The 72,089-nt window shown below is 34.1% G+C and overlaps 2 protein-coding genes across 2 annotated transcripts; both read right to left on the bottom strand.

The window, feature by feature from the left end:
• Window positions 1–470: 470 nt before the first annotated feature.
• Window positions 471–6,258, bottom strand: LOC127076200 (alanine aminotransferase 2). Its single transcript, XM_051017784.1, has 15 exons — window positions 5,955–6,258; window positions 5,061–5,111; window positions 4,788–4,838; window positions 4,618–4,683; window positions 4,470–4,531; window positions 3,951–4,029; window positions 3,753–3,857; window positions 3,254–3,364; window positions 2,822–2,959; window positions 2,636–2,710; window positions 2,165–2,285; window positions 1,908–2,062; window positions 1,253–1,327; window positions 873–1,076; window positions 471–784 (listed from the first exon to the last, which is right to left on the bottom strand). Exons 1-15 carry the CDS (start codon window positions 6,132–6,134, stop codon window positions 668–670), a joined length of 1,590 nt encoding a protein of 529 aa, XP_050873741.1. The 5' UTR covers window positions 6,135–6,258; the 3' UTR covers window positions 471–667.
• A 39,828-nt stretch (window positions 6,259–46,086) lies between these two features.
• On the bottom strand, window positions 46,087–49,291 carry LOC127076199 (pectinesterase 3). The gene is made up of 2 exons (XM_051017783.1): window positions 48,040–49,291; window positions 46,087–46,854 (listed from the first exon to the last, which is right to left on the bottom strand). The coding sequence occupies exons 1-2, from the start codon at window positions 49,097–49,099 to the stop codon at window positions 46,175–46,177; spliced, it is 1,740 nt and encodes a 579-aa protein (XP_050873740.1). The 5' UTR covers window positions 49,100–49,291; the 3' UTR covers window positions 46,087–46,174.
• Between the last annotated feature and the right edge of the window lie 22,798 nt (window positions 49,292–72,089).

Raw genomic sequence — 72,089 nt, 5'->3', positions numbered from 1 at the left:
GGTCTCGAAATGTTTTGGACCGATCCTGGGTTTAGGTGTAGAAAGTAGTTAAGAATAACATTTTTCTTATCAATAATCACTTCAGTATGGTGCGAAAAGCAGTGAAATACCTAGCGAAGACCCTCGTCTAAACATACAAAATATCCCTATCTAATACTCCTATCATAAAGTTTTTAGTGAGTTCATGCATGAGTATACATACAAAATGTTTATGCTAACATTTTACTAACTCCAATAGTTGTATGTAGTAGTAAATAAAGTCAAAAATATTGATAAGAACGAGGTTAGACACAAGAATAGTAGTACATTGAGAAAGATTGAACTCCTGGTCAAAGGGCCTCAATAAATGCATTCCCAAATGTGTCATATTGGCATGTGTTGGAAATAATGCAGGACCAAAGAACAGGTCACATGGCAACTTCAATGTTACTAGTTTCCCATATCACTGCTAATATTTAATACTATAGGACTGAAAAGAAGGGAGGAGAAATATATTATTTGAAGTCTTGCATATTCAACATGCAACTACAAGTTAAAAGTTGAATTATAACAAAATTTATTCATCAAGAAACATAATTAAGAGAGCCTAGTTTCTTAAAACTCAAAAATCATCAAATCTAAATATCAATTGGGCACCCCTTAGGGGAAAAACTCATGTGAGAACTACTCAATCACGAAACTCATCCATGAACTTTTCATGAAACTCAGTCAAGCGGGTGATAATGGCTGGAATTCTATCTTCTTGAGGCAATATGGTGCACCTAAAATGCCATGTGCCAGGTACCTTCAACACAAAAACAAATATTTGTTACTCAGTATATATATCATATGCAAGATTAAGGACACTGAATTTAAAATGTAAATGAACTAACCTGTCCAAAACCAGAACCAGGAACAACAACAATTCCTGTGGCATTAAGTAAGCGTTTGCAATAAAATGCATCAGGTGCTGATTTTTCAGCCTCTGCAGCTTTGATAGCCTTTTCGGGCAGGCGAATCCGAGGAAACAGGTACATTGCACCTTCTGCTTTGTTGCAGGTTATACCTTCCAATTTGTTTAAAGCTTCTTCTAGGGCCTATGCAGAAAATACAAATAAATCACAGAAAAATGCATCAGAAAACTCGTTAATGTTTTTAATCATTGCTCTGTTGGGATGACATGGTATAATTTGCAAATATTTTCCTATTTATGGTTTAGCATAATAGTGTCTGGTAGGAGAATCCCTTTAGAAATTATTGCCATATAACTAACCTTGGCACGCGAAGCTAGGGAAGATAAAATACCACCCTTCTCAGCCATGTATGACTCGTAGGACTCGTCTCCAACCTGCATAATATATTCATTGAATTCACTGAATGTTAAACGTGGAGCCCAATATCAAACTAGTAATGCATGGTTTCTTTTTATGAAAAAATGATTCTGTCAAGAAAATTTTGAAGTGCAAGAGAGAGTGTCGGGATAGCGTCTATAGTGGAGAAGATGGTGGAAAATAGACTTAGATTATTTGAGCATGTAGAGAGAAGACCAATAGATTTCATTGTAAGGAGGGTAGACCAGATGGAGAGAATGCAAACAATTAGAGAAAGAGGAAGACCTAGAAAGACGATAAAAGAAATTATTAAAAAAGATCTCGACATAAATGATTTGAATAGAAGCATGGTCTTTGATTGAATATTATGGCGAAAGTTGATCCATATAGCCGACCCGATTTAGTGGAATAATTGCTGCTGCAATACATTATATATTATAATGTCACTCATAAGTCATGTACTATAAGTTAATTTGTCACTCATAACTCATGTACCAATCTTAATCGAGGTAAGTGTCATATTTAATATTCTTTATATGCACAAAATGAAGTTACTACCAAAAAGAAATTTGTCTTTAAGAGGAGAAGGGTTATAACCTTAGGTGGACTCATGATCAAACTTGCAAGAATTTGACCAGTGATGTTAGCACAAAGATTCACAGATGCCACTTTATAAACCTGTTCCCTCACTTCTGGAGAAAACCCAGTCACCTCCATATAACCTCCACGTTTTCCACACTCCCCGTGATAGCCTGAAGCCAAACAGAAAGACATTTTCAATCAGTGTGGATCACCCTACTAGCATAAAAGTATATTCTGTCTATATAAATAAGTTGATTACTATACCAACTTACCTTTGGAGACGGACTGAAAAGATACTAAGGTGATATCATCGTCGCCGTATCCCATGGATCGAGATACCTTCTTGAAAGAGTGAAATTTCTTCTCGGGAGCATAAATGTTTTCTTGATATACCTACAAAATGAATTTCATGCACGGAATAAGAATGATATTAAGTCACATAGTTCAACAAAAAAACAGCTGTTCGAAACCTACATGCATACATAAATAGTTGAGACCGGTGATGTCAATAGCAAATGCAGAAAATAGCAGTTTGTTCAAATTTCGCTACTCAGTTGTGCTATAGCACAGCAATTGCTGCTATTTCACAACATTTTGTACTAATAAATGTTGTATCATAGAACAATAGTGATTTTTCAAATTTCTCTATGCTATATCACTGCCATTTAACAACCCTAAGTGAGTAATATATTTATTATTCAACAACCTTTCTGAGTTTCGTAACCAAAAAATAGTTAAGTTACCTCATCAGCCAAAAGAACCAAACCTTCTTTCTTGCAAAATTCTACTATAGCCCGTTGGTTTTCCTCAGCAAGAACCTAGAGACATGATAGAAATTTCATATTAACAAACATATGATCAACTTTGCTTCATACTCTTATCAATATGCATCTTCCTATATTAACACTACATAGTAATTTGCAGCTCACCTGCCCTGTTGGATTGCCGGGATTTATAACAACTAAAGCCCTAACACTGATGCCCTTGGACCTGGCATCTTCCAACTGCTTCTTGAGTTCAGATATCTCAAGCCCCCACCCAGTTGCTTCATCTAGATAATAAGGAACCTGTAGAAACAATATCAATATGATATTCCATCCAATCCTATAAGAGCATAATTCAAATTCCAATTTTCAAAGTAACAAGTGACTGCTTGCCAATCATACAAAGATATTTGTCAAGTTGTCAACATTTACATAGACCATAGACCATTTTTTCTGATATGTATTCTTAAAAAGGGTTTATAGCCTACTAGTTACAAATGTTGTCAACATATACATAAATCATAGCAGTTTATTCAAATTCCGGTGTGCTATTGTAGCAATTTGACTACACTTGTGATTGGGTAGAGAAGATGTTACCAGGTGGCCACCATGGAGGGTAATTGAGGCTGAGTAGAGAGGGTACTGAGGGATGGGACACAGAATACCATCATTTTCCGATCTAGTGAGTAATTGCATCATCATATGGACCTGAAAATATAAAAATCAGTCTTTAAACCATGCACAAAATTCAAATGAAAATAAGTTTACACGGTCAACATTTAAAGCCAAAAAGGTTTTCACAATAATCAGTCTTGAACAAGTGATGCAGTTGGTAGTGCGCAGGCTTGGAGGACTAAGACTTTGATTGGGTTGAATTGAACTTTTAACATTCAACATGTCTAGAGAGGATAATAAAGCTGTCGATGGTTTTGCAAATTTGGGTTGTAATTTGGAGGGTGGTTACAAGCTTTGGTCAGACCCCTCATAAGATTTTCGATTTTGTGGCTCTCCTTTTGGGATTTTAAACCCCTTAAAATCTCAACAAAACAAAAAGCAGACAATTATCAAAAGCAAAGTAAGCAAAGTAGAGACATACTGCTGGGCTTGCACCGTCTGTCAAGAAAATGTCATCGGCATTAGCAGGAAAACCATCACGCTCTCCAATTCCAGCAGCTATTGAATCACGCAAACCTTGAATACCCTGACGTGGAAATAAGAACAATTTCAAGGCCCGCCCAGTGTACAATGAAGGGATAATAATCAAATAAACCAAATTAGATAACCCCATCAATACCTGACTATGACTATAGGCACCCGTTGCTCTCCCAGGAATCTGATCCACAATCTGCCAAGCTCGTTCTATTGAATCAGCACTGCAATATGTCAAAGGTCAACTTCAACGTAATTTATAAAGACTATCAGAATATTAAAACCAATGTTATCAAACGCAGATCACAGAAAATGGCCATCTGTTCAAATTCCGCTGCACTAGTGTTATAGAGCTATTATAGTCGCTATTTGACAACACTATGCACTAACAAGAGTAATCATGGAAAAATAGTGATTCGTTCAAATTCCATTACTTAGACATTAATCAAAACCTACAACTTAAAATCATCAGTAACAAAAGCAAATTTACTTTGCTTCAAAGGATAGACTACAACACCGTAAAAATGGATTAGAAATCTGATATTCATTAACATATTCAAATTCAATTTTGATGTTGTGGATAGACTATTCAATCACTAATATATTTTCCATCCACAAAACCGCTAAGATTACTGTTCCGCTATGTTTTATTTTATCCTAATACCTGAACAAACCCTGAGTTTCACTTTTGTCCAAAAGAGCTGGATAGTCACATAATGCAAGAACCTGTCAGAAATGAGATTGTAAAATAATCAGTACTCAATTCATATCAAATTAGCTGCATTCACCATACAGAATTATAAAAAACAAACCTCACGGAAAAAAGTTATTGGCTGCTGGCCAAGAGACTGAGGATTTCCAATGTTGCAGTAAATTATCTATTTTCAGATAAAAGAAAAGTGAGAGGAGAAAAAACAAAACAACAACTAACAACAACAACAACAACAACCAAATTATCTATAAAGTTGAAAAAGAGAAATACCTCATCAAAAGAATGAGCATCTGGATTGGCCAGCAAATCTTTTTGCAAATTCTGCAGCATTAAGGCATTATAAGTTAGATAAATATTAAACAGCAAACACAATTTCAATTTTCAAGCTATATAGTGTTAGAAGAGCACTGTGGCAAGTGTTCTTAGTTAATTTGTCAATTGAAATAATATAAAATGTTTCTATTAGAAAAATATGTCAAGACATAGATACCTTTTCAACGAAACCTGATTTCACTAACACAATATACAGGAAAATCACAGTACCTGAGCAAGTGTAACAATCTCTCCTCGAACAGCATACTGACATTTCAGAACCTAAGCAAGAAAAAAACCAATGTTTCAAACAAGCAAGTAACCCGAAGATTAAATATCGATGTCAGTAAAGTGGAGCAGTTACTCTGATCCAAAAAAAATTCACAAATCAAGAAAATTTTCTTGTTGATATAAGAAAAACTCAGTTAAATAGCCTAAGAAGTGCAGGTCCATGCTTAGATAGATTAAAGTTGAGTTTAACAGAATCACTACATTTTCAGCTTCAACAAATTCTATCAATATGATTTCACTATGATTTATTGTAAGTCGCCGTCAATCCAAATATACACTAAACCATCAAACTATTAGACAAAAGAACGAATTATGGCCGCGACAAAACCGCATCGAAAGATGCCTATACCCATACTGTTATTCACTGTTTTTATGATAAAGAACAAATTATGGTTAATTCCCATCGCAGCGACCGCAACACCCGGACGTGTACAGACCGAAATAGCAATAACTTTTTTTAAAAGCTTGCTTTTACCACAAATAATTTCACTGATTCCATCACAGTACAAAAAAACACAAAGCAAAAAGCACTGAATTAAGCATAACACTGCAGAAATCAGAAATCAGCTATTAATCAATCCTCAGTCACATAACCAAACAGAAATCAAATTCAAAACTCAGATCATTACAATATCAAGCAACCCTTAAAAACCCCAAAAATCCAATCAAAAACATCACCCCACAACAAAAATTAATTTCCATGCAGAGACGCAAACAATTTAATAAACTAAGAAAAAAATAAAACAAACCCAAAACCCTTAGAAGCATCAAAAAGACACGCGATCAAAAACCGAAATAAAGAAAAACATGATTAAAAAAAAGAAAAATATAAACCTGTGGGTTGATATTTTGAGCGGTAACAGGAAAAGGGGAAGAAGAATTGGAAGCCATGGAAGAAAAAGCAGTGGAAGACGATGATGGAAAGGGAATAGGATTGATAGGATGGTGATGTTGAGAAGTAAGGAGTGAACGGTTGAAAAGATGTCTGAATCTGTCTGCAGCGGATTTCCGCATTATGTGGGTTTATATAACTGTAACGTGGGTGTGCGTGAGTCTAGAAACTCTTGAAGCACAAGAAAACAACCTATGGAATGGAAATACGTATCTAACATTCCCACGAGCCGCCCATGTTATTGGCTGATTTATGTCTTTGTTGTTCAATAAATACTCGCTTAGATTGGGCTTATTACAAGCTTTATGGACTAATCTATTACTAACAAAAATCTTTCATATTTTATATTTTTTTTATAAACAATCAATTATATTAAATTATATTAAAAGAAGTAAGAGAATAAAAACAACTAGCTGTATATATCTTTATATGAAATTTAGCCATGGTTACTTACAGGATCGATAAGATAATCTTAGGATATAGTAATAAAAAATTTCTTATAGTTTTGTGTAGAAAAGTGAAGGATTTCGATTTGGTTGAAATCTTTGAAAAAAAGTAATATAAAAATATATTGTTTGAAAATATAAGTGATTTCGACAATGTTAAAAGGAAAATTTTGTAAAAGTGAATATAAAATGAATCAATGAAATTAATAATGGAATGAAAGCAAATTTGTAAAGAAGGTATAATGAAGTAAAAGATGTTGCATTTGAAAAGAAATGGTGTTTCATAAATCATATATTTTGTTCAGTGAAACTCATTTCTCTCTACGGTGAGTGCTTTGAGCTTTTTTTAGTTTTGTAGTGAAATCAAAAGAACAACCTGAATCCTAATACTAGAGCTCATATTTATACAAGTGCAAAATAATTGTTTCGTAAAGTTCTTCTCCTCAGCATTTGCCACGTAGATTTATGCCTGCTTTTCGCTTCTGAAGTATTTTTCATGTGTCCTTTTTGATAAAATTGAGAAGTAGTTACTCGCTTTGAACTAACGCTTCTTCGCGCCAAAACGTTGATGGTCGACGTGACCTGTTGACGTCGAAAATATGAGCAATGTTGTCGTCAAAAATGTTGGACGAAATATCTCTTATCAGAAAAATATTAAGTCCCCAATCTTTATCTCTCATCCTGAGACTTCAACTTTTTCTAAGTTTTCTCAATATGTTGAGATTTTTTACCCTGTCAAAAATATCAGCTAACAAATTGCCCCATAAAAAGGACTCTTTCGACTAAAAAGAGATATGGATGTTTTTTTACCTTCTTTGACACTATTTCACATGGACTGGCGTGATGAACATGGTGACTTTTTCATCAACTGTTACCTCGAAAATGTGTGTTTTCCCACAATCCCATAACTCTTAATCATGGTTATGTCTTTATAGGACGGTGTGGCTAGGTTTACGAAATCGTTTCGATTCCGCCTTTTACGTTGTGGCACATTTCATCAAAGTTGTCGCCATTTGTCAAGTAAAAAACTGAAGATTTTTCCTTTCCATCATTATAAATACCTTTTTTCTCTCTTATTCTCTTTTATGATATTTTCCATTCAAAAACTTTTCCTCAAAACTTATTTTTTTCAAGTAATCAGCGCGAAAAATACCTGAGAGCATCGCACGCTCGAAGATAGAACATAGTCACATCCGAATTTTATTTATTCCCAAAAGAAAGGAAAAATATTGATAAAACCCAAGGGGAAGAGAAACAGGATAAGGAAGTCAGTTATGCAAGGGAAAGGTATTAGCATCCCTCATATCCAATGTACTCAATGGGAACTATTTTGATTATTCTTTGCATGGATGAGTGTTACTATCTAAAGGTTACTTACGAAAGGGAAACAATAAGTTTACTAATTAGCATGCTCTCCGAGAATTCGAATCCCCGTGCCTACGTATTCTCATAGTGCAATAAAAAAATCAGAGATTCGTAGTTCGTGTTAGAAAATACGGACGTGTTGGTTGATTTTAGAGAACAGTTATAGTTGTATACTAGAAGTATGTAGAGGTTAGCTGATTCTGATTCTTGTTCGGATGCTCTAAGTTTTTAGACTGACTGATAAGGAACGGATTATAACAGATATTTTTATGAAAAGAAAAGAAATTTGTTTTGAAAAAGGAGTTTGTGTGATAAAAGAAAAAGAAAGACTTGTTTGACTTGAACTAAAAAGAGAGAATTGCTTGAATTAGAAAAGAAGTTGTGAAATGAGGAAGGTGTTGTGTTGGATGTAGTGAAAGTATGATTTGGACCAAGGTTGTGTTGTTTGTATCCATAGGCAGGTGTATCCGAACCAGGAATGCAATGTCTAAACTAAGAATGAGGTATTATAACCGATAAATGGTGATTAACCATGTATGAGAGTATGTTAACCAAGAAGTGGTGATTAATCCAAGAATGAAAGTGTGGTATTTTAATCAATAAACGATGATTAACCAATGCAAGAGTTGTAGGGTTTGTTAACCAATAAGTCGTGATTAACCCAAATAATGAGAATGTGGTATTTTAACCGATAAACAGTGATTAAACAGTGCAAAATGGTATGTTAACCAAGAAGTGGTGATTAACCCATGAATGAGGATGTGGTATTTTAACCGATAAACGATGATTAACTGATGCATAAAGTTGTCTGAGCATGGAGCTCATATGGTAATACATGAAGAAGAATGTCATGAGAAAGAAGGATATTTTAACCATGAGAGGTGATTAACCCAAAGAGAGGGGTATGATTTAGGGATGGGTGTTTTAACCATAAGGTGGTTAACGCAAAAAATGTATGGATGTCAAAGAGAATGTGTATTTTATTCAAAGAGATGAGTATTGTTGATGTTGATTGTTGATGTATGGTCTATGGGGAAGAAGACTTGAATGTCATTTGATTTGAATTGCACTAAAGTCTATGAACGGAGGCGAATATGTTGAATAACTGGGGCCTACGCCGCGTATCCAAAGATACTCAGAACAAGGATAGGAAGAACCCCTTTCATTCTTCTTTGTTGCTTATTGGCTGATTTTTATATATGTTATTGAATAAAAATCGAATATACACTCACTTATATTGGGCTTATTACAGGGTTTATGGACTTATCTATTAACAAAACTCTTAATAATTGTTTATATTGTTGTAGCATTGTTCACCTATGATTTTGATAAATAATCATTTAATTTTAAATTTAATGTTTAAAGGACCAAATTATTAAGTCCTAGGGCGTGTTGTGCTAAATTTTTGGGAAGAAGAAATGTGCATTAATGTTGTCAAGTATTTGCATTGAATGTTGACTACTTTGGAAAATGGTTAAGTTTGAACGTAAATGTATCAGTAATTTCGACTAAATCGAAATAGTAATTTGAATGAAAATAAAAACAAGTAAATGTAGATGAAATGAAAAGAAAAACTTATTTACATAAGTAAAATTTGGTATGCAAGTATAGTTTCTTCAGAGACTTGTTTCTCATTTGCGTATAGGTACTTTGAGTTTGTATTGAAGTTTACAATAATTTTGTCACACCTGAATCATAACGCTAAATTCCCTATTTATAGTACTATGAAAGTAATTGTCTTCAATGTTCAACTCTTTTCCATTTGACACATCACCTATGCATGTTTTGCATGCCTTCAATTGATCTCCACATGTCTTTGGTGTTCGGGATAAGATCGGAAAAAAAATTATTTGGTTTTATTTTGAATTTCTTTTGGTCGAACCTCCTTCGATTTGCCGAATTGGTGAACAACCAACATTTTAGAAATTTCGCCAAGTCTCAAACCAAATTCTTAAAATGTCGAACGTTAAGGTTTCTCCCCAATGTCGCTAGTCGAAAGGCATGAAAACTTACAGGATCAACAAGATAATCTTAGGATATACTGATAAAAGTTTTCTTATAGTTTTGTGTAGAAAAGTGAAGGATTTTGATTTGGTTGAAATCTTTGAAAAAAAGTAATATAAAAATATATTGTTTGAAAATATAAGTGATTTCGACAATGTTAAAAGACAAATTTTGTAAAAGTGAATATAAAATGAATCAATGAAATTAATAATGGAATGAAAGCAAATTTGTAAATAAGGTATAATGAAGTAAAAGATTTTGCATTTGAAAAGAAATGGTGTTTCATAAATCATACATTTTATTCAGTGAAACTCATTTCTCTCTACTGTGAGTACTTTGAGTTTTTTTTAGTTTTGTAGTGAAATCAAAAGAACAACCTGAATCCTAATACTAGAACTCATATTTATACAAATGCAAAATAATTGTCTCGTAAAGTTCTTCTCCTCAGCATTTGCCACGCAGATTTATGCCTGCTTTTCTCTTATGAAGTATTTTTCATGTGTCCCTTTTGATAAAATTGAGAAGTAGTTACTCGCTTTGAACTAACGCTTCTTCGCGCCAAAACGTTATTGGTCGACGTGTTCTGTTGACGTCGAAAACCTAAGCAATGTTGTTGTCGAAAATGTTGGACGAAATATCTCTTATCAGAAAAATACTAAGTCCTCAATCTTTATCTCTCATCCTGAGACTTCAACTTTTTCTAAGTCTTCTCAATATGCTGAGATTTTTTATCCTATCGAAAATCCCAGCTAACAAATTGCCTCCCCCCCCCCCCCCCCAAAAAAAAAAGGACTCTTTCGACTAATAGAAGATATGGGTGTTTTTTTTACCTTGTTTGACACTATTTCACCTAGTGGACTGACGTGATGAACATCATGACTTTTTCATCAACCATCACCTTGAAAACGTGTGTTTTCCCATAATCTCGTAACTCGCAAACATGGTTGTATATTTATAGGACAATGTGGCTAGATTTACGAAATCGTTTCGATTCCACCTTTAATGGTGTGGCACGTGTCATCAAAGTTGGCGCCATTTGTCAAGTAAAAAACAAAAGATTTTTTCTTTCCCTCATTATAAATACCTTTCTTTTCTCTCTTCTTCTCTTTTTTGCTCCTTTCCATTCAGAAACTCTTCCTCAAAACTTCTTTTCTTCAAGCAATCAGCACATCATCCTCAATGTCGCGCCGCGGAAAATATTTGAGTGCATCACACGCTTGAAGATAGAACATAGTCGTCATCGAAGTTTATTTATTCCCGAAGGAAAAAGAAAATATCGATAAAACCCAAGGGGAAGAGAAACATGGTAAGAAAGTCAGTTATGCAAGGGGGAGGTATTAGCATCCCTCACATCTATTGAACTCAATGGGAACCATTTTGATTGTTCTTTGCTCTAAATATAAGTTTATTAATTAGTGTGCTCATCAAGGATTCGAACCACCGTGCCTACGTATTCTCATAGTGCAATGAGAAAATCAGAGCTCTGTAGTTCATGGTAGAAAATACGGATGTGTTGGTTGATTTTAGGGAACAGTTATAATCGTATCCTTGAAGTGTGTAGACGTTAGCTGATTCTAATCCTAGTTCGGATGCTCTAAATTTTTAGTTTGACTAATAAGGAACGGGTTATAACATATCTTTCTATGAAAAGAAAAGAAAGTTGTTTTGAAAAAGGAGTTTGTGTGATAAAAGAAAAAGAAAGAGTTGTTTGACTTGAACTAAAAAGAGACAATTGCTTGAATTAGAAAAGAAGTTGTGAAATGAGGAAGGTGTTGTGTTGGATGTAGTGAAAGTATGGTTTGGACCAAGATTGTGTTGTTTGTATCCATAGGCGGGTGTATCTGAACCAGGAATGCAGTGTCTAAACTAAGAATGGGGTATTATAACCGATAAATGGCGATTAACCATGCATGAGAGTATGTTAACCAAAAATGGTGATTAACTCAAGAATGAAAGTGTGGTATTTTAATGAATAAGTGGTGATTAACCAATGCATGAGTTATAGGGTTTGTTAACCAAGAAGTGGTGATTAACCCAAAGAATGAGAATGTGGTATTTTAACCGATAAACGATGATTAACCAATGTAGAAAGTGTATGTTAACCAAGAAGTGGTGATTAACCCATGAATGAGAATGTGGTATTTTACCCGATAAACGGTGATTAACTAATGCAGAAAATTGTCTGAGCATGGAGCTCATATGGTAATACATGAAGAAGAAGGTCATGAGAAAGAAGGGTATTTTAACCATGAGGTGATTAACCCAAAATGAGTGGTCTGATTCAGAGATGGGTATTTTAACCATAAGGTGATTAACCCAAAGACTATATGGATGTCAAAGAGAATGTGTGTTTTATCCAAAGAGAAGAGTATTATTGGTGTTGATTGTTGCAGTGTGGTATGTGGGGAAGAAGACTTGAAACACATTTGATTTAAATTGCACTAAAGTCTATGAACGAAGGTGAATACTTTGAATAATTGTGGCCTACGCTCCGTACCCAAAGATACTCAAAACAAGGATAGGAAAAATCCCTCTTATTCTTCTCTGTTGCTTATTGGCTAATTTATGTCTATGTTATTGAATAAAAATCGAATATATACTCACTTATATTGGGCTTATTAGAAGGTTTATGGACTTATCTATTAACAAAACTCTTAATAATTTTTTATATTGTTGTAGTATTGTTCACCTATGATTTTGGTAAACAATCATTTTGTTTTAAATTTATTGTTTGAAGGACCAATTAATAAATCCTAGGGTGTGTTGTGCTAAATTTTTGGAAAGAAGAAGTGTGCATTAATGTTGTCAAGTATTTGCATTAAATGCTAACTACTGTGGAAAAATGGTTAAGTTTGAACGTAAATGTATCAGTAATTTCGACTAAATCGAAATAGTAACTTGAATGAAAATAAAAATAAGTAAATATAGATGAAATGAAAAGAAAAACTTATTTGCATAAGTAAAATTTGGTATGAAAGTACAGTTTCTTCAGAGACTTGTTTTTCGCTTGCGTATGGGTATTTTGAGTTTGTATTAAAGTTTACAATGATTTTGCCACACTTGAATCCTAATGCTAGATTCTCTATTTATAGTACTATGAAACTAATTATCTTCAGCGTTCAACTGTCTTCCATTCGACATATCACCTCGGCATGTTTTTCCTGCCTTCAAATGATCTTCATGTGTCTTTGGTGTTCTGGATAAGACCAAAAACGTTAAGTTGGTGAACAACCAACTTTTTAGAAATTTTGCCAAGTCTCAAACTAAATCCTTAAAATGTCAAACGTTAAGTTTTCGCCCCAATGTCTCCGGTCAAAAGGCATAAAAACTTTCCTTGTGCAAAAATTTCAGCTAATTCCCCTGTCGAATTAGTACTTTGAAATTTCTTGGCTAACAAATTGTCCTTCAAAAATGCCACTTTCGATTAAGTTTTTAGAGACATGTGGCATTTTTGAAATTTTACCACTATTCAAAGTTATGCGTTGACATCACCATCATCATGGCTATTACCTATGACGTCTTTTCGAGACGCGCAAGTTCCGAAAAAACCAGCATGGCTTCGAGTTCCTAGGAAAACGTGGATCACACATAATCCCAACTTCCCACTTTCTCACCCTTCGTGGATAGACGTTATGGACCTACATGGTTAAAAAGAGAACTCATTACACTTGATGTTGAACACCATGCTGAATTTATTGAGATCTGAAAAGCTTTTCTGACACCCAAACTATTTTTGACAAGGCTTTCGACCAAAAAAGGCCAAGTAGGTTTTGTTGAGTATCAATCCAACCTTGTGGCTTGACAATTTGTTTTTTGTCAGCTCAAACCCAACTCCTACTTCCAGCGCAAGAAGGACTTAGGCCTGAGCATTGGCAAAATGTGTGAGGAGACATATTTTAAAATCCTTCAAAACAGGCTGAAGAAAGTTTAGAACTTACTCCTTTCAAATTCTAAAAATTCTTCTACTGTTCTCGAGAGTTTGACACTTGGTGGAAGGACTATTAGACCAAAAAAATTGTCGACGTGATGACCAAGATGCATTATCTAACTGAAGCTTTCATTTCTTTGCATACCAAGTTTTAAAAAGGTACATGTACGCACATTAAAGAAATTTGAGCTTTCTAATGCTACTTTGAAATTGTGTACAATCCTCGTGACCTTCGTCAAACCATCTCTGAGGTAGTTGCTACTTTAAAAGAAAAAATTATTGAGAAAATACCAAAGCTAAAACTTCCTTCCTATGTGAAAGATAAGTATCTTTTTACTTTGTTTTTTCATAAGCCAAAGTTTCCAATCTTGCCTTCATGTGAAATGGCCTTGGCGTTCTCGCCCTCATTTCCAAGATGGTTCGTTGTGGAAATGTTTTAAATGACATAGAAAATGCTTATAAAAATCATGCTCAAAGAGTGGTTCCTACCAAGCATGATGTATACAGCTACCGGGGTCACCTTCATGTCGACATCGATCACATCGAAGCTTATCCGACATTGATTACGGTGAGGCATCAAGGCTCGTTGGATTAAACTTTTTCTCCTTTTATATCTCTTGGTCTAACTATGTCTCACTTCTTTATAATTGTCGCTTTGAGGAAAGCCACAAGGGATGTTGCTGATGTAGGTGATCAACTTGGCTAAACATCAAAGCTAATACTAGCATTTTCTTCTAACCTTGCATTTCTTGGTAGCACCAATGTAACTCATGTTTCAATCTATAGAGTCAGAAAAAAGAGTTTGTTTTGACTGTTGGTGCCCCCAAAAGGAAGAAATACCTTTTGAAGATGAAGTCGAAAAATAGGTTTTTAGATCGCTTCTTTTTATTTTCAATGGTAAAGCTCAAACATTTTGTATGAACGATACAAAAGTAAGAAGGACGCGTCTGCTGAAGTGTCAAAGAAAACTCAAGTTTTAATCTCTGTCTCTATATTTCTCTCTCGATCTTGCTTCTTCACTTAACTTAGCTTATTTCCATTTTTCTAGGAAACTAAAGAGATGGAGGAAGATGATGACACTAAGTCATCTGTGAAGCCCCTCGAGTGGAGGTCCCTCGGTCTGAACAAACTCTTGTTGTCACCTCTGAGCCCCGGCCAACTGGGAAGAACCAAAAGAAGAAACTAAGAAAAAATCACCCCTCTGGTTCTAGCGATGCCTCCCAATAAAAAACTCAGGATGAGGCTGCTATAAACATTTAAGGCAATAACGTTAAGGTTCGCTCCAATTCTTTTCCTAAGATAATGGGAGGTGTCGAGCTTACGCCAGAGAAGAAAGATTTCGATGACACCTTCGCTCGAGCCATGGTATGTTAGACTTCTTTCTTAAAACTTTATGACGACTTTATGCGTGTCGACTGACTATTCTTTTTTTGTACGGATGTTCACTTCTTAACAAGGATCCCAAAGTACCAACTTTCTCCAGTATCGATTGATCGACACCTCCCAATACTAGCTCACATTTTGTTCATCTGACTATCACTAGGGAACACGGCCTTGAAACCAACAACGAAAATAGAGATGAAGATGTGAACAAAGGTGACGACCAAATCACCAAACCAGTATCAGCGACCAGTCCTACGCCATCTCCTATGGAGGATGAAGATTCTGATGATTGTGATGAGGTTGATGATTCGACTAGGGGTCTAACTGCTTTCAACAGAGAAAATTTAGATGCCTTATCTAAGGATTATGAGGGTGCACCAACAGAAAATGATAAAGACTTTAAGGATGTATAACCTCAGTCGAAGAAGGAAGTTAGCAAGACGCAGATGCTCTTGGTGTTAAATCACAACCTTGCGTGACTAAGTCCTTTGGTACCGCAATTATCACTCATCAACAATCAAAGATTCTTCATCCAATTTTTCTCTCAGTCGAGAAGAGATTATGGCCATTAAAGAACAAAATCTTACTAATGCCCTAAGAAGATTGGTAAAGAGTCGGGGAATGGTTGCAACTAGTAGATCCTCAAGTTCCTCAATTGTTGAAAGTAATCTTAATGAAGATTATGCACGTTGTGTAGTTGCATGTCTCTATTATCCGGTTATTTTGTTGTTTGTCTTATCGCTTTCATCTTTGTTTTATTTCAATTCGTTGAGTCTCCTTCATGATTGCATTTCTCATGTTTAGCATGCATAAAACTTTAGTTAAATTTGATCTTGATCTAAATGTTCTTTGATCAATAGCATATGACAGTGAAAGAAAATCACCTTGTGTTTTTGGACAAACTTTGATTAAAGGTAAAATCTGATAAAGCTTTTGGAAATTTGAAATTTTGAGATTTTACAAGATTGATTCGAATAATTCAGTTTTACACTGAATTTTTGATACCGATCAAATTGGACAGTAGCTCAACTTAACAATTTGATCTTGATAAGATTTTACACTTGATCCTTATCAATTTCCTGGGAACGAATTTTTGTTTGAATTTAATTCGAATCAGATTTTGTAAATGATTCGAATCAGTTCCATTTTTCAAAAATCATGTTTGATTTGATTCAAATCAAACTTTCAACATGATCTAAATCAAACAGTTTTGCCTAAAAATCTTGTAAGTTCTGGCCTATTTGATGCGAATCACATTTTGTTCTTGATTCGAATCATAACGAATTTGATTTGAATCATGTTTCCTATGATCCGAATCAACTGCCATATTTTTCAAAAATTAGGTATTTCTTTCATTTCACCCCATTTTGCTCATTTGATTCAAATCATATTTTTCTTGATTTGAATTTAGCTTCCTATTTTGAACCATTTTGTATGCTTCATCTCAAGCACATATAAATCATTTTTGTCATCATTCTTAACATAACATTTATCATCCTGTTAAGATTTTTCAGTGTGATTTTGTGTGAAAATCAATTTCCTCTATTTTGAGTGTTCAAAGTTGTTAGACTATTGGGCTAGATCTATAAGAAGGGGGGGGGGGGATTGAATAGATCCCGAGTTAAAAATTTGACAAAAAAATAGGTTTAAAAATTATGGCGTGGAAGCAAGTTAAAATATCCTGAATCAAAAATCTTCTATTCGAACCCGCTATCAAAAAGTCTGAATATGCATATTAACCATAACAGTGTGATAATGATTTACAAATCGATCAACAACAACTAATCACAACTAGTTAAATGCTAAGTAATACGTAAAAGTCTATCTCCATTGATAATTCATACAAAAATACAAGTGGAGCAATTTGTCGAGCACTTAGTGTGCGATTAATAATGTTTGAAATTCTATGTGGTATTGTTGTTCTAGAAATCCAATCACAACTAAATGGTTTGTGATCTACACAACAATACCAATTTCATAATATGTTGAAAATTATTATCCAAACAAAATTGATCAAACGATCAATGTAATTGACAATTTGCAAATTGAAAATAAAGAGAGAAAGAGAGAGAGAGAGAGAGAGAGATAGAGAGAGAGAGAGAGAGAGAGAGAGAGAGAGAGAGAGAGAGTGAGAGAGAGAGAGAGTGAGAGAGAGAGAGTACATAAGGATTTGTTTAGGCAGTTCCCCAATTGACCTTGTTATGGGTACGTCTTCCCTCAATTCGAGTTTGAATTCGAATTGAGATATTATATTATATCTTACTTTAAAATGGTATGAATACAAGATATGTAGAAACCCAACCCTATAAACCCCAGGCTTGATGTTGATTCTACCACCTCTAAAACCCTTGATCAAAGATTGATCAAGTAACCAACAATGCCGCTTCAATTCACCGTGTCACGCTACTTCTTTGAACATAACCCCTTGTTCTCCCAAGTTTTCACACTGTAGAATTAATTCCAAGTACACACTTGTTGAAACCCAAGATTTACGAATGCGATCCACCGGCCAACACTACTCCTTTGCCCAAGAACCTCTTATTCTTTAAAGACTTCACTCAGTAGAATCTGGATTGTGTAATCTTGTCCAAAACCTTCAAACCTTAATGATCTTGAAGGAAAACCCCACCTTGTTTTTCTAATTTGAAATCCTCGAAGTTCTCAACCCAAAATCAACTATACAATTAACCTAATTGGATGTTATCAACCCTAGTCTAGATGACACCCAATCCAAAAATGATTATGTGTAGTTTGATTGTCTGTATGCATAGAAGAAAGGTTGGAGATGATGAGAATGCTTTGAAATCCCGATTTTGTATAGGTTTTACTCACTATAAACCTAGACAATGATGCATGTACCAAGTATATATATATGTAAACATTTTAAAAGCAAAAGGAATGCAGAAGGAATAGAAAGAAAAAGAAAATTTTCAAGTTTTTGATCTATAGTTCGACCTATACAAGTCATGTGTCGACCTGTACATGTTATGTGCTACCTATGTGTCGACCTGTACATGTTATGTGTTGCCTATGTGTCGACCTGAAGAGGCGACACATGGGTTAGAATCTACATGCTGCAATAATGCATCATGTGTGTCGACCTATGCATCGTATGTGTCGACCTATGGTTAAAAAACAATCTTCTATAGGTCGGCCTATAATCGTATGTGTCGACCTATAGACAATTTTTCTTCTATAAGTCGACCTGTAGAGCGTATGTGTCGAACTATAGCTAATTTTCCACCCAAAATGAATTTTTGATGAACAAAACAATTTCTTGATGCATAAATCTTCCCTAAACCATTTCCAATCATGTTGTTAGGATTCCTAATGCAAAAATGCACAACTAGACTCAGTCGATACCATCCAATGTACATAAATGCTAAATCATCCTAGTTTTGACATCATACAACACAACTAAACGGAAAGTTGCACTCACACACTCCCCCTTTTTTATGATGGAAAAACTTGAGACAATGTGTTTCGTGTCCATGAAAGGCTCCCCCTGAATGTATGCATCATAGCTTCATATACTTCTCCCTCTTTGACAACATCAAAACGAAACAAAGCAAGTTATTAGCAGTATCAGATCACATATACGATATATGATACAAAGGCAATTGCAAAGGTAAGACTTGCACTCACATATACTCATTATACGTGAAAATACACAATTAATAAACAACCCAACATTACACATTGATCATCTAAAATAGTAGACATAGTACACAACCTTTGTCACAAGTTCAAATGAATGACATATGTTAATATATAACCAACAACGAAAAATAAACCAATCCAAAGAACAATGCATAATGACTCAAAGCATGACTCAACATAATGCATAATGAAACATGATACCAAAAGACAGAACACAAAAACAATATCACAACACTTTAATCAATAACACTTCATCTTTTTCCTTGTCCCCTAGGTACCAGTCTCATGCCTCTATACCAGCCTTGACCATCATTACCATAGTGATAGTCCAAGAATTCATATATCTCTCGGTAAAACCTCATATAATGACGATGGTTGTCATTCTCAGACGCAATCATATGGTTTATCCTGGAAATAGTGGCAGCATGATTCACATTCATTTCATTCCTCATTGACATAAGACTCTTTGTCACATATGAAGCAAAAGCCTTAAAATCAGCATCCTGAGTAGTCATATGCTCCTGCATCATATGAAACTGCTCCGTTTGTACAGCTTCAAAGTCATCTCTCCTTTGACAATCCTCCACATACCTCTCGTCTTACTTCAATTGCATATTTTGAAGCATTGTCATGATAGAGGAAGTATCACCAAAACTAGTACCATGATTATCTTCATGAGGAGCATCTTGCGTTACAGCATCTCCTACAGGAACATCATGAGGAACTCCCATATGATGCTCATCATCCACGTGAGCTTCAACTGCATTATCACCAAACTCAGCAGGATCATCAAAGTTATAAGTTTTCCTACCATTTTTACCTGCACATAAGTAATATGCTCGATGGTTTATGAAGGTAGAGAAAAACAATGAAAGGGGGGTTGAATTGTTTTCACAACATTTAAAATCTTTTTACAATAACACACGCAAAATAAATAATAATATCATAAACGATTTATCCTGGTTCGCTTGAAATTCAAAGCTACTCCAGTCCACCCGGCCAAGATGATTTCGCCTTCAATAAGGACTTAATTCACTAATCTCAATCAAATTACAAAATTCGTCTAAGAGTTTAACAACCTCTTAGCCCTCTCAAGTCTACAGACCTAAACAGGTCACTTGAGGAATCACAAATAATTTTAAGAATTTCAAGTGTTTCACTAGATGCTTCTAGATAAGCAGTATAAACACACTTTAAGAATAATGAAAGACAACCACACAATATTGAGCAACAACTCTTGTATGGAAACTATTTCTTGCAACAATAATGGTGAAGACTATTTTAGAGTATAAGAATGTTATTGTGTGAAAGTTATGTCTTCAACAAGTTGTAATGAGGCCTTTATATAGCACTTGAGATGATACCGTTGGGGGGAAATCAGTAAAGATTTCTTGCCAGCTGTAGGAAATAAATGTAGTAAATTTCTTGTCCTTTCCATAGCAGACTTGGAGTATAATCCATTGTTTCCTTAAAAAGAATTGTACTGCAATTTGAATGCTTCCAACTTAAGTTTCTGACCAGGTGATATCTGATGGCGTGTTTCTGAGCATGTGTCAGAGTGAGGTGAGCATGATCAAAGTCTTCAAAGTTAGAGTTTTCAGATATCTTTTGTAGAGTCTTCATATATCTCTTGTAGAGTCTTCAGATATCTCTTGCAGAGTTTAGAATCAGATCATCAGAGCTTGAACTTCATAGTCAGATTCTTCAGGTGATTGCTCCTCATATGCATTTTTTTTTCAGAATCTAATTTCTCTTTGTGCTGGGATAACACTTCTGGACTGATTCAGATGCCAAATACTCGTTTCTTGATGATCGGAAGGTGACTTGTCAGAGTCACATTAACTTAGAATCCTGCACACTTAGGAAAAATTGTTAGGGTACCAAATTGTTCATTCTTTGTTATCATCAAAACTTAGAGATATATTGCAAAATCAAAATCTTGTTCTAACAGTTTATGTCCCAAAAATACCCCTAGTTAGTAAGGCTTTATTGAGAAAACTCTTGACCAGATCCAAGAGATTTAAATGTGAGATTAGACATGCTGATGTTGAAGTAATTCAAAATTTTATTTATCATGGAGACATAGCAAAAGGATGTTCCTTTGTTGCAATTTTTGATAGCAAAAATACGAGAGACAAGATAGTGAGGCTAGTTGATCTTGATTTTGTTCAACAAAATATATACCAAATGAATTTTAGCATAATCAATGCGAGAGAATCTGCCATTCTTAGGACACAAGACATGAGAAACTAGCCATAACAGAATTCTAAAGACCATTTTCAATTGCCCAGTGGTAATTGTAACACCCTTCTAAAATACCCCAAATATTTAATTAAAAATTAATAAACATATAACAATTCAGAGTAATTATGCCATTCAAGGGTGTCACACACAATATTCCACAATATTCAACAATATAACAGTCATGCTCTTTTATTAATCCAAAACATAAATATTTGCATAAAACGCAGCGGATAGAGATCTCCTCAATCATGTAAAACATGTAACATTCACATGTAAATTATTCAACAATATAAAACATCCCATCCCGATGTTACACCTATCAGAGCACGACCCACTAAGGAGACTACACTAGACTCCAAGCATTCGCTTCTACTCAACTCATTTCTCGTTACCTGAAAAATAGTTGTAAGGGTGAGTTCCTCAATCAATATAATAAGCATTATGAAATATCATGTAATGCTAAGTAAATAACACATTAATCACCCTAATCACAACATACAATCAGTAACAGCACATCAGCTCGACATCATACTCACACCAACATAAATCACAAGTATAATCTCAAATCATACTCCAAAACATCACAAACACACGTATAATATTGGAATACATCCATTCATATTATACGCCATACATACATTATGCAATGAGACTCCACACATGCGGTACCGACTATTCGTGAACATATAGTTCAACTTCACCGACCAATCCAGGTACGGCTACCAAGCTCACTAGTCCCACTCATTTGAGACCTAGTGACTCACATCACTAATTCCTCACTATGGGAATTAGCTACCACCCCAAGGGCCATGCTATGCACGCTAACTCACCTAGCATGCAAACACCAACAACAGTCCAAAATGACTAACATCACCAATTCCTCACCACGGGAATTAGCTACCACCATAAAGGCCACAATATGCATGCTAATCACCTAGCAATGCAACATCCACAACAATTCAAGAATAGACATATGCTCACACTCTAAGCCATAAAACAGTCTATTCACAAATGCATACACAACTGATACATTCATAGCATTCTGCATACGATCATACATTCCTCAACACATGTATCAAAACATTATATCATGTCAAATAATTAATCACAGTATTAGCACACTCTACTAATACCTATACTGCTCAAAACAGCGGGATATAATCCCTATTACATCATACGCCAACATAGGCTAACTCTCAGTTATGTACACAACATTAAAAAGCTAATTTTTCCACTCTGCAACAGTGTTAACCGGTTAACGCCCTGGGTTAACCGGTTAACGCAGGCAAAAACATATTTTCTGGCAAAAGGTAACAGTGTTAACCGGTTAACACCCTGGGTTAACCGGTTAACGCAGGCAAAACAATACATTTTCACAATTTAAAACAGTGTTAACCGGTTAACGCCCTGGGTTAACCGGTTAACGCAGACAAAACAGCAGTTCCTGCGCTAACACAAGGCAGATTGCAGAATTCTCCGCATTTTCCGCCGTTGGAGGACTTCCGGACCTCCGATTCCGATTCCGTAAAAAGCTATACGTTCGGAATTTCACAACTAACCCAAACACAGAATCAATTTCAGTCTAAATACAATTTATCCAACATAATTCTTCAGCATCAATAATCCCAATTAGGGTCAAATTAACGGCTTATCACTACCCATCACATATTATCCCATAATACCCATTAATCGAGATAAACCCCCCTTACCTGATTAATCCGGCAAATCTTTGAGCTCCAAGCTTTTCTCTCTTCAACCTTCAGCCCTTGCTCTGTCTCTTTGCCCTTTTCCTCTTTCACGATCGTTCTCTGTTTTCACGTGAAACTTTATTTTCCAAAAATGAACTCTTTTCTCTTATTTCCAACTTATATATTTTCCAAATAATAATAATAATAATAATCCAATAATAATAATAATAAAATTTCCAATTATTTAATTAAATTAATAAATAAATTATTAACTCAATTTAAATAATTATTTTATTATTATCGGGGTGTTACAACTCTCCCCCACTAAAAGAGTTTTCGTCCTCGAAAACATACCTCAAGCGAACAACTCTGGGTAAGACTCCTTCATCTTACTCTCAAGTTCCCAAGTCACATTGCCACCTGCTGGTCCTCCCCAAGCTACCTTCACCAAGGCAATCTCTTTACCCCGCAACTGCTTCAACTCTCGATCCTCGATCCTCATAGGTGATGTTTCAACAGTCAGGTTATCTCTCACCTGTACATCATCTACTTGGACTACATGCGACGGATCATGAATGTACCTCCTCAACTGAGACACATGAAAAACTTCATGCAAATTCGCAAGCGACGGCGGTAAAGCGACACGATAGGCTACCTCCCCTATCCTCTCCAAAATCTGATAAGGACCAATAAATCGAGGTGTCAACTTCTTCGACTTCAAAGCTCGACCAACACCAGTTATCGGAGTAACACGAAGAAACACATGATCTCCCTCTTGGAACTCAAGTGACTTCCTCCTCTTATCATGATAACTCTTCTGACGACTCTGAGCAATTCTCATCTTCTCCTGAATCATCTTAATCTTTTTCGTAGTCTGTTGAACAATCTCCGATCCAACCACGACACTCTCACCGGACTCATACCAACATAACGGTGTCCGACATCTCCTACCATACAAAGCTTCAAACGGTGCCATACCAATGCTCGAATGAAAACTATTGTTGTAGGTAAACTCAATCAAAGGCAAATAACAATCCCAAGCACCTCCTTTTTCCAAAACACAAGCCCTCAAAAGATCCTCTAGTGACTGAATCGTCCTCTCAGTCAGACCATCAGTCTGCGGATGATATGCAGAACTCAATCTCAGCTTAGTTCCCAAAGCCCTCTGCAAACCTTCCCAGAACTTCGATGTAAATCTAGGATCTCTGTCCGAAACAATACTCGACGGAATACCATGCAAACTTACAATCTTCTCAATATACAACTCAGCTAATCTCTCTAACGGATAATCCATTCTGATCGGAATGAAATGAGCCGATTTTGTCAACCTGTCAACAATCACCCAAATGGCTTCAAAATTCTTATTTGTCCTTGGCAAACCAGAAACAAAATCCATACTGATACTATCCCACTTCCACTCTGGAATAGCCAACGGTTGCATTAGCCCAGACGGCTTCTGATGTTCAATCTTTGACTTCTGACAAGTCAAACAGGAATAAACAAAACTCGCAATTTCTTTCTTCATTCCCGGCCACCAAAACAACTTTTTCAAATCATGATACATCTTCGTAGCTCCAGGATGAATACTCAAGCCACTACGATGTCCTTCCTCCAGAATACTCTTCTTAAGTTCGGTAACATCCGGAATACACACCCGATTACCAAATTTCAAAATACCATTCTCATCAACTCTGAATTCACCACCTTGACCTTGATTCACTAAAGTCAACTTATCAACCAAAAGCATATCGGATTTCTGACCCTCTCTGATCTCATCCAGAATACCACTTGTTAACTTCAACATTCCCAATTTAACACTATTGTGAGTACTCTCACACACCAAACTCAAGTCTCTAAACTGCTCAATTAAATCCAATTCTTTAACCATTAACATAGACATATGCAATGATTTCCGACTCAATGCATCAGCTACTACGTTTGCTTTACCCGGATGGTAATTCAAACCAAAGTCATAATCCTTCAGAAATTCTAACCATCTCCTCTGTCTCATATTCAGTTCTTTCTGATCAAACAAATACTTTAAACTTTTATGGTCACTGAAAACCTCAAATCTTGACCCATACAAATAATGCCTCCACAACTTCAGAATAAATACCACAGCTGCCAACTCTAAATCGTGTGTCGGATAGTTCCTCTCATGAACCCTCAGCTGTCTCGAAGCATAAGCTATAACCTGCTTATTCTGCATCAACACACCACCCAAACCCAACATTGAAGCATCACAGTAAACCTCAAATGGTTCCGACGGACTCGGTAATATCAGAATAGGAGCAGTAGTCAACCTTCTCTTTAACTCTTGGAAACCTCCTTCACATTTCGAGTCCCAAACAAATGCTTGTCCCTTTCTAGTCAACATCGTCAACGGTAATGCCAACTTGGAAAATCCCTCAATGAACTTCCTATAATAACCTGCAAGTCCAAGAAAACTCCTTATCTCAGAAACTGACTTCGGAGCTTCCCACTTAGATACCGCTTCTATCTTAGAAGGATCAACAGCAACACCGCCTCTTGAAATCACATGACCAAGAAAACTAACCTCTTCCAACCAAAATTCACATTTAGAGAGTTTAGCAAATAACTTCTTTTCTCGTAGAACTTCTAAAACCACTCTCAAATGCTCAGCATGCTCTTCTTCAGATTTCGAATACACCAAAATGTCATCAATAAACACCACAACAAACTGGTCTAGGTACGGATGGAAAATCCTATTCATATACTCCATAAATACTCCAGGCGCATTAGTCACACCAAAAGGCATCACAGAATACTCATAATGTCCATACCTTGTTCTGAAAGCAGTCTTCTGAATATCTTCAGTTTTCACACGTATCTGATGATACCCAGATCTCAAATCTATCTTGCTGAACACACTCGCACCAACCAACTGATCCATCAAATCATCAATCCTCGGCAAAGGATACCGATTCTTGATCGTCACTTTATTCAGTTGCCTGTAGTCCACACACAACCTCATCGTACCTTCTTTCTTCTTAACCAACAACACTGGTGCACCCCACGGTGACACACTCGGACGAATAAATTTCTTGTCCAACAGATCTTCCAACTGACTCTTCAATTCAGCTAACTCAACAGCAGACATACGGTACGGAGCCATCGATATCGGTCTAGTACCAGGTACCAAATCAATCGAGAACTCAACTTCACGCTCTGGCGGCAATTCATTCACTTCTTCAGGAAACACATCAGGAAAATCACACACCACAGCCAAATCACAAATCACCAGTTTATCTTTAGCTTCCAAAGTCGCTAACAGCATAAACAACTCTGCCCCATCTGCTACTTCCTCATTCACCTGCCTGGCTGATAGAAACAAACTCTTTCCTTCTTCAATCTCAGGAAATATCACAGTCTTATCAAAACAATTGATAGAAACTCGGTTAAACACCAACCAGTTCATACCCAAGATAACGTCAATCTGCACTAGTGGAAGACACACAAGGTCTATCCCAAAATCTCTACCAAAAATACTCAAGGGACAATTCAAACAAACTGAAGTAGTAGTCACTGAACCCTTCGCAGGAGTATCAATCACCATACTTCCAAGCATCTCAGATATCTCTAACTTAAGTTTCACAGCACAATCCAAAGATATAAAGGAATGAGTAGCACCGGTGTCAATAATAGCTACAAGAGGAAAGCCATTAATATAACACGTACCTCGGATCAAACGATCATCTGCAGAAGTCTCAGAACCCGATAAAGCAAAGACCTTGCCTCCTGACTGATTCTCTTTCTTCGGCTTAGGACACTGTGGACTGATATGACCCACCTCTCCACAGTTGAAGCAAGTCAGAGTCTTCAACCGGCACTCTGCAGCCAAATGACCACCTTTACCACACTTGAAACACTTCTTCTCAACACTAGCACACTCATGGAAACGATGTCCCGCCTGACCACATCTGTAACATTTAGCAGGGGCACTAGAGTCTCCCCCACTAGGCCTCTTCATCCCACTCTGCTTCTGGAAACCTTTGCCAGCTGCATACGGTTTCCCACGATCATTCTGATTCTTGCCTTTCCTATCAACCCTTTGCTGATAGCTCTCTGCTCTGGCTTTGGAATCCTGTTCAAAAATCCTGCAACAGTCAACCAAATCAAAAAACACTCTAATCCGTTGATATCCAATAGCCTGTTTGATCTCGGGACGCAACCCGTTCTCAAACTTCACACATTTCGAAAATTCTCCAGCAGCCTCATTATAGGGAGTGTAATACTTTGACAGCTCTGTGAACTTAGCAGCATACTCAGTGACAGACCTGTTACCCTGCTTCAATTCCAAAAACTCTATCTCTTTCTTTCCTCTGACATCCTCTGGAAAGTACTTCCTCAGGAATCTCTCTCTGAACACAGCCCAAGTGATTTCAGCATTCCCAGCATTTTCCAACTCAGTGCGGGTAGCAACCCACCAATCATCAGCTTCCTCTGACAGCATATGCGTACCGAACCTGACCTTCTGGTTATCGGCACACTCAGTCACTCGGAAGATTCTCTCTATCTCCTTCAACCACTTCTGAGCGCCATCTGGATCGTATGCTCCCTTGAACATTGGAGGATTGTTCTTCTGGAACTCACTCAGTTGACGAGCAGCTCCCATTCCCACAACATTCAGATTCCCTCCAAGTACTCCAGCTAGCATACCCAGAGCCTCAGCAATCGCAGCATCATCTCTACCTCTTCCAGCCATCTCTATTCTGAAAACCCAAACAAACTAAATAATGAGTACTGATAGGGTTACATAACACCTATCCCGTACAGGGGAAACAGAATAATTACGACTCGACTCGACCGACTATGCTCTGATACCACTAATGTAACACCCTTCTAAAATACCCCAAATATTTAATTAAAAATTAATAAACATATAACAATTCAGAGTAATTATGCCATTCAAGGGTGTCACACACAATATTCCACAATATTCAACAATATAACAGTCATGCTCTTTTATTAATCCAAAACATAAATATTTGCATAAAACGCAGCGGATAGAGATCTCCTCAATCATGTAAAACATGTAACATTCACATGTAAATTATTCAACAATATAAAACATCCCATCCCGATGTTACACCTATCAGAGCACGACCCACTAAGGAGACTACACTAGACTCCAAGCATTCGCTTCTACTCAACTCATTTCTCGTTACCTGAAAAATAGTTGTAAGGGTGAGTTCCTCAATCAATATAATAAGCATTATGAAATATCATGTAATGCTAAGTAAATAACACATTAATCACCCTAATCACAACATACAATCAGTAACAGCACATCAGCTCGACATCATACTCACACCAACATAAATCACAAGTATAATCTCAAATCATACTCCAAAACATCACAAACACACGTATAATATTGGAATACATCCATTCATATTATACGCCATACATACATTATGCAATGAGACTCCACACATGCGGTACCGACTATTCGTGAACATATAGTTCAACTTCACCGACCAATCCAGGTACGGCTACCAAGCTCACTAGTCCCACTCATTTGAGACCTAGTGACTCACATCACTAATTCCTCACTATGGGAATTAGCTACCACCCCAAGGGCCATGCTATGCACGCTAACTCACCTAGCATGCAAACACCAACAACAGTCCAAAATGACTAACATCACCAATTCCTCACCACGGGAATTAGCTACCACCATAAAGGCCACAATATGCATGCTAATCACCTAGCAATGCAACATCCACAACAATTCAAGAATAGACATATGCTCACACTCTAAGCCATAAAACAGTCTATTCACAAATGCATACACAACTGATACATTCATAGCATTCTGCATACGATCATACATTCCTCAACACATGTATCAAAACATTATATCATGTCAAATAATTAATCACAGTATTAGCACACTCTACTAATACCTATACTGCTCAAAACAGCGGGATATAATCCCTATTACATCATACGCCAACATAGGCTAACTCTCAGTTATGTACACAACATTAAAAAGCTAATTTTTCCACTCTGCAACAGTGTTAACCGGTTAACGCCCTGGGTTAACCGGTTAACGCAGGCAAAAACATATTTTCTGGCAAAAGGTAACAGTGTTAACCGGTTAACACCCTGGGTTAACCGGTTAACGCAGGCAAAACAATACATTTTCACAATTTAAAACAGTGTTAACCGGTTAACGCAGACAAAACAGCAGTTCCTGCGCTAACACAAGGCAGAATGCAGAATTCTCCGCATTTTCCGCCGTTGGAGGACTTCCGAACCTCCGATTCCGATTCCGTAAAAAGCTATACGTTCGGAATTTCACAACTAACCCAAACACAGAATCAATTTCAGTCTAAATACAATTTATCCAACATAATTCTTCAGCATCAATAATCCCAATTAGGGTCAAATTAACGGCTTATCACTACCCATCACATATTATCCCATAATACCCATTAATCGAGATAAACCCCCCTTACCTGATTAATCCGGCAAATCTTTGAGCTCCAAGCTTTTCTCTCTTCAACCTTCAGCCCTTGCTCTGTCTCTTTGCCCTTTTCCTCTTTCACGATCGTTCTCTGTTTTCACGTGAAACTTTATTTTCCAAAAATGAACTCTTTTCTCTTATTTCCAACTTATATATTTTCCAAATAATAATAATAATAATCCAATAATAATAATAATAAAATTTCCAATTATTTAATTAAATTAATAAATAAATTATTAACTCAATTTAAATAATTATTTTATTATTATCGGGGTGTTACAGTAATGACATCATTTCAATCTTCATCACGAGGAGCTTTAAGTAGCTTGTTCACATGAACGTTCCACTTAAAGTGAATATCAGTGTGAATATCCTTCACTAATGGATCAATTTCATCATCAGCAGCAACATCAACAACAGTTATGCCAAAAAGAGATTTCCACTGATGTAAGTTAGGTGAAAATGTTTTTTTAAGGGAAGAAGAGGAAAATTGATGAACAATGCAAATGATTTGATGAAAATAAGAATGTTAATGATATGGTATGAATGAAACAAGTAAGATTTAATGTAGATTGAATTAGTTTCAAGAGTCAAGATGAAGTTAAGAGATTTGAGAGTTCTGGTTCATGTATGAGAATGAAGGAAATAAAGAGAAATTGACCAAATGGAATTTTATGAGTCGACCTCTGAACGCATATGCTGACCTATCAAGGTTATGTGCCGACACATACTGAAGCGAATACCAAAGAACTCAAAAAATTATTTTATGTGCCTACCTATCAATTACATGTGTCGACATATACTGAAAGATTTTTGACAAATTCAAAAAATTTATTTTATGTGCCGACCTATACGAATTTCGTGTCGACACATAATGTCCAAAACATGAAAACTTTGAGACTTGTGTATATGGAATGACTTTTGAGGAATCATTTTGACTCATGCATGACTATTTGATGAAAGACTTATGCATATGATTGTTTTTCATAATTTGCTACTTTATAACATGTAAACATGTAAATGTAGGCATAAAATGGTAAAAGATATAGATCAAATGTGAAGACATTTAGAATAAGGTCACTATATACATGTAAAATGAAAACACATAATGGTCACATTTGAAATTTTTTGAAGTGAACATTTATTACATACATCATACACATAATATCAGATATCTTTGAGAAATAAAAAGGTAAAAGAAGAACTTAGTTACAAAGCAAGAAAATAATTGAAACGATATTACCTCATCATACGGATGGTGGAGGATGCACTTGCATTCCACAAGGAACTCTAAAACGAAAGTTGAAATAAATGTGAAACGTGCCACAAACTCAATGAAAAACGAACGCTCTTACCACTTTTTCCTTTGCAAGAGTACTTGAAAGTGCGATTAATAATGTATCCAAGAGTCTCATTGACTTGATGATTGTCCTTATATTTGGACTTTCAATATTGTTCAATCATGATGATTATCTTGCTCCTCCTCATGTTTTATCATCTTAGGTTGATCAATCCCTAATTTGATGAACTTGAGTATGTCTTGTTAAAGATAACCTACATCATGAAACACAATACCTTTTCCGACACTTCTCAGATAGAAAACATTAATAATAATAAACACACTTTTACCATTTAAAAAAGACACTAAAAGTTAACCTTATTGGTAACACAACCCATCTTGCTTGCCACATAGTCAAAACAATAAGGAGATGTTACTTGTATTATGCCTTGAGCCTCCATAAATGAGATCTCATACTCTTTTCGTAGAGTCAAGACATCTATCCTGCAAGATCAACGAATAGTGTTAGGTACCCAATCTTCATTGAGTCCTTGATGATTAATGAAACCTTGGTTGCATTTAGGAAACCATTTAAAGGCTCCTTTAGGAACAAAACGTCTCATAAATTTTCACATTGCAATAATGTGACTCTTTTTGCAATAGTAATGACAATACAAGTTATGAGAAGATGAGCTTTTGTTATTAGGATCCTTTTCAAAGAAACTATACCTTTTATAAGGATTATGATAAGGCATATCATATTTAGAAGTATCAATAGAAAAAGTAAACTTAGGTTTCAAAGCCTTATCCAACTTGGCTTTAAGAGTTCTTGACTCTTTTTGCCAAATGTGACAAGTTTCACAACCAAACCCTGAAGGTTTGACATACTCACTCTTATCTTTTAGAATATCTTACATAGATTGCCTTAGAGCTTCCATATTCTTTTCATTTTCCAAAATTTACGCTTCTAAGTGGGAAAAGATTATTTTGTTTGAAGCTAATCTTTTGAAAGCATCTATGACTTGTCTTTGTAGATTTTTAAAAGATTCTTGTAATTGAGAATAAGATAAGTCATGAGCATTATCAAGCTTATAGTGACTTACAACCTTTTTCTTCTTTCTTTCCATTTTCCATGAGGCAAATCCAAGCTGATTCTACACTTGAAGTTGAGCTTTCATCACTTAATAAACCGCTCTCGCTCTCCCAAGCAACATATGATCTTCTAGACTTGCTAGATTTCTTGTGATGGCCTTTCTTATTATCTTTCTTTTTCATAGGAAACTTCGGCCTATAATGACCCGTTTTACCATAATTATAGCATGAACTTCTAAGATTACCCTTCTTATTCTCACCTTCCTTTGAGGAGTTAGATAACCTTCTTGATTTACTTTGGTTCTTTTTCGAGTACTTATCTCCATGCTTCCACATGTATCTATTAAACTTTTTGATGAATAAACTCATATCTTCTTCATCAAAAAACTTGTCATCTTTTGTTTCATAATCACCTTGCTCATTATGTGATGACTTTGAGTTTGAAGTCGTTAGAGCAATAAACTTTTTCTCTTCCACGTTGTCCTGCCTTTCTCCTTCTTTACCATCTTCTCATGCTCTTTTTCATGTTTTTTTTACAAACAAGAGAGTTCTAACTCATGTTCTTCCAATTTATGTTAGGTACAACTGGAGAGTGGCAAGTTAAATATCCCACATTGTTATATGATTACAATATATGTTATTGTACAAAAATCGAATATATGTCCGCACATACTCGATTCATTATAAAATTTATAGACTTATCTATAAGAAAAATCCTTAATAATTTTTTAAAAACAAATATACATACTGAATATCATTTTTAATATTTTTATAAAGTTGACAATTTAATTAAGAATAAATTAGTGTTTTTATATAAATAAAGATAATTAAAGATACTCAACTATCATTTTTCTAAGTTTAAAATTTGATTATTTTTATTAGTTCTTGTATATTAACTATTTCATAATGCGAGAAGATGAAAATTACTACATAATCCATCTAGTAGTGTTGTACTATCATGGGACGAGTCCATATTCCTTAGGCTTTTGTCTACAATGGATACACATAATTAGTCCAGTTAAAAAAAAAGAGCATTGCAAACAAATCATTAGTATTGTCACTCTAACGTATATTGAATTTGATTAAGCTTCCATTTATTTTCCAGTTCTTAATTTTATTTCTTTCATTTATATCTATCTAAAAATGGTTAGAAGTAATTTATATTCAGCAGTAGTATTTGTTTTATTAAGCTTAATCTAACTAGTATATGTTAACATTTTCGCCTAAGTGACATTATTGTCTGTGCATATAACAAGTGTAGATAGTGGGTGTGCGTAACCATTTTACTGTAACCATTTTGGAAGAGTAATGAAAGTTTGTTATTTCAATTCTCTCTCTTCTCTCTCTCTTCTTCATCTTCTTGATCTTGTGCACCAATAATTGGTTTCTAGAGCTCCTGGTTCAGATGCACAGGGAAACACGAGTGAACGGTGAGACATTGTATGATTGATTTCGTTTCTTGAATTCGTGTTGAGTTTTTTGATCGGAATGATAACAAAATCACATTTCTTAATTCTGCGGGATTGGGAAACACTAGTGTTTGGGGAGATCTGAGTGAATTGCATAAGGTTTAAGATGAACGAAATGGTAATCTGAGTACTAAGCTTCCAGTTTTCAATGGAAAGAATTGGAATCAGTGGATGATTCAGATGTATGTGTTGTTTGGCGCTCAAGATGTTCTTGATCTTGTCAACGACAGTTATGTTCTGGTTGCACCTCCAACAAATGCAACGAATACGTAGAGGAATACTCACCGTGATCTGAGGAAGAAGGATCAGAAGGCATTCCATTAGTGTTTGGATGCGAACGTGTTTGAGAAAATCGTGGATTCGACAACGATGAAGGTTGCTTGGGACACACTGGCACGATGCTATGAAGATGATTCATCAATGAAGAAAGTGAATCTTCAGTCTCTATGTAAGTAGTATAAGAGCCTCAACATGAAGAACAATGAGAACATACCTGACTACATCTCAAGAGTCATTCTGATCACAAATGAGATGAAGTCGTGCGGAGAAACTCTCTCTGAAGAAAGGATCATTGAGAAGGTACTTAGATCTCTTACTCCTCAGTTTGGTTACATTGTTGTAGAAATTGAACATTCTAAGGATCTTAGCATCATGAGAATTGAAGAGATGCAAAAAAGCCTAGAGGCACAAGAGTTGTGTTTGATTGAGAGAAACTCTGAAATTGAGGTAGAGCAGCAGACTCTGAAAGTAGCTTATGGTAAGAAATATCAGAAGCACTCTTGGCCAGAATTCAGGAAGAAGTTTGATGGTGTTTAGAAGTCAGAAACCTCAACTTCTGAAAGGAATAAGAATGCTCAGAAGGGAAAGAAGGAGTATGACATGAGGAAGGTTCAATGTTACTGTTGTGAGATGTTTGACCACTTCGCCACTGATTGTTGGTCAAACAAGAAAAGGAAGTCAGAAGAAGTAAACATAGCCAGAGGAAATTATAATGATGAACATGTGCTATTGATGGCTTCTGAGTCTGATAGTGCGTCTTTGGAAGACTGGTGGTATATGGACACTAGTTGTTCAAATCACTTTATTAGAAATAAGAAATAGTTGGTTGAGTTTGACTCTAGTAAGAGGACCAAGATCAAATGTGTTGATGATAAGCATCTAAATGCTGAAGGAATGAGAAATGTCAGAGTAGTTCTGAATAATGGTAAAATTGCATTGATTCAGAAATTGTGGTATGTTCCTGGCGTGAATAGCAATATGATAAGTGTAGGTCAATTAATTGAGAACGGATTTTCAGTTACCATGAAGGACAATCTTTTAAAGTTGTATGACTATAGTTAGAAGATGTTTATGAAGTAAGAACGGTGAAGGAATAGAACATTCAAAGTGAATGTTAAAACTGCAGACTCTAAATGCCTTAGTGCAACAAGTGTTGTGAAGGAAAGTGAGTTATGGCACAAAAGATTTGGTCATCTGAACTTCAGAAGCTTAGGGAATCTGAATTCAAAGAAGTTGGAACATGGAATTCCTGCAATTAAAAAGCCAGAGAAAAACATTTGCATCTGAAATACCTCCAAGAGCAACCAAGACTGCCATTTGCATCTGAAATACCTCCAAGAGCAAAACAAGCTCTAGGTGTGGTGCATTCTGATGTGTGTGGACCATTTCCAGTACCTTCACTTGGAGGGAATATTTTTTTTTTGTGTCATTTGTTAATTAGTTCACAAGGATGACATGGGTATCCCTTATAAAGATCAAACATAAGGTGTTTGCTGAGTTTAAGAAATTCAGAATCAAGACTGAGAATCAGAGTGGTCAGAAGCTGAAAGTTCTCAGAACTGATAGTGGATGTGATTATAACTCTACATAGTTCAGAAAGTATTGTGAGGAGAATGGAATTGAGCATGAGGTGACTACTCCATACACTCATCAACGCAATAGTCTTGCTGAAGTAAGAAACCAAACTTTGCTTGATATGACAAAGAGCATATTGAAGACGAAGAAGCTCCCTCACACCTTGTGGGGAGAAGTTGTTGCCAGTGCAACATATATGCTCAACAGGTCTCCAACCAAAAACCTGGAGGAAATTGTTCCTTTAGATAAGTGGACTGGAGATAAGCAAGGTGTGAGCCATCTGAAGGTGTTTGATTCTATTTGTTACAAACATGTCCCAGATGCTAAGAGAAGGAGGTTGGATGATAAAAGCAGAGTTATGTTGATTGTAGGGTACCATAATATAGGTGTTTATCAGCTCTATTGTCCTGTCACTAACAAGGTTGAATTCAATACATATGTTATTATGAAAGAATCAGAAGTGTGGGATTGGAAGAAATCTCAATCCAACTCTGGTGTGGTGTTAACCCACGTGTTAACTTCTGAAGATACCTAAGAATTCGAAGGTTTGGAAGATGAGTCAGAATCAAAAGATGATTCTGAAGGTTACTCTAAAGGTGAATATGATTTTGATCTAGATCCTGATGGTGATTCAGACTCTGGTGGAGATCCAGACTCTAGGAATATTCCAAACTGTAAAGGTGGTACTTATGGGGTTCCAACATATGATATTGTTCCAGCGTCTGAAGAAGATTCTGAACAAGTTCATAGGCCATAAAGAATCATAAACATTCCAACAAGATTTGCAGAGTTTGACATGCTGTAAGATACTGAAATAGACTCTGAAGGAGAAGTCATTTAATGTACCATGTTAGTAGACTATGAATCATACAGTGTTGAATAAGTGCTCAAGAAGAAAGTGTGGATGAAGGCCATGAAATAAGAACTTGAGGCTATATAAAAAAACAAGACTTGGGAGTTGACTGAGCTTCCAAAGGGCAAGAAAGTCATCACTGTCAGATGGGTTTTCAAGGAGAAACTGAATCTAGATGGATCAATAGGCAAACACAATGCAAGGTTAGCGGCAAGAGGTTTTCTACATAAACCTAGGTTCAACTACTTTGATGTGTTTGCTCATGTAGTGAGATATGAGATAATCATAACGGTGATTGCAATAACTGCTAACAAAAATAAGTCTCTAATGCATCTAGATGTGAAATTTGCCTTTTTGAATGATCCATTTCAAGAAGAGGTATACGTGTCACAACCTCCTGGATTTATGAAAAAGAATTAGGAAGGGATGATGTACAGGTTACATAAAGCGTTGTATGGACTAAAACAAGCTCCTAGAGCATGGAATCTGAAAATTAATTCTTTTTTCAAGCTCCAAGGATTAAGAAAGTGTGAGATGGAATATGTCGTTTATGTTCAGCATTCTTCTAAAATAATATGATTCTGGTGTGTCTCTATGTTAATGACATATTGCTAACAAGAAGTTGTTTATAAGAGATAATGAAGTTCAAGAAGGTGGTGATGAATGAGTTTGAGATGATTGATATAGGAAATATAACATATTTTCTAGGGATAAAGATTCTGTACTCCGGGAAAGGTATAATTCTGCATCAATTGAAGTATGAATTTGAGCTTCTTAAGAGATTTGAGTTGTTGAATTGTAAGGCTACAGTCACACCTTCATAAACAAATCACAAATTAGATTCTGATCCTAAGGGTGATGATGTAGATGCTATAACTTTCAAGTAGTTGGTTGGCTTTCTGAGGTATTTGTGTAATACCAGACCTGATATTTTCTATGCAGTAGAATGGTTAGTAGGTTCATGAGTAAACCGAAGTGGTCCAATTACCAAGCTGCTGTCAAGATTCTAAGGTATATTAAGGGGACTCTGAAGTAGGAAATTTTGTTTCCTTCTAGAGAAAAGACTAATTCAGAGCTGATGTGTTACTTAGACTTTGATTGGTGTTGAGACAGGGTTTACCAAAGAAGTACTTATGGATATTTGTTTAAGTATCTAAGAGGTCATATTTCTTGGTGTTCCAAGAAGCAACCAGTTGTTGCTTTGTCAAACTGCGAAGCTGAATACATTGCAGGTGTTGTGGTATCATGTCAAGTTGTTTGGCTTCTGAATTTACTGCAGGATCTAAAGATCAAGGTAAACAAGCCTCTGAAACTGATGATTGATAACAAGTCTGCAATCAATCTTTCAAAGAATGTAGTGCTGCATGAGAGAAGCAAGCATATTGAGACTAAGTTTCATTTTCTGAGAAGTCAGGTTCAGAATGGAGTGCTAGAAGTTATGCACTGTAGCACCCAGAAGCAGCTGACAGATGTTTTGACGAAAGCAACCAAGACTGGTCAATTTCCCCACTTGAGGGATGAAATTGGTGTTGTTAGTTTGATTAGCTGAATAAGAATTAAGAGATGATGTTAGAAGTAATCCATATTCAGTAGTGGTATTAGTTTTGTTAAGTTTAACCTAACTAGTGTAGGTTAACATTTTTGTCTATGTGGCATTATTGTTTGTGTATATAACAAGTGTAGATAATTGATATGCATAACCATTTTGCTGTAACTGTTTTAAAAGAGTAATAGAAGTTTGTTATTTCGATTCTCTCTCTTCTTCATCTTCATCTTTTTCATCTTATGCACCAACAAACTTCAACAATCTTTTGCATCACTTTTGAAACACTAATATTTGAAAGATCAAACCCTCTCTTGATTATGTTTTACTTAAATCATTTGTCTTTTATTTATATCTCGTTGAAATTTTTTTTGCCTAATTCCTTGACCATATTTGTTTTCTTGTTCATTATGAGATAAAATATTTGTGTTGTATTGTGTGAAATTTTCCTGTGACTTAGTTATGTTATTGTTAATGTTTGGTGGTACTTAAGCATGGTCACCACTTGCATGTTTACTAATATATGTTTATTTTGAGATTGATCAACTTAGAGTAAATATTAGTTTGTTAAGTAGTAAAAACATTTAATAAATGGAACTTAAAGTGTTAATATATTAGTTCATATAATAAACACATTTAACTAACCTAAATGCATAATCATATGATTTAAAACTTGAAAGAGAACGAACAGGTTTTAATATAATTAGAATGTATTTAATGAGTACTCAGATATAAGGCAACCTTAATAATATTCTATTTACTTGTGTTGTTAAAAAATTAGAAATAATTTAGATTTACACTTAGGTGTTGAAGCACCATCAAGCATCACTAAATAACTAAAGAAATTGCAAATAAGCATAATCTATTATTCTCCCAAATTATAACCTTACCATTTTTAATAAAATTGTTAATATTGTTTTTTACTTAATGGTAATCATTATTCTTTTCTTGTTACTAATATAAATGTTAGATTGTAATTTATCAAGTGCACAAAATAATTGATCACATATTTTAGACAAGGAATGGATGACTCATTATTTTATGCATGGAAGATGTATAATTAACTACTAAGGCGTTGTTCTCGCCATGGGATCCCTGTTTGTATCTAACTTAAACATTTTACAATATCTTGCTACCTGTTTCAAAGAACATGTTAGATGCATCCTTTGGAGGTGGCACATTATCTAGATCATGTAGTGAATTTTTTTCATTGATAGAGAGCTTAACAACAAACACATCAATGACCATATACAAGAACATTTTTATCTAATAAGACAACTAGTGTTCATGAAACGAGTGAAGATATTACCCTAGATGCTCGAGTAGCATAACTTCAAACCATGATTAAATCCATTTTTACATAGCAAGTGGAAACTCTTGCAAATCTCTTTGATCTTGTAATATTTAAACCTATAATTTCAAGTGTTTATTGTTGATGGAATAATTGTTTTTGAAGAATTCCCTATAAATCTCGTGTTATGGGCTTACAATTACAATGTCTAAAGGGTTTTGATGATGACAACACTATGATGTGAAGTCTTTATCATTCAATCAATAATGAAGAAGTTTATCAATGAAAAAGATGCTTTCAAAAAGTTGGAGCCAATCTCTTTAAGAACAAAACCTAATGTCAAATAATATTCGGTGAAGTCCCTGATGATCTTTAGTCAAGCTATCTTTGATGACTATGTCTATCAAGAAGCTTTATTAAGCCTTATCAATATGAAGAAGTATTGTCCTTGATGAAGTGTTAAGTCAATGATTAATCAAACAATGGATCTTGAAGCTCCGGATATTGTAAAAGAGAGGAAGTGTGAAAGATCGTGTGGTTCGTGTCTGAGTGATTAAAGTATTGTAAATATATTTGAGTAATTCTTAAATTTCTAAGACAATGCATACACACGCATAAATACGTTTTAAACCTCTATACATTTGCTAAAATACTTTAAAACATATAAAGGAACATTCAAGGTGGTTAAACAATTGATTAGAGCTGACATAAAGTTTCTTAATTGATTTATAACAATTATAATCGATAAAGACACATAATCATGGTAGAGTTTCTTTTTTTTTTGGAATTAGGATTGTCGTATTTTGAAGCTAATAATTGATTAATCATAGGGCATAATCGATTATATCATTTAAAGGTTTATGGATCTTTTTCCTTTTTGAGATAATTTTTTCTCCTTTAAATAGAAGGGTTCTCCTCACTTTCAAAATACACCAAAAAACATATTTCTATATACTTTCTCACTTTTTACTCTCTCTATTTCATTTATTTCTTTTTCACTAAATTTCTTTAGCGCTTTGAGAGTGAAAAATATCAGTGAGATTTTTGTATTCTCTAGTGTTGGGGTATTCTTGTAATTTACTCAAGAGAAATTTGTCTCTTGTGTAATATCTCTTGTGCGATTTTTTTGTTTAACTCGTGACCTAAATCAGTAAAAACTCTTGTTTGCTTTGTGAGATTAGCCAGCCAAAATATCTATTTGGTTCGTGAGCTTATTCCAGTATAAAAGCTCTCGTTTGGTTCATGAGATTGCCGTTAAAATATCCATTTGCTTCTCAAGTTCATGTAAAAAGGTTCATTGATATAACCTATGAAAAACTCTCATCTTATATAGTGAAAACTCTCAAGAGAAATTATTGGGGGACATGAGTATGCCAAGTGGCTATCCGGATCTGTATAAATCCTAGTGCAATTTTCTTCACCCTTATCTTTTTATATTACAGATATTTACTACGATTTTCGTTTCTTTATTTATTTTGTTGTCTCTTCTTTATTTGTTTTACAAAATCGTTTTAAACGCTTTCATTTACTCTCTTTATTCCTTTTTAAGTGTCATTTTTGGACTTTTTACACATATCAAGAAAACTAATCATTATTGTTACTTTTTCAACAACAATTCTCCTTTTACCTATAATACCCTTACTTATTTATTAAATTTATTTTAACTTTTCTCTCTCTATAATAATTACTTAGGGGTAATTTTGACAAAATATAATTAATACTACCTTGTACTTTGTAAATGACACTTAAAAATGAGCATTTTCCCCCCAAAAAAGAGACACTTAAAAAGGAACGAAGGGAGTATCAAATAATTTTTAATTGGACATCATGTTTCAAACCTCCATGGTTCATCCCCCTATTGTGTTTGAATTCACTTATCCAACAAATGACATGAGAGCCTAACTCATATTATAAGACTAAGCGTCTTAAGAAGTAGAATGATGACTTCAAATAATTCTTTTAATTTGAAGATTTCCTAAATACACCTCCACCTTTTGATGGTGAAAGTTTTAATATACAGAAAACTAAAATGGAAATATTCATGGAAGCTAATAACTTTGAATTATGTGAGATTAAAGTTAATGGTTGATTTATTCTTACTTATTTTGTTGATAATAAAGTAGTAAATAAACATGATTTTCTTAGGATCAAAGAAGAAAAGAGAAAATTCAAACTTGGTTTTAAAGTTAAATATTTGTTGATGAGTGCGTTAAGCACTAAATAATCATTTTTTATTTCTAACTGAATTTTGGCCAATGAATTATGAGACACTCTTGAGATAATCTATGGATATTTATTTTACTAAGATTGAATAAGAGAGAATGAACATATGTATCTAGAAAAACTTGAGATAATCTATGGATATTTATTTTACTAAGATTGAATAAGAGAGAATGAACATATGTGTCTAGAAAAATGAAACGTCAAATGAATATGAAGGTCATCTTCATAGATGATGTTAAAACATTAGAATCCTTAGGTATTGTGTTAAAATCTCTATATCTAACAAGTATATGTGATTCAAGAATTTAGTCAAAAAATCTGATTTAATCCTTTATTCAATAGATAGAATTGTGTTTGTTGAGTTTCATGGAAAATATAAGAAGAATGAGATCATTGAGAAACTTAAAGAATTAATCTAGTTGTTAAAATATGAAGTAATGGATTCAAGAATTATAAGAGTCATCATCAACTTCATCTTTATCATCAAAAGAAATAATTAAAGGATCAATACCAGAAGTGTCTTTTGAATGATTGATCAGAATAATTTAACGGTCATTCAAAGAGTCGTCATCTTATGAAAATAATGAAGAAGTTTCATCAAGTAGAATTTATGAGGGAAGAAATCATGAAAAAACTTCATCCAACTGAATCTTTAAGAGAAGAAATAATTAGGAAGTTTCATCAAGAAGAATCTTTAAAAGGTCAACTGAAAAAGAACGTTTGGAGATTCATTATCAAATGAAAAAGATATAACCTCAAGAGACTCGTAAAAAATGTCTTCAATAATATCTCTAATAGATCGTATGAAGATTCATATAAAACATCTTCTAGAAGAACAATAAAGGAAGAATATGCTTGCTTCAAAGTCACTAAGTAGTAAGATGACAATGAAGTAACATATTTAACATATGAATACAAATATTTAAGGTGAGTGTTAACTTTCGTAAAAAGAATAACAAACTAAAAAATAACATTTAAAACTTAGAAGGGTATATTAAATCACACAAAAATAGTAATAAAATTATGAGAGAAGAAATAACCAATATTATAAATGAATCTTTAAAATTGGATAAGTGTGAAACTTGTAAATCTTTAAAAAATAAAGACACCAGTTTGCAAGAAATCCTAGGAAATTTTATTAAGGGTGAATCAATTGCATAAAAATGGTTTGGTTGTTAGTTTCATGATTGTCTCAAGGTTGTAATTGTGGCTAATGGTTTCATCAAGATTTATCAAAGTCTTTTAGAATATGGTTTGTGATTTTGAAAGACATTGAGAAAGAAGAAAAGAGCATCACTGATAAATGAGTTTTGCAACTACTATACAAACTAGTCGTTGCAAAACTTACATTTTTTATTTATTGTAAAATTACATTTTTTTTATATAAAATGTATTTATCCATTTAGAGTATTAAAATTGAAGTTTGACATAAATATCTATAAATCTAATTTGTTGTTAAGAATGTATCAAATGTGAGTAGTATGAACAATAGTCTCATATTAGTTGGAAATATGAAGACTTGAACATTTATAAATGAGAGAATCCACTCACCTATCACTTTAAGATTTTAGGTGAATATATGGTGTATCTCTCACAAAGGTGTTGCTCTAAAAGAAGTCGCATACTGTTCAATGCTCCCAGTAAAAACTCTTCCACAAGTGATATTATGAACTTTTGGTTCGAAAAATGGACCAACTTACTTGTATCGGAATTCTCCTGACACTCGTTAGATTATTTATAAGGTGATATGTCACTTTATATAAATTTGTGAAGCTTAGTTTTTTAATTAAAAAAATGAATTTTAAAAATATCTAGTCTTGTGAAGTTTGAAACAACCATATTTATCAATATAATAAAAATAAAAATAGTTTAGTTTAGTTTTATAATATCTAATTATTAAGATCAGTTTTATTAGATCAATTCAAGAATCAATATGAGCGAGTATTTTATATTTTAGAGTTTATTTTTATGAAAAATTTAAAATCTTAAAATTTTAAGGTGGTAGATGTGAAAATTTTGGACACATTAAATAGTTTCTAATAATTTTTTTAAAAACTAAAATATTAATAAATTCATTCACTCACTCTTAATATAAATAAATATAATACCTAATATACATAAAAAAAATGCTATTTTTATACTATATTGTACACCGTGAACACTAAAATATTATAATAATATATTATTTTTTTAAAATTATTATTTTTATTATTTGAATGTTTATTAATTAATTTCATAACTTTTTAAACTAATTTTATAATTTGTTTTAACTAATTTTGATGGCTATTTAAATTTATTTATAGTATCTAGATGTTTATTAACCAATTTTATAGTTTCATTAATCAACTTTTTACTTTTCATTAATCAAATTTTAGTTTATCACTAGAATTATTTTTAATATTTGACCGTTTATTAACCAACTTCATCACTTTATTAATCAATTTTTTATATCTAATTAATCAACTTTTTCACTACTTTAAATTATTGTCCACATGCACTGTTTCATAGATACTATTCACATATATATTATTTTATTTTAAAAATATATTGTTTATCTATAAATATAATAAACATTGTATATAATATAAAGTATTTGATTTAGAAAGGGATATAGGAATAACATTGATGTATAAATAAATATAATATTGGTCAAAATAAGAAACTAAACAAAGATCAAAATTAAAATATACTAGTAGTAAAATCGGCTTTAAAGGCAAGAGCAGTTAAAAAGGGTAATGTGGTGATGATGTTGATTTCCACATTGTAGGTTATATTGAGAGATTTGATGTAACATGTTTGGTTTAGTGTTTCGTGTGACGTGTAAAGTTGAAAAGTTACGTGAAACTAATTGCAACACAAAACTAACACCTAATGAATTATGGGGACGTTTCAACAATTCCATGTTATTGTAGTATCAAATTTCGTCCATCTATGTACTACTACTGCACACGAATCGAATATTTACTGCAAGTACACACTTATATTATTCTCATTACTTTGTTACTTTTTTCTCTTCTCCATTCAATGTTACCCTTTTAAATATTTTTGATGTTATCTTTTTCAAAAGCTTCTACCAAAGTTATACAAAGTTCAGTTTTTTTTAAGCATCTCTCATGGTAATACCAAGTTAAGATAGTCTTTTCAGTAAAATAAAGTAAAAAACTGTCTTCTTTCTATTGAAACTCTTTAAAATATATCCAATAAAGATGCTGTTAAGATATTTGATTTGCAGCTGGACCATGCTAAGAGTTTGTGGCCTAACTTTAATTCGATCAATCGATATAGAAGTCTCTCCTTTTGGTTTTTCATATTGTAATAAATGGCTACAAGTTCGTAATATGTATCCATCGTGGCCTCTATGACCATAGTATAACAACTAAAGTTGAACCAACAACTTTCTTCTTATAACTATTTACACGTCTCTTAACTCAACAACTAAGCTAGTATCTATCTACAAAGTACTGGCCTATTCTATTCTATTCTATTCACACAGATTTATTTACTAGACTTGTTAATTAAGCTTCAAATCCCACTAATAAGCTCCCTTAATTACGGTTCCCTTTAGAGGGCACCATTTTTTACACCCCATTAAAATAGATATTTTGTGGACCTAGATCAAGGGTTTGGTGACCCTAAAACAACTACAAAACACACAACAATAGGTTTCGAGGTTCACTCAAAGTGTGTGTTGATATCTCGTTATCTATTTGTTCTATGCATTCAAAGACTAGAACATTGTATTAAGAATATTATGAAAAATGGTGATGGAATTCCTTTTGATTTTTTTATCGCAGACGGGCCCTCGCAAATAAATCGATTAAAAAATATTAAACCGATAAAATAATAAAAAAAAAAATAATATACAATATGATATATGTTTGATAAAAAAAAATATAATTACAATAAGATATGTTTAATAAAATAGAATATAATCACGAGTTTTTTTTTACATTTAATAGAATCTATTGATCTATTAAAAAAAATTAACCTTACTTTAACCTATAACGAAATATGTATTCTTATAGATCATTTTTGTTATTCGTATCTGACTAGATAATATTTTTGGATATAAGGTTCTAACAAATTCGTATTTGTCGTTTTTTTTATTATTATCATATTAGATTGATAAAAGAATTCTAAATTTCAAAAAATTTACATTTTTTAAAGTGAATATTGACTCTCTGATTATAAATTGAAGATCTAATATTGGGTTAGTTCACAACTCCTCAAAAAATAATGAATTCTCAGTTCCTTTTGTCATCTCATCTAATAAATCATTAAAAAAATTAATTTTAATAGAATCTTTTGTATTCACCTATTTCATAGTTCGTTTTTCGTTTTATGAGTAGGTCTAAATTCTATAATAGAGTATCTTTAATAAAAAAAAAAAATTGAAATTCTTTTATTTTATTTTATTTTATTTTTAATCAATCTTTTCGATTTTTTTAATTTGTGGCTCTTGATAAATAAAGGGGTAGAAAGAAAAGAATAAAAAAAACTCCCAAATCATCACATACTCGTATGTCAATGGTTGATAAACTTATTGTTGTGGCTGAGGCTTCCTACCCTCATATTCGTGGCGTTAGTTCACTTTTTTAAAGATTTTTGAGCTATCATTAGGATAAATTCTGAGCTATCATTAGGATAAATTCTGAGCTACCCTTAGTATATAAAAAAGATAGTTTTCAGAAATCATACATATTTTTCTCTAGCAATGTTCAAATAGATCATGCTTTGTCTCTCATCCATGTCAAAATAAAAAATATTGTTGATATATCATGCTCAAATAGATCATGCCTTGTCTTTCATCCATGTCAAAATCAGAAAATATTGTTGATATATTATGTTTAAGTATGAGTTTTACATTGGATTGGATGAAAAGGTAAATGTCAAATATTTTATAAGTCCCGAATCTATAAATCTAATACTTTAAGATTTTGTATTAAAATGTGTCCAATTTAATTCACATTAGAATCTAGTTAGACCGAGGATCACATCAATAGAAAAGTATATGTTAAACATTTAATAAGTGACCAGATCCATATATCTAATGTTTTTAAGATTTTAGATTAAAATGTGATAAGCCTCCTAATTTATCTCATCGATGCATATTCCTGTATCAATCTAGGCTGAAGTTTTTTTTAAAGATACTTTGTATGGGGAAGGGTTTAGTCTTTCAAAATATGTTTCATTTCTGATTTTGAAATATTTTCCAAACTGCATAAAAACTATTAATTTTACAAACCATACAAAAGCAGGTCAAAAAAATGAGTGCAATATAAGTTACAGCTTACAAGGGTGTGATAGGACAATAAATTTGAGGGTATTTGGTCAGTAATGTATGAAATCACAAGGTAGAATCAAACTGCACAGCAGCATTTGGCAACCACTCAGAGCCCTGGATAAAGGTCTCTACTGTGAACTTCGACGCTTCGACGTCTGCGATCGCGGGCTTATAACCGGCCCATTTGACTCTCTGGGTTACATCTGCTCCTGGCCCAGTGTTCTGGTATTCGGCATAGAGGATGCTACTTGGAGGTTCCACATTAGCAACCCAACTTATCCACCCCACTGGTTTCAAGAATGACCCAATATCTGATTTCATGATAAGAGTGGTGGAGAAATCTTTCCATGGCCTACCCAGATAAGTTGGTGCTGTGAGAGTGTCATAAGGAGTGATAGTTGATTTCTGGATCACAATGCCAGAGTTTTGATTAGGATCCTTCTTACCCTGAGCAGTTATGGTGTTGAATTGATTTGATAGTGGTTGCCTAGGCATGATTTTGCAATTCTGGAACACAACAGCTGCATTTCCAAATATGAAGTCTATGGTACCTGTAATTTCACAGTCCCGGTAGAATTGACGGTTTGAATGTGCGTAAAGAGTATCCTGATATCCCACAAATGAACACTTATAGAACACAGATTGATCTGAGCCGGATCGAAATGCCACAGCTTGGTGCTTAGATGCACCTGCAGTGTTCACGAATTGTATGTCCTTGGCAATGAACCCCTTGCCTTTAACAGCTGCAAAAGAAAATCAACATGACCCCTATTAGTATGAATGCGTCATGCATGATCTTATGTTGAACTATTGGTGTGCAAATCCAACCAAACAAATTTGTTAATAATAAGAATTTGTATTGTCGATGTGGATGTAAAACAGGAATCCACATGGGAGGGTATGCACATTGAAGATGAGATGGGAAAAATGCTTAAACAAAATGGTCGTATCTTTTTTCATACACAAAACAGCATGATTTTTGGTGGCTTAGAAAATGAAAGATGGGTCAGGCAACAAATTTCATGGACCTACTATTGGATCAAGTTCACATGATGATATTGAAAATAAGCATGTGATTCCCAAGAAACAAACAAGATATTTCCCACTAAAGCACATGCCACATGCTCCTCCATTAAACTTGAATTATTCCAATGATAATTAAACATGCAAATATATTTCGTCCTTTCAACAATTTTGCACAAACCCAAACTAAGACTCTATGTTTGGTTCAATTTCTTAAGGAGTCAAATTTGATTCTAGAGGAGTAAAATTCATATTTGGCAATTTTGAGTAAAATTGACTTTCTTTCAAGAACTAATTCTAACTAGAAGTTAGAAATTTGACCTTTTGAATCTAAAATTAATTTTCAAAATTACAAATTTCACTTAAAATTTAATAGGAAATAAATTTGAAAACTCATAAATTTGTAGAAAATAATTTCTTTCAAAATTACGTTTAATTTTAACTTTAAAGACTTTCTATAAAATCTTTGAAGTACAATCAAATTAATTAATAATAAATCCACATAGTCGTTACAATAAATTGCAAACTAATAAGAAAACACAATTATTACCTTTATATAAATAACTACTTGCATTCAAGGTAACAAAAAAAAACAATCAATTTTTCTGCATTTTTTTATTAATTCATGTCTTGCATAGAGCTAAATTAATTGCAGTGCTTAATAAAAGAAATCATTTTAGATAATTAAACGGATATAATACTAATTAATAACCGAATCTATAGATGGAAGTATAAATTGCCTTAACTAACTCAAACAAACCAATTATCAAATAGTAGTATCATTTTGTTTTGTTGTTTAAAAAAATATCATTTATTTTTTTCAATTTTAATGTAATATTCAAATACTTAGCATTTTTGTATACAAAAATAAAATGAAAATAGAGAAAATAAATATAAATATTTACCGAAAGTGGCAGTTTCAAAGGTCGGTGTGCCGTCGATGAAATTCCGGCTACCGCTTACGATGGTTTCCGTCATACCATCACCGTAGATCATCACATTCCATGTATTCTTATCCAAATCGATGTTCTCTACGTATATCCCTTTCTTCACATACACAACGAATCTCAAATCACTCTTCTTCTTCACCATCATCAACGCTTCCGCTATTGTCGTATACTGTCCAGAACCATCCTGCGCCACCACCGCATCCGCCGTCGTGTTTACAGTATCCGCGAGAAGCCTCCTCTCAGCCGCTCCTAACCACTCCGGAAACCCTAGCAACCTCCGGTGGTGGCTCGGAACCTCGAAATTCGATAACAGTCGTATAACCTTCGTTACAATCGCCAAACTGTTGCTCGCTAACTCCGTGGAGTTTTTCATAGCGGTTTCAATTTGGTTCAGAACACGACGCGCCGCGGTGGAGTTCAATTCACCAACAGCGTCTAAACATGTGTCATGATCTGTTAACGCAGCGCTCAGCCACGTTTCAACATCTCGAACCTTCGCAGACGAGAGAATCTTGTCATCGCCGAGAATCAAAGACATTGAGTCATTGAGCCGATCCAACGAGTCCTCAAGAACGGAGCCGCAAACACGAATGGCTTTCTCAAGGCGCGTGTCTCCACTCGCTTTAAGCTTAGAACTGAAGCGCGTGAGATTCGAGAGTTCGTCAATGGCGACTCTGAGTGAGAGCTTGAACAGTTTTTCCGGATCGGTGGTGTTTGATTCCGGAAGGGAAGAGATTGCGGCGATGCACGAGTTAGGGTACTGAGTTGCATCGCAAACCGCTTTGAGTGACGTGGCAGGGTTTAAATCGGTGTTAGGGAGCGAGTTGGGTGAGGGGTTGGATGAGGTGTTGCGCTTGTGTATGAGGATTCCTGCAACCGCGGCTATGATGACTGCGATTAGAATGACGGAGGAGATGATTATGATTGTGATGCGCTTACGTGTCTTTTTTTTGAATGCTTGTTGTTCTATTTCGTCTACTTTGCCGTAGCCTTTGAAGGATTTGATAGTATCCATTGTTTGGGTTTGTAGAGTAGCTGAAAATAGTATCCACTGAGAAGTGAAAACAGAATAATGAACAATGTGTGTGTTTTTTGAGTTTTGAATTTCCTATGAAACTGTTTTGTTTATAGGTTTTGTTTGAGGTTTTTATGTGGAACTTTGGTTGGCATTTTATATGGGAAAGATAAGATAGATTTTGTAGGAGAGGAGATAAATTCTTATCACACACTCTAAAGGTGATTTCTTTTGTTTTTCTTTTATGTAATGTGCGCTTTTTTATTATTATTATTATTATTATTATTATTATTATTATTATTATTATCTTTTTTATAAAAAGATATATTTATTTCTGTTTTTGAAAGAATTTAATATTGATTAAAGTTGGATTCGAATTTATAATCTCTTAATTTGATAAAGAAATTTATTTTAACCTCTCATCTAAATGTTAGGAAGGGTGAAAAATGGGTCTCATGTTGGACATTGTTTTTTACTAGTTTTTTTTACTAATGTATTTTTATTTATTGTAACTAAATTGGTTCAATTACTTTCTGACTATAATTAAAACAAAATATTATTAAATGAAAACTCATTAAATCACTAAAACTAACTCAAGTAAAACACAAACAAATGGTTTTGGGATGATGAGAAGAACGTGTTGAATTCTACTTGACTTGTTTCTACGATGCTTCTAGGTTACGATCCATATTCCTTAATCAGAGGGTAACAGCATTTGAGAACAAATCCATTTTTACTTTAATAATTATGATTAATGGACAAGTTAACATCACAGTGCTGGCGAATTGAGGACATAATTAATCCATCTCAGCATCTTAACCAACAAAAAGTTGGCACATTTTGGACACTTGTGACTATAATAAATACAAATAAAATGTTTAAGAATGTACTTAGAGTATTGATTAAAGAAACAATATAGTAAGTAATAGTCTTAGTTAGAGTTTAGTGGTGCCAAATGTGGTGATTTTGTGGTAAAGTTTAGAAGAAGTGTACACGGTTTGGGAAAGGCTGGCAGAGTAAATGGCCGCGGTTTTTTTAGCGAGGGCTGAGCTGTGTTTTATGATTATGACTATGAGATGATGCAAGTTCCAAACCGTTTTTGGTCCTGCATGCAAACAAGGACTTTCCATTTCAACCAGACGCATTCACTTTTAGTCAAACCATCTAAATATTAGTAGCGCAACATTGGATATGTGTTGGACTGTTTGGTAGGTTGAATTTATCAAAATTATACTATATTGTTGTGATTTTATAAAATTACATAAACTTTTGTAAATAGGGTGATTCTCCATATATATATATATATATATATATATATATATATATAATATGGAATTAAATGAGATTTAATTCATATTTAAAAATTTACACAACTTTTTTATAGGAGATTAATATTCTATGACCCTTTAATTTTTGAACTATCCATTTAAAATATATTTGATTTTTTATGTTGATGGTTTGAAAATATTATTTATAAATAATTGTAATTAAGTGATATTATAAGTATATTGATGGGTGTCCACCTTAGCGGAGAAAATTAATTTAGTAAATAAAATTAAAGTAACGTAATTTCTCAATTAATTATATTTACTATTTATCAATTTGTATTACTATAAAAGCCACCTCCTTGTTTATTTTTAAATTTGCATTACTATAAAACTCACCGTAATAATAACTCAATAAATTTGAGAGAAAACGTTTTAAGAAGAAACAAAAAATTCAAAAGAAAGTTAAGTTATCTTTTGTATATGTGAGATTATAATAATTATTGTTGTATTCTCATTCATCTACAAAGAAGATATTATTATTATTATTATTATTATTATTATTATTATTATTATTATTATTATTATTATTATTATTATTATTATTTATAGTGTGAGAAAAGTATGATTTTGGATAATAATCCGTTGTAATTCTATTGGATGTTTTAACTAATATCTTTTTCAACAATTGGTATCGGGGCTTCGACTCACCGCATATTTTAACTTCTATTATTCACGATGGACGAGTCTACCTCGGTGACCTCAACAACAATGATTCAGTTAACCTCTTCAAACTACTCCATTTGGAAGCCCATAGTGGAAGACATACTTTACTGCAAAGATCTGTATCAACCTATGCAAAATAAAGAGACGAAGATTGTTGGAAAAATTCGACAATGGATAGACCAAAGTGTCTTTCATCATGTTGGGCAAGAAATAATTGCTTATACGTTATGGATGAAACTTGAAACCTTGTACAAGAGAAAGACAACCCATAATAAAGCCTCTACTATTCGCCGATTGGTGAACCTCAAGTACAAACAAATCTGAAGTGTTTCTTAACACTTGAGTGATTTTCAAAGATTAGTAATCAACTCACCAATATGAAGATGATGCTTGAAGATGAATTGCAAGCATTGTTATTACTAAGATCTTTGTTAGACAATTGGGACACATTGTAGTTTCATTGAGTAACTTAGCATCACAAGGTGTTCTAACATTGGACTTAGTAAAAGATAGTATGTTTAATGAAGAATTAAGAAGGAAGGAACAAACAATTTCGTCAGAGTCTGAGACGCTTGTCACAAAGTATCGAGGGAGAAGTATCCATATGAAGTTCAATACTAGAGACAGGTCAATGGGAAAGTCTAGAGATAATTTCAGGAGAAGGGCGTTGACAAGAAAAAATGTAGAATGTTATTATTGTCACGGAAAGGTCACATGAAGAGAGAATGTAGAGAGATCAAAAGAGAGAAACAATAAAATGATGATGCGAGTAACATAGTTGTTACCATTTTTAAAGGCAATGAGATAATCTTTGTTTGTAATGATGGTCATGTTAATTTGACATCACAATATACATATTGAGTTGTGGATTCTGGTGCATCATTCCATGTAACATCAAGAAAGGATTTCTTTTTCTCCTATATAAGTGGTGATTTTGGTTATGTAAGAATGGAGAATGATAATACATCCAAAGTTATGGAAAAATGCGATATTTGTCTAGAAACAAACATCGGTTGTTACCTAACATTGAAATATGTGAGACATGTCCTTGGCATACTGTAGCGGTGTATTCGTCGCTATATGATTTATTGATTAAACCATAAGCAAAGTATACAATGAATCGAGTCGCCACCGCACTTTTATTTATCCTAAGGACTGGTTAAAAAGCGAACAAAAGCCTAAGAAGTTTTACACGTAGAAAACTAATGAAAAAGATCAGAGAATCTGGGTAAGGGGTAAATTACGCAATGGGAAGGTGTTAGGCACCCATCACATCCTAGGTACTCCTAGGGAGCCCTTTTCACATTTGTTGTATAAAAAATGTTTATTTGTTTTTGACATATTGTGCAAACATGAATGGGATGATGAGGAAAGAATGTACAAATTAATTATTTTTGTGTTCGAACGGATGAACCCGTTGCCTACGTACCTTCCATCAAAGGTAAGGATCAAAACGCCGTAGTTCGGCTAAAAGATTTCCAAAAATTAGTGAGTTCATTTTAAAACACAAGCACTAAGGCTTTTCATTACCAATGGGAGAAAACTCAACCCGAATCAACAATCCACCATGCGAGGGCGGCTTCAACATACTAGTGAGGGGTTAACCCTATAATAAGTATGGAAGACTTACAATCAACTCACTAAGGATAAGGTAAGATTTGCATCAACCACTATGGTAATTGAAACCTAAGGCTAATGCATGAAAACATATTAACAATGGACAAAGCCAAAACAATTGAATGGGTGAAGTTAATTGATTATGAGTATTCACAAAATATGGCCAAGGTATGATTAAGATTGATTCAAAGAAGTGTTATGAAAAGTGGAGTTTGAAAAATCAAGGACTTGGGGTCCAGGTTTCTAATTTGACAAGACATGACAATGTTTGCACAACAAGTCAAAGTTTTTGAAAGCAAAGTGTGAAAAAGTTTAGGACAAAGAGGGTATGGATGATAGATTGTAAAACTTCTTAGAAAGGTTCACCTCTTGAAATCATATAGAAGATGATTCAAGTGTGTCCTTAGGAATGGGCAATGAGCAATAAGCAAATAAAAAGCAAGGTGATACCGGATGCCATCAATGGTCTTATACCAATCTCACAAAGCAAAAGCGGATATCGGATACCAATAAATGGGTTTACACCAATCTCCTAAGACAAAACAAAACTTGGATGTCAGATGCCAATCTATCTGGACTTATACCAACCTCCAAAGGATGATCATAGGAATACAAATGCCAACAACATGGTCTTACGATTGCATCCTCACATAGCAAACACAAACAAGAAAGTGGATGTCAGATGCCAATCTATCTGGGCTTACTCTGATCTCCAACAGATGATCATGGGAGTACAAATGCCAACAACATGGTCTTACAATTGTATCCTCACATACAACAAACAAACAAGAAGCACAAGGCTAAGAGGATATGAGTGACCAAATGAAATGGTCTTACACTCTATCCCTTCCAAATCATAGGAACAATGGCCAAAGAACATGGTCTTACAATTGTCCTCAGTGGGTAAACTCAAACATGGATCACAAAGATATGCAATGATGATCATGCAATAATGAACAAATTAATGATGATAAGTGCACAAAGGCAAGCAAGCATGTACAAATGCAACAAGCAATCAATCAAACAAAGTCATTTAGCACTCACTATAACCAAACAATTAGGCTCAATCAAAGGGCTAGACTTGAAAGTCAACTGGAATAGGGTAAATAGCGCTCTTAACCTTGACATTGAGAGCCAAGGTGAAGCAGATGAAAGGATATGAGGGGTGTGCCTCATTACTCTTATCCCTGGTTAGGGAGAGCATTGAATATCAGAAGGTGTGGGAGTTCAGAAAGATGGAACTCTCTCCACAAGTTAGACTCGGTAGATCTTGGGTTTTTACTCACTATGCATCAACACAAGTGGTGTGAGCAAGGTGAGTGACTCACAGAATAGTAGGAGATAGGCTACATATCTCTTTTGTCTACCAATCGCCTCACATGAGGTCTTTACCTGCTTGGGGACAAAGTTAAACAATCACAAACATCGCCTCTTAAGGAGGACTTCAAACAGTTGCCTGGCTAAATAACAAGCCAGGTCTTCCAGACTACATGGAGACAAGAGAGTCTACCTCAATGCTTAAGCAAAGCAAAGCAATAGCAAGTTCTCAAAGGAACTAAAGCGACTATGGTACCTGAAATCAATCAAATATAATCAGTATCCCAATCACAAAGTCAAAACAGACAAATTATGAACCAACAGACAACACAATCAATCACATGTGCAAAGCACAAACTCAAACCAAATGAGTTAACATCCTACAAAACAAACCAAGTTAGTTCATGATAATCAAATAAACCAAAATCAATCAACTTGAATTAAATTCCTTAAAGCAATTGCTTCTTTAACCTGAAAAAACAACTCAAATGTGAGAAGTAAGACCACTAGGACAAGCCTAGGGTTAAAAGGAGGTGAAAAATGCAAAACAGCAAGTGAAAATTGATCAAAATCAAGATTTATCAAATAAGAGTAGAATCCAATTGGTCTTACATCAAAACTATGCACCAAATCCATTTCATAAGCTAAACATGTCAAACTATGCACTTTGGAATCACATTGGAGCAAACAGAATGATCACAATCAAACCAATACCAAAATAGCTCAATAAATTCCCAGAAAATTCAAGCTTAAACAGAACACATTCAATGAGCTACATATCAAATTTCATGCTATTTGGACCAGTGGAAGTAAGGAAATTAAATTCACTAAATCATGGTAAGCAAAAATGAACCAATACAAGGCTACAAATGATGTATCAACTTTAGGCAAGTGTAAAACAGAAATGGCATAAGATAAATGAACCACACCAAAGCCAAAATGAAGTTAAACATGTTAAGAACCAATCCACAAAATTTCAGCTTCATATGATAAGGCATGAGAATTTCACAAGGCATGGAAGTTGATCACTCAAGAAAAGTCCAAAATGACTAAACAACAAATAAAATCCCAATCAAATAGGAAATTGATCAACAAATCCTACACAAAATCATGCTCAAACTAGACATACATATGTGATCACATGCAAAATTCCAGAGCAATTGGCATAACATAAGCATGGAAACAAAATTCAAGAAGTTGGACAAAACCTAGTGTGACATACATTGTCGCACTCAACTTGATCACATCATATCTACCAATCCAGAAACTCAAAAATAGCAAACTATACATCAAAATTACCAGGAAAGAGTCTAGATCATGCATATAAAATTTCAAGAATTTTGGATAAGGCATCATTATTTTATGAATGAAATGGCAAAACATATACACAAAGCATACATGATCAAAGTCTCTAGACAAAATTAAAAATCAATCAGGCACAACTTTTGCTATCATACCTAAAAAAAACTAGAGAGAAATTGGAAATGAATGCAAAAATTCCCAATCAATTTGGATCATCCATGAGGTTTTTGTGATTTTTTGAAGTTTGGTGATGAAATGAAATAAATATTTAAGGATTTAAATGAATAAAATGGCGCGGATGGCATTTGTGTAAATATTCTGAACATTTGAAACGCGCGCCCTTAACCCTAACCCCATGCAGCCATAATCCGCAGGTAAAGTCCAGGATCCGCAGGAAAAAGCGTAGGAATCAACATGAAGGCGGTATGAAAATCCGCAGGAAAACGTCCAGGATTCAAGAACACGATGAAGATCCTCATGATCTTCATCGTCATTTTCCAGAAATTTTTCAATGTATACAGAAACATGAATCAAGCATGGCGTTTCAAAGATCTATCATTAGGCATCAAAGAACAACAATTAACACATCTAAAAACCACGAATCAAGCATGAATTCATCAAAATACAAATCATCCGTCAAGCTTAAAATCGATCGTTCTCCCTCGTTTTAGCATGGAATCAAGAGATGTTTAGCTCAGAATCACCACAAAAGAAAGATCTACAAGTATCACATGATGGATTTGAAAAAAGAGAGGGTCGAATTTTCACCTCTTGATGAGCAGTTCGTGATTTCGTGTGCTTCAAGTCCTGAAATGGTTCCAATCGTGTTCTAGCAACCTTGAATGAGTGAATGGAAGGATCTTTGATACTTAATTGAGCTCGAATCAGCAAATTTCAACTTTCACCATTGATGAACGCTTTTTGGCATGGCTTCAAATGGCACGAATTGCAGTGAATTATGGCTCAAAAATTGCTCAGTGATGAAGCTTGATGATGAATAGAGCAAGAACGAACCAAGTTGATTCAAGAAATTGAAAAAAAAGTGAGAAAAAAGTGAGAGAAATTGAGAGAAATTTTGAGAGCAAAAATCTGGATCTGAATTTTGTGAATTGTGGTTAGAGTTTTCAGTTAGAATTATGCTATATATACTCCTAATTAACAATGCCTAAACATGATTAGTGAAATGGTAAATGCAATTAGCTAAAATGGAGGTGTTTTTGGACAATTGGTAAAACCACTCTTATTGCATGTGCATGGCATGCTACAGTGCGAAATTCCACTTGAAATGCACTTCAAAATTAGTTTAGAGGCAAATGAAATTGATTTAAAATGAAAAGGATGCATATTTTTCAAATTCAAATTTTCCCTCCAAGAATTCAAATTAAATCACCTAAAAAATGGAATAATTTTGTGATGATTTTTGATGAAATGTGATGATGCATTTGGATAATACACATCAAATGTGGTTTGCTCAAAAAAGAATCAACCAATTTGGCCAAATGGTTTGAAAGTTATGCCACTTTGAAATCCCAAAATTCTTGAAAATGATTTGATCATAACTTGTCAACCACACATGGGAAATGAGTGTTCTTGGACTTTTTGGAAAGGTGAGAGCAAGATCTTCAACTTTCATGTTGGGCAAAATTTCATTTGAAGCATTCTTGGACATGTAATTTTGAGGAGAATGACTTTCCATTTTGGGCAGCTAAAAATTACAGGTCATTACTATTTTGGGAAACTTTTTGTCTGACCTCAAATCCTTCACTGATGATGTTTGACATGTTATATGAGGCTTGTATGGACATGAGTGAGACCTTTCCAACCATCTCACACCTTCAAATCCCTGATTAAATGCACAGTTGACCACAATTGACTTTGCTGGGGCTTTGGTTGACTGAGCCATGCTTTGATGAATTTCAAGCCTTCTTCTCTTGAGATCTTGACTCCAAATGATGTCACGACTCATATGAACCTCTTATGAATGATCATGGTGCCCAAATTCTTCAAGAATGGCTACCATCCATTGCTCAATGAATGATTTGACTGTTTTGACCTAGTTTGTTTCATCTGCAAGTAACAAGGTTAGATGACAATATTTTTGTACTTTTGGTTAGTAAACAAATGAAAAGCAATGATATACAAGTGCTAAACATGCTTGGTGATCAAGAACCACACTCACAAGATACCCACCCACTAGGAGGGAAGCAAAGGTGCACAATGATCCTTGAGGCAATGACATGATATGATATGATGCCATGAGGGATCTTAGGGAAAAAATTGGGGTCTTACACATACGTCTCAATATAATATCCACCGGACTACTAGACGAATAAGGCTATACTAGTATGTTTGGAGATATGAAATAGAAGCTAACAAAAAGTTCCTTGGTAATAGCCCGAGGCAAGAAAGTAAGCATTATTTATGTGATATAAGCAAAAGTCAATAATGGGCGCGTTAATGCTCTCGGAAGACTCCCTGGCCAAGCTATGGCATAAACGGCTCTGACATATGAATGAGAATAGACTTCAAATTCTAGCCAAAATAGGTATTATGAAAGGGATGAAAGGATTAAAAATGTCTTTTAAGGCATGTACACATTGCTTGGCTGGAAAGCAACATAAAGCTTCATTTCAATATAAGGCCCCACATAGAATACCACATGTTTTAAATTTGGTGTATTCTGATGTTTGTGGTCCAATGACCACTAGTACTCTTTGAGGTTCAAGGTATTTTGTCCCCTTTATTGATGACCACTCTAGAAATTTTTAGGCGTATACCCTCAAAACAAAAGACTAGGTGTCTGTAGTATTCAAATAGTTTCATGCTAGCGTTGAGGGAAAAACTGGAAAGAGGTTAAAAAGTATTTACACTGACAATGAAGGAGAATTTATTGGAGCTTTCAAACATTATTGTATTTGTAATTGAATTTGGCATGAAAGATTTGTTCTGAAGACACCTTAACACAATGGAGTGGCTAAGAGAATGAACAAAACTATTGTTGAAAGAGTGACAACAATGTTATCTCATGCCATGTTACCCAAGAGTTTTTGGGGTGAGGCTCTAATGATTGTTATTGATTTAATTAACTTATCCCCTTCAGCTCAATTGAATGGTGATGTTCCAAATAGATTTTAGATAGGTAAAGATGTATCCTTCAACCATTTGAATATGTTTGGTTGTAGAGCATTTTTTCATGTTCCAAAAGATGAGAGACCAAAACTCGACTCAAAGTCAAAGGAATGCATCTTCTTGGGATATGGAAATGAAGAATTTAGATACAGGTTACGAGATCATATAGAGAAATAGATTATTAGAAGCAAAGATGATGTCTTCTTTGAAGACCAGAATATTGAAGATGTTCATAATGGAGTTAAGCGTGTTATTTCTAAAGAACATATAATCAACTTGGAATCAATTCCTCCTCTAAAGTATTATGGGAGAGATGAAACAAAAGATGTTAGATATGCAGAAAACGAACCTCCAATTAATAATGGTCTAACTGAAGAAGTAACAGATGGTAATAGAAATGGCGATGATAATGAAGATATTATTGAAGACTATGAGGATAGAGAACAAGAGCCCTAGTTAAGAAGGTCGTCTAGAATACCTAAACTGTAAACCAATATCCTACAATGGAATTTATGTTACTCACTAATGACGAAGAACAAGAGTCTTATGAAGAGGCTATGATTGATAATTACAAATAGGTGTGGTTGAAAGAAATGCAAGAAGAAATGTAATCCTTACATGAGAACTTGACTTATAGACTGGTTGATTTACCTAAAGGTAAAATAACACTAAAAAATGGGTGTACAAGTTAAAGATTGAGGAAAATAACTCACGACCAATATATAAGGTAATATTATTCGTGAAAGGCTTCAGGAAAAAGAAAGGCATTGACTTTGAAGAGGTTTTTTCACTCGTAGTAAAGATGTCATCTATTCGGGTAATGCTGAGTTTGGTGCCAAGTTTGAATCTAGATGTGGAGTAGTTAGATGTGAAGACTACATTTCTTCATGGAGATTTAGAAGAAGAAATTTACATGGAGCATCCAGCGGGATTCGAAGTCAAAGGCAAAGTATATTTAATATGTCAGTTGAAAAAGAGTTTGTATGGACTTAAGCAGGCACCACGCCAATGGTACAAGATATTTAATTCCTTTGTGATTGTCATGGATACTAAAGGACTAATTCTGATTATTATGTGTTTGTGAATAGATTTGATGATGGCGATTTCATCATACTAGTCTTGTATGTTGACGATATGTTGATCATAGGACAAAAAAGTGAGAAGATAAGCAAGTTAAGGAATGAAATGAAGAAGTTGTTTTTAATGAAATACTTGGGATCAACGAAGCATATTCTTGGTATGTACATCCGTCGTGATAGAAATAAACACAAGTTATGGCTTTCACAAGAAAAATATATCGAGAAGGTATTTGAGCGGTTTCACATGGAAAAGCTAAATCTTGTTGCTACTCCACTAGCTAGTCACTTTAATCTAAGTTCAAACAGTGTCCTACAAGTGAAATTGAAAAGGAAGAGATGCATAGGGTGTCATATGCCTCAGTTATTGGGAGTTTAATGTATGTAATGGTATGCACACGAGCAGATATAACACACGTGGTTAGTGTTGTTAGCAGATACTTGGCAAATCCAGGAAAGGAGTATTGGAACATTGTGAAGTGGATCTTGTGATATCTCAAAGGAACTTCCAAAATGAATTTGTGCTTTGGAAGTAGAAAAATTAAGCTCAGTGGCTACACATATGCAAATGTGGCATGAAGTATTGATGCTAGAAAATCAACTTCATAAGTCTTGATTACATTTTCAGGGGGATCTGTATTGTTGCAGCCGAAGCTAGAAAAGTGTGTTACTTTATGAACCACATAGGCAAAATTCATTACAACGATAAAAACTTACAAGGAAATGTTATGGATGAAGCAGTTATTGCATGAATTAGGGCATGAACAACAAAAGTGTGATATGCATTATGATATCCATTACGCAATCCACTTGAGCAAGAATTCAAGTTTTCACTCGAGATCAAAACATATTATTGATATGAGATATCACCGGATACGTGATATGTTAAATTCCAAGCAATTATAGCTTGAGAAAATTCATACTGATGACAAATGCTCATATATGATGAACAAGTCCTTACCTAAGGACAAACACGAGTTTTGAAAGAGGGTAGCTGGACTGTTGGAGCCCTCCACCTAAATCAGAACGGGGAAATTAATGAGTTTCCTCCTTAGGTGGAGAGGAAATGAAGGACTGGGAAATTAGTTTAGTAAATAAAATTAAAGGAAGTACGTAAAAAAATGAGAAATCTTCTAAATTAATTATAGTCATTGTTCATCAATTTGCATTACTATAAAAGTCATCTTCATGCTTCATTTTAAATCATCATCAGTAACAACTCAATAAACTTGAACGGAAACCTTTTGAGAAGAAACACATTCAAAAGAGAGTTTAGCCACCTTTTGTATAGGTGAGATTATAATAATTATTTTTGTATTCCCATTCATCTACAAAGAATATATTATTGTTGTTCCATTGTTATTATTGTTATTATTCGTAGTGTGGGAAAAACATGATCTTGGGATAATCATCCGCTGACATTTTATTAGATATTTAAACTGATATCTTTCCCAACATATATATTAATTAAACTCTTTAATATCTAATATATGATATGATTGTTATTAGAGAAAACTATGCATTTTAACATCTAATTTTATTATTGAGGTCAATGGCACTTAGTTGACTTGCACACTAAGAAAATTTACAACTGAAAATCAGTTATACAACCCTAACTGATTTTCAATTATTCTAACTAGTTTACAACTAACAAATTCTCCCTTAAACTAAGTTGTCCAATTAACTAGTTTACAAAACTTAATCATGCCGCTTTTATGAAGCACGAATACCAATTTGTTGGAAGCTTAACAATGTAACTCACTTAAATCATCATGTAACAGTAAAAAGCTCATTTATTTAATAATAAAATATGGTTTTAGTCTTATTTAAAAATTTATTACTTATAAGAAATAAAAACAAAACTTCCTCCCAATAACTAAGTCATAAAATACAGTACTATTAACATTTTTTTAAGGAGAAAAATTATAACATTTCATTAATCATAATGTGTTCAATACATTATGGTATTTCTACCAATATTTAAAAACTAAATAGAGATATGTCTGCCTTATCTAGATTATGAGCAACCTCATTTGTTTGTCTCTTAATAAACTCCACATTAGAGGTGTTAAAATGCATATAAAAAGAGTCTCAACAATTACTAATAATATCACGAAATTATATGTAATCTCTTTTAGAGAAATGAAAGTTATCCACAACTGTTTTAGCATCTAGTTCAAAACCCACTAATCTCATATTAAGGTCATGAACTTAATTGAGATCCGAAAGTAAACCAAGAGCTTCGCCCGCTCAGACATTGCAAATAGGAGAGAACCACTCCGTTTTAGCTAATACAAAAACACCATATCATCTCTGATACAAACATTGATTCTCACTTTGTTGTTCAAAGATGAACAGAAACATCTACATTATGTTTAAATCTCTTTGTTGATGGCTTATTCCATTTTTTACAAGAAGTAACTTGATAAGAAGGAGGAAATGTTGTTTTAAAATCCTTAGCAACTTGACATGACTTAAATAACTCAGAGGCTCTATTAAGAGATGTCCCTCGTTGCTCAACAATGTTGTTCTATATCTTATTATTTTTTTGCATTCAAGTTCTTCAAATAATAGTGGCAAAAAGAGAGCAATTCACAGTAGATAAATTTTGGATGATGTTGAAAAAATGGTAAAAGAATTAGCTCTCTAGTGTTGTCTACCTCACAACAATACAAAAAAAAACATGCAAAAAAATCCTTCATACTATTATCATATAAAACACAATTATTAGGATAAGTAATGCATTTACTTTGAAGTCATTGTCAAGTAGAAATGTAATTTCTACTACCTCTCCATATTCTATTTTTAACCTCTTATTTTGTCTTATTATTTTAACGCAAATTAAATTGTTTATGATGATTTACCTTCTCATACATTAGGAAAAATGGGATTGAATAAACAATTAATCTAATTTTATAATTCAATTGATTCTATTAACTTTCTGCAGAATACAAAAAAAAAAGTCGTGTAAAATATTTATGCTATTTCATGTTTCTATAAGAAAACTAGTAAAGGACCCGCGTGTTCGCACAGGTTACACTATGTATAATTATTTGTGAAGTTGTTAGATTATTTGTTTTCTATATTTGAATGTGCAATTTCGGAGGAAAAAGTATACTATTCTATTTTTCTGTTATGAAACTTTTGATATTACTTATTATTCATATTACTTAGATTACATGATTAGAGAAACAAAAACATTGACCTCTTCATCAAATTTAAAATTACTAACAAAACAATAAAATAACTTATCTTGAAACAAACATTTAAACACCTAGGTGACATAAACAAAGTATCCTAAACCTTCATGCATTACTTTCACCAATCCTCCTTCTTTGCTTTCTGACCAACTTAACCTATAACGTCTCTAAAGAAGACCGGTAATAAAAAATCAAGATATCACCAACCTTAAATTTTTTGGATTTTGCATACTCATACCAACCATTTCCAAGATACATCTCAGTATACGATCTTTTTCTTTTAATAATCTCACGGTCATAGTACATAATTTCATCAAGGTCCACAAGGTTAGAATATTATGGTCCGCACGTAGACTGTTCCTAACAACCTCAGTTAGAAAATGCTAAATTTTTTGAATGTTCGGTTAGTTTACACATAATCAAATGTATGCAAAAAAAATTAAAAAGATAAACATGTAAATGTAATTCAATATTTTATATGAATTATCACCGTGACATTTTTTCCGCTTATTGATCCTCTTGTGATTTCTTTCTCCTAAAACAACTTTGCATTATAATATTGTATGATGGGATGCGAATGTTGTGCATTGCCATGATTATCATTCTTCTAATGTACTGCAACATCCTCTATATTTTCCTCATTGGAATTTATTTCAGGGAACAAAATATATGGCTCAACACGGTTTGGAGGTTGTTCATGGTCAAGTTGCATCTTCATACCCCTTATTATTTCCATCTCTTCCTCTATCGTATAGAATGAAACACTGCATGTTTAAATTGGTTAAGAAAAAAATCCGGCTTGCGAAATATTGTTTGTTGGAGAAAAAAAGTATTTAAAGAACAATATCTTTGGTTTCTAACATGTTTGAAGAGGAAGAAGACGTTGAATGTATTGTGCAAGTTTGTTAGTATTTGATATATTAAGAGAAACTATAGGGATGTAATATATAGGAGACCTTACAATTAAACTCTGATATGGTACAAAACACTTTGCTTCCAAATATATGAAAACATGTTATAATGCAGATATTTGAAATTGACAATACTATATGGTATCCTGATCTATGTACCAAAGATATTGTTTGGTGAAATGTGTATAATAATGAAAAAAAGTAATTTACATGCATTAATAAAAAAAGTAAAAGTTATATATGAAATATTACAATATTTCGTCAAACGTGTGTGTGCAGGTGTGTTTTTTAATAGAAATAGTTGATTCCCGAATTCAGAGGCCTATTGCATTTATATTTATATTAATAAACCAAATAAACCAAAGGACATAGTTATATATCCACAGTCTGGCAGTTCTGAAAGTAGCATAATGCATTGGAAAATGATACATAATTTGCAACGGTTGTCGAATCAATGTTTCAAAGTTATTACTTTGAATATACACAAATGTTAATACAATATAAGAATATATAGCAAAAATGTTTAATATTTGCATTGGGAAATGATGCCTTACTGTTGCATCATGCTTTCTACTCACGCATAACATAAATTATTAACATTTAATAAAAAAATATAGGGCTTCTTGTTTGTATTTCGACTTGGATATTCCCAATCACAATATGGTTTATTGTATAGCATTTGACTCATACTCCATCTCTCTGCAGAAAAAATCAGTGGCAAAACAGAAGCATGGTTGATCCGCGAAAGCCTTGCCATGGCTACATTTAGGATGATAATGGTAAAAGCATGAGGTAAGAAACCATGTTAGTTTATGATTGTTCTTCTACTGTAATGTGTGTTACGCAAATGCTATTGATGTTGTTATGTATTCTCAATTGATGTTCTCTTAGGGTTCTTTTTTCTACTCATTACAATTTGGGAAAACAAGAATATGTTTTTATAACATCTGGGTATTCCGATTTCCCAAATTGTAATGAATTTTTTGAATTTAGGCTTTAATTTGGGATGATAATAGGTCAAGCATGAGGTAAGAAGCTGATGTTTTTTTATGGTTGTTCTTCTACTGTAATGTGTGTTACGCAACTGACATTAATGTTGTTACGCATTACCACTTGATGTTCATTTAGGGTTTGTTTTCTACTTATTTTGATTACCAAAAACAGGAATATGTTTTTACAACATCCGAGTAATTCGATATCCCAAAATGTAATGAAGTTTTTGAATTTAGGGTTTAAGTTTTTTCATTCAATACATGAGTTGATTGCAACTTAAATAGAATAATACTTTTCAGAATTTATAGAGGTTGATTATAGATTCTGATTATAGATGTTGGTAATTGGTGTAATACTTTTTAGAATTTCTAGAGATTATAGATGCCCAATTATAGATTTGATTGTAGAGATTATAGATGTTGAATATTAATGTTGATTACAGATGTTGGTTTGTGAAGATTATATATATTAGAATTTCTAATTGGATATTCAGATTACATTGCTGATGTGATATATAAATTGTGAATTTCAACAACAAAACTGCCATGGAGACATTCGGGGTATGGTTCATGAGAAAGGTTGTACCGGTAATATTCCTGCTATGAAAATTGTGAATATCGCTCAAGTTTCCAATGTTGTTGCTGTTGTTTTTCCACCCACAAAGAATGAAAAGGTTGTTATGTAAGTTGTTAAAGAAGAAGTTGTTGATATTACATATGTTAATAGATTTGACATGGCAATTGGGAAAGAAATCATGAAGAAGAAAGATACACATGTTGAAAAGTGTGTTATAAAGAAAAAACATGTTGGCAAGAACAATTATGTTGGGAAATCTGTGCATAACAAAGGAAAAGAATAATTTCTAAAGAATGCATGGGTCTCAAATCAAATTACTAAATAATGGATCATCGAGAATAAAAAATATTCTTGGAAGAGACACATAGAAAATGCAAAAACCAACACAACTAATGTTATGGTAAGCATATATTTGTATTTGATCTATTGTGTTATACTTGAAAGGGTTTATAACTTGTAGTGTTGTGCATTTGGTATCTCTGTGGTATTTTCAAAGAATAATATCAAAAAAAAATACCTCAGAACAAATCAAAAAGAGATCAAAGTTGTTGATGTTGAAGTAGACAAAACCTTCAAATGTCAGGTTCACACCGCAAGACGAAAGAACAAACCAAGCACATATGAAAAGTACATTGCTAAAGGGTGGTATGAGTTTGCTAAGAGTAAAAACCTCTATAATGGCGATACTTTGGTCTTAAGTATGTGACATTTTTCTCCTTACGTGTATGTAAAATTGAAGAGCACTTGATGTGTGCGTATGTCGTCGGAGTCAACTCTTATGATTATAATGTTATGTAGTTTTAACATGGTATAAATGGTCTGTTTTGGGTTTTTTTTTATTAACTTATTTTGGATGTAATTTTAGCATGTCTGAACCAAAGGCTAATTAGTACCTTAATGATATGGATATTTATGTAATATGTTACTGAGCTGGGTAATTTTAATGTAGTAGTTGTCATATGTTTTTTTTATATGTTACATTTATAATGTTTGAAAACTCATGTTTAAGATTATATAGTTTCATTTCCCATGATTTGAAGTTTAACATAACTAAAAATTACCATGAGTTAGTTTTGCAAAAAAATTTAAAAATTTTAATGTTATAAATCTATTATAATATACTTCAATATAACCGATATCTTATAAATAATATAAAAGCAAATATAAATATTAATTGTGATGTGTTAATTGTTATATTCATTAAGGATTGTAATTTACTTATAGTATATCATAACCATATCTAATTATTATCAAATCTAAATACATTATCATTAAAAAAATAACCATAACTAATTATTAGCAAATATAATAATAATCAGCAAAGGTAATCTTATTGAATATTACAATTTCATGATTATATTGGGCCAATGCAAAATGGGTAGGCCTAAGTTCACACATGTATCTATATAACATAGTTTGGGGATTAAGGTTTCAATATATTAGTTTTATGAAACCGTCTCGAATGGTGAAGTTCGGGGAATGTTATGTTACATCTCCTTCCAGTAGGTATGTTTTCCATGCATTTCATTTCATAATAAATCTTTCTTTCCCTAACCCTCAAATGATAATCAGTGTCTTAATTTGGTCTACAGTTATAGTAAACTAAAAATATTGACATTTCTTGTATGATTGATGCATCTAAAATCTAATTTCATTTTCATTGGAAAATTTATTGTCACTGTCGTTGCAGTAACCCCCATGAAGACATGATGAGATATGTGCATAGGATACAAAAAGAGTTTGATGAAGAGCAAGACAAAAAAATTAAATCTCTCATAAAAGTTGGTTTTCTTGATAAGGCATACAAAACGATTGATTATAGCAGTGATGTAGAGTGGAAGTCCAACATAACAAAAGCTAATATGTTAGGACAAAATGGTCTAGTATGTCTATATAACACTGATTATGGTTAATTTATTTTATTTTAATGATTCAGCTTGATATTTTATTGTGTTGTGTCATGTTTTGTAGTATATCCCAAAGGATGTATCAAGGAAATATTTTGGTAAAGAGCAAGATTCAATAAATATGGTGTAACACCTCAAAATTTGCCCTCCTCTCTTGGGACTAGCTTAACATATTGCATATCATTTGTAGGTCTTTAGGCATTGCATATTGCATATCATGTGGTTACATTGTGCAAGTCATCCTCACAAGTCTTGATCAGAAGATGAAGAGGTTATGTGCAAGCTAAGGTTTCATTGGACTGATCATTAATCATCTGAGGATGGAGGTCCAAATTAGGGTTTTGTGGTTCTCAAGGAGATTGATCTTGGTCTTGCTTGAAGTGATACATCATCATCATCATGGTCTTGTATTATCCAGAAGATTCAAGAAGATTGATCAGATACCTTGAGATTAGGGTTTTGACCACTGGTCAACCCTAATCGGTTGCATTGGGCCAATCAGGACATAGCAAGGAGATGGGGTCTATGATGGATATGGGGATCACCATGTGATTATATTAAGCTTATTGAGGCTAGGGTTTCATCCTTGAGTCATTTCATCAGAGGATTGGGGCTCAGATTGATCAGTGCATTGCCAAATTCATCTATTAGTTGAAAAGTCAACTGTGGTCAACTGTGCTTGATTTTATGGATTTGAAGGTGGGGGAGAGTTGGATACACTTAATTCATGTTGGAACAAGTGTTATTTGACATGTCAAAGCTCAAGAATGAAGAAAATAAAGTCAGAACAAAAATTGCCAAAAATAGAAAGTGACTTGTAATGGAAGTTTCCAAAAATGGAAAGTTTTTGACCACAAAATTACATGTCCAAGGAAGCTTCAAATGAAAATTTGTTCAACATGAAAGTTGTAGGTCTTGGTCTCACCTTTTCAAAAAGTCCAAGAGCTTGAAATTCCCATGTATGGTTGACAAGTTATGGTCCATTCAATTTCAAAAAAGACCTATAATCAAAGGGGCATAACTTTCACATGGAGTGTCCAAAATGGATGATCTTTTTATGAGCAAACTCCATTTCACATGTACTTTCATGGTGCATAATCAAAATTCATCAAAAATGGTCAATGCAAAAGGTCAATTTTCAAGTGCACTAATTGAATCCAAGGGCAAAATGGTCCAAGTTGAGAAATAATTGGAATTTTGGAATGGGAGTTTTTGCAACACATCACATATGCCAAATAGAAGTGGTTTGAACTGTCATAAGCTGTCAAGGATCAATATTTGTCAAGGCTACTTTTGAACTTGCACTTAAAATGCAATTTTGGCATAGCATAGTGAAAATGAATTGTACAAGGCCAATCAACATGAGACCAAAGCCAACACATTCCAAATGATGATTAGAAGGTGTCTGAGCTGTCACATAGTTGTCATGAGGCCTAATGTGAAATGACATTTTTGCCCTTGCACTTGAAAATGGCATTACACTAATCAAATGCATTTTTGCTAATTAGTGATTAAGTGAGTGATTAAAGTGGAGTATTTAAGCCTAATTGTAACAGAATGCAAATGACAATTGCAATTTTCAAGATCCATAACTAACTTTCCCTCCAAAAGTGCAAAAAACTCTTCAATCTTCATCAAACTTCTCTTGATCCAAACTTCTTCAATTCTTGATCAAAGTGCAAAATTCTTTTTGCTTCATCTTCTATAAACCATAAGCTTCAACTGTTTTGGTGATTTGGTGCAAAAAGGATTCGAAATCGTGACTGTTCATCATGAGTGCAACAATGGAGTTTTGTGAATTCTTCCACTTGGATCGTGTTTGAGCTAAGACAACTTCTCCATTCAACTTCAGGAATCTTGGCACGCATCTGTTTGAGGTTCTCATGTCCAGAAACATCAAGAACAACAACTGTCTTCATTCAAGGTGCAAGATTCGAAACTCTTATTTTCTTAAATTGTGATATATTTTTTGAAGTTCGTTTAACGTAGATCGACATGATACTCTTGGTTTGTGAAATGATTAACTGTAGAGAAAGTTATTTCGATTTGAAGTTGGATGTGTGTTTATGTTTTTGCTCGATCCCGATTATACAGTAGAAATTAGGATAAATGAATCACATATCTGTAATCTACATTGAAGGACGGTCACAACGGTATAAGGTTTATGTGTTTTGGTTGAAATTCGCTCATGATGATTTCTGGTGATGTTGATGAAGAACGATGATGTTCTTAGGCTTTTTCTGGAAAAATCGTGCGTTAGATCCACACAATTGCCTTGGCCATTTGAATTTTTGTTTGCCGCGCTCAGGAGCCAATCAGAAGGCTCCGTTTTCATTTAACAATACGACGTCGTTTTGGCTTGTGTGTTAAAAATTACGCTTCTGCCATTACGCCTTTAATTAAATTTTATTTCATTTCTTTTTCTTTTGGTTATTTCAATTTTGTTACATGATCTTTAAAAAATCATAGAGAGCTCAAAATTCATCCAAATTTTGTGAACTTTTTTGTGCCATGCTCATGATGATGTGTAGAATTTTATGGTGATTTCTGTGAAATTTTTGCACGTGTGGAAATTTAATTGGCCTATTGATTTTGTTCATGTGCTCATTTTTGTACACTTTGCCAAAACTTTCATGAAATGCTCATACTTCCAAAGAAATGATTGAAAATTTTTGTGCTTATTCTGGACATGTTGATGGTGATTTCCATGTAGAGTTTGTGGTTTTTGGATACTTGGTTGATTAGATATAATTTTTTGAAGTAAGGTGTGACAATTTGTGTCACACCTAGTTAGGTCAACTTTCTGATTTTATTTGCCTGGCCTAGAAATGTTTGATTGCTCCAATTTTTTGCATGAATGATCATTGATATGTCAAGATAACATGTGAATTTTGCTGGAATTTTTGATGTCATTTTCTAATTGGTTGATAATTTTCTTCTCTGTGTGCTCATTTTGTGACATTGTGTGACACATGTTGGCATTTTGTTTGTGAAATTCTCATATGGTATTGGATGAAGATGAAATTTGATATGTGGATTCTAGACACATTATAGGACATCATGGTTTTGACCCCATTCATTTCTTGATTGTTGTCACTGTTTTATGATTTTTGGAAGATGATGCTTGTGTTGATGCCTTGAATTGGCTTGTATAAATGTGTCTGGACTTCTTGATTTTCATTGACCTACTTTCTTTTGTCCAATTGAGCTGATAATTGACATGCTATACATTGAATATGTCCTGTTTATGTGTGAATTTTTGTGGAATTAATTGAATTGATTTGGTATGCTTTTGAGTGAGATAGTTCTGTTTGGTCATTTGAAGTTGCAAATTACATGATTGATGTTAAATTGTGCATGAAATGATAATGGTGAATGATATGAGCATGGGACCAATTGCATTTGCTTTTAATTTGTTTGAATGTGATTTTGGTTGGTTTGCCCTTGCTGTTTGGAGCTTTTTATCCCCTTTGGACCCTAGGCTTGGCCTAGTGGTCTAGTTTCTCACATTTGGTTTGGATTTTCAGGATGAAATGCACAATGCTTAAGGAGATTGCTTCAAGGCAGTTTGAATTGAGTTTGGTTGATGTTTGTGAACTAACTTGACTTTGTGTTGTAGGATTGGAAGCTTGAGCTCATGGCTTGCACTTATGTGCATTAGTTTGTGTTGTCTGTATAGATTGATTTTTGCTGTTTATTGTTGGTTTGTCTGAGTACTGATGATACTTGATTGATTTCAGGTACATTTAGTTGCTTACAGTTCTTTAAAAACTTGCTTGCTGTTGCTTGGTTTTTTAACCAGTTGAGGTAGAATCTCTATACTTCATGTAGTCTGGAAGACCTGGCCTATTACCTGGCCAGGCAACTGTCTGAAGTCCTCCTTAAGAGGCAATGTTTGTGATTGTTTACTTTTGTGCCAAGCAGGTGAAGACCTCTATGAGGCAATTGGCGGAACCCAAGGGATATGCAATCTATCCCCCGCTATTCTGTTGAGTCGTCCCTCTGCTCACACCACTGTGTTGATGCATTGGGACACAAACCCAAGATCTTGTACTTTGTACAGTTGTGTCAGAGTCTTGAGCGTAGAAGGGTCCCTCCATTCTGGACCCACGCTCCTTTGTCTGAAGCTCTCCCTGATCAGGGATAAGAGCTGTGAAGTCTAATCTTCACTCACCTTTCATATGCTTCACCTTAGCCTCTCAATGGCGAGGTTAAGAGCGAACGATACCTTGTACAGATGACTTGCTTCGGCAGTCAAACCCTTTGTTTGAGCCCACTTCTGAATGGATACAGTGTGTGCTTTGTGAATATTTGCTTGAGATGCTTGTTTTGTTTTGTATGCTTGTATGTTTGCTTCTTTCCTGGATAGGATTAGCTTGCTGTTGTGCAAGTAGGTAGAAACCACAACGTAGGGCAATGATGCATGATAACACTAGGCTCGAGTACAACTCCCTGGTAGTGTGTCTCCCCTTGGTTTCTGGCTAGAATTTCTTTCCCTTTCAGGGGAACTACATCGCCCTGATTCTCGTTCCAGACGAGGTATGTAGGCAGGAGACCGTGCGAGGTCTCTCCGGGCACTTTTTTTTCTTTTTGTGTGTGTTTGCTTGTTATCTTCTGGTGTGTGTTTTGGTTCGGATGCCGACGTAAGTCCAGTGATTGGCTTTCAGGCTCCACGTTTGCCTTCTTGTGTGCGTTTTGGTTCGGATGCTGATGTAAGTCCAGTGATTGGCATTCAGGCTCCATGTTTGCCTGTGTTTGTGTTTGCTTGTTTGGCGTGCGTGAGCCGAACTACGGCAGCTCTGATTCTCGTTCCAGACGAGATACGTAGGCATAGGATGCGACGTCCTATCGAGCTCTCTTTCTCTTAACCCCATTTGAGTTGTCTTCGGTGCGTGTGTGTGGTGTTTTAGCAACCTTTTCTTTTCTTAGAACGTGGATCCCGTCGAGTACGACGGACGTGAGGGGTGCTAA

Source organism: Lathyrus oleraceus, chromosome 4, assembly GCF_024323335.1.
Source record: "Lathyrus oleraceus cultivar Zhongwan6 chromosome 4, CAAS_Psat_ZW6_1.0, whole genome shotgun sequence".
Lineage (NCBI taxonomy): Eukaryota > Viridiplantae > Streptophyta > Magnoliopsida > Fabales > Fabaceae > Lathyrus > Lathyrus oleraceus.
This window is presented reverse-complemented; position numbering and strand designations above follow the sequence as displayed.

Coding starts and splice junctions, on each gene's coding strand:
- LOC127076200 (XM_051017784.1), bottom strand. CDS start 6,134: ATGCGGAAATCCGCTGCAGACAGATTCAGACATCTTTTCAACCGTTCA. Junction 4,839..5,060: donor AGATTGTTACACTTGCTCAG/GTACTGTGATTT, acceptor TTAATGCTGCAG/AATTTGCAAAAAGATTTGCT. Junction 1,077..1,252: donor CCCTAGCTTCGCGTGCCAAG/GTTAGTTATATG, acceptor TTTTCTGCATAG/GCCCTAGAAGAAGCTTTAAA.
- LOC127076199 (XM_051017783.1), bottom strand. CDS start 49,099: ATGGATACTATCAAATCCTTCAAAGGCTACGGCAAAGTAGACGAAATA. Junction 46,855..48,039: donor CTTTGAAACTGCCACTTTCG/GTAAATATTTAT, acceptor TTTCTTTTGCAG/CTGTTAAAGGCAAGGGGTTC.